Source organism: Mandrillus leucophaeus, unplaced genomic scaffold (genome assembly GCF_000951045.1).
Source record: "Mandrillus leucophaeus isolate KB7577 unplaced genomic scaffold, Mleu.le_1.0 Scaffold421, whole genome shotgun sequence".
Taxonomy (NCBI): domain Eukaryota; kingdom Metazoa; phylum Chordata; class Mammalia; order Primates; family Cercopithecidae; genus Mandrillus; species Mandrillus leucophaeus.
This window is the reverse complement of record NW_012104488.1, coordinates 2,396,848-2,468,936: the sequence shown is the minus strand read 5'-3', so window position 1 is coordinate 2,468,936 and position 72,089 is coordinate 2,396,848. Positions and strand designations below refer to the sequence as shown.

The following is a 72,089-nucleotide window of genomic DNA, read 5'->3' as shown; positions in this document are numbered from 1 at the left end:
AAAATGACTAAGCAGATTTAAACAAGAAAAAATAGAATTTCTGTAAATGAACAAAAGAATATGTGAAAATAAAAACTCAGTGGACAAGTTAAGCATAATATTAGATACAGCTCAAGAGAGAATATGAACTGAAAGACAAATCTGAAGACATAATCCAGAATTATTTCTGGATAAGAAAGGGTGCAAAACACCGAAGAAAAATAAAAGACATTGAAAACATCCAGAGAAAAAAGGCAAAGTCATCTAAATGGCAATTAGATTCACAGCAACATTCTCAATAACCCCATTTAAAGGTATCAAACAGCAGAATAACATCTGCAAAATGCTGACAAAAGTGTCAACCTAGGATTATACGCCTGGCACACACACACATACACACACACACACACACACACAGAGGCAGAAAAAATAAAACATTTAAAAAACAGAAAATTAAAAGTCTGCCACTAATTGATCCTCACCAAAGACACTTCTAAAGGCTGTACTTTATTATATTAGTTTCCTAGAGCTGTAGTCACAAAGTACCACAAACCGAGGTAGCTTGAAACAACAGACGTTTATTCTCTCACACTTCTGAGAATTTAAGTCCAAAATCAAGGTGCTGGCAGGGCCATGCTGTCTCTGAAGTCTCTGGGGAGAGTCTGTTCCATGCCTTAGCTTCTGGTGTTGCCAGCAATCCTTGGCATTTCTTGCCTCATAGATGTATCGCTCCAACCTCTGCCTGCACTGTTGCATGGCATTCCTCCTGTCTATTTCTTTGTGCTTCTTGTTATAAGATACCAGTCATATTGGATTAAGGGCTCACCCTACTCCACATGACCTAGTCTTAACTAATTGCATCTGCAAGAACCCGTTTTACACATAAGGTCACATTCTGAGGTACTAGGGGTTGGACCTTCAACATATCTTTTTGGCAGATGCAATTCAACCTGTAAAATTCACAAATTTATTAAAAATGACTCTAAAAGGAAAAAGTGAAATGGAAGAAAAATATTATAAGCAAAGAAATAGGTAAACATGTAAGTAAAACTAAACAAATATTAACCATATAGAACTATGAAGGAATGCCTAAACTGAGTGTAAAAAATTAAATAGAAAAATAAAGTATAAGATAGGGTAGAAATCAAAGCTCAAATTATCTAATATATTATTCAGGAAAAGAGCAAAAATATTGAAGAATTTTAGATCTTTGGTCAAATGTGCAGTTTAAAAACTTAAGAGTAATCATTAAGATAATAGAAATTGAGAGTAATATATCTTTCAAATAGTATTAGAGAAAAAAAAAGTCATTTAAAAAACTCATTCCAAAACAAGTCAAGAAAGGAGAAAAAACAAGTAACGTTTAGTGTACACGTGATAAAATAATAGAAATTATTCCAAATATACCAATAATCATGTTAAATGTAAGTACGTCAAACTCCCCAATTTAAAGGCAAAGACCGTCAACTAGACAAGGGGTGTTACAAGAGAAATACCTAAAACATAAGGATACAAAGTAAAAGAATGGAAATAATTATATTAAGCAAGCAATAGTATAGATAAGAAAACAGACTTCAAGACAAAATCATTATTTGAAATAAAAGAGTAACTATACAATGATTAAAAGTGAAAATTCACTAAGGTGATAGCCAATTCCAAATTTATATGTACCTAACAGCATGGTCACAAATATACAAAAGCAAAATTTCCCAGATTTACCACAATAAATTGACAATATACCATTATCATAGAGGATGACTCCTTTCTCAAAAACTCAAAAACTGATCAAGACAGATATTAGGAAGGATAGAGAATATCTAATTTTAAAATACAATTAATAAGCTTGCTTAAACTCTTGGACATCCTGCCAATATTCTTCTTATCTATGAAACATTTTCAAAAATTGGCCAGTTATTAGGCCACAAAGCAGCTTACAACATATTCAAAGAATCAGTATCAAAAAGGCCATTTCTCTCCCCATAGTTTGGAAATCAATAATAACGTAACTTTTTAAAAACTATTTATTTGGAAATTTAAAAAAAATCCTTCTAAAAAATAAAAGTTATCATATTGAATATTTTAATAGTTGGAACTACACAATAATAAGAATTAAAAGAGGACAATGTGGTAGAACCTCTTGACTTCTGCTTCCAGGACGATGGTGTAGATGTACTTTTCCCTACTTCTCCTGCTAAGTACAGTTAAAATTCCTTGCCAAGTGCCATGGCTCGTGCCTGTAATCCCAGCACTTTGGGAGGCCAAGGCAGGTGGATCACCTGAGGTCACGAGTTCGAGACCAGGCTGACCAACATGGAGAAACCCTAAAAATACAAAATTAGCTGGGCGTGGTCGCACATGCCTATAATCCCAGCTCCTTGGGAGGATAAGGCAAGAGAATTGCTTTAACCTGGGAGACCAAGATTGCAGTGAGCCAAGATGGTGACATTGCACTCCAGCTTGGGCAACTAGAGCAAAACTCCACCTCAAAAAAAAAAAAAAAATCCTGGACAATATATATAAAACAAAAGACACACGAGGAGACAGGGAGATAGAAAAAGGCAGACCAATTAGGGCATCTCAGAACTCAAGGAACGACATGCTCATGTATTCCCTGGATTTTCATTTACTTCATAAATCTCAGACTGTGTGCTGGAGAAGCCAACCACATGGAAATGCTGAGGGGCACATAAACGAACAAATAATTAAGACCTATTTTCTCTAGCCACAGGACTAGGAAAAGGGGCAACCCAGCGAGACAGAAACTTTTAGACAATAACCACTCTCCTCCAACCAAACACCACAAGAACAACCTCTCTGTGTGATTTTTCAACTTATCAATCTATAGTTACCTTAAGACGAAAAGTTTTTTTTAAGTGATGGTGATGTGATAGTAAGTAGCTGAGTGGCTAGTTTATTTTAGAGGTCAGAGAAGCACTTTCTGAGAAGGTGACATTTTGGTTGAGACTTGAGTATCAAAAATTGAGGCAGAGGAAACATCTAGAGAAAAGTCACTAAGGTGGAAGTGAGTTTGGTGTGTTCTAGAAAAAGAAAAAGAAAAGTGAGTTTGGTGTGTTCTAGGTTGAAAAGTACAGGAGTAGTGGGATGTGATACAAGACAAGTAGAGATGTGAGAAAGACCAAGACACAGAGTGATTTGTATATCTAATTAAAAGTCATTTAAATGATTGAATTATATATTCTGATTTAAGTTATTAAAAGGTTTTAATAACTTAATTATGCAAATAACTTTAATCATGCAAATAACTTTAATATTTTTAATCTTTAATCATGCAAATAACATTAATATTTTTAATCATGCAAATTTTTATTGGAAAACAACTGTTGTCCAGCCAAGCTGCAAGCAGAGGAACTAGGGAGTCCCATGAGTTGGTGAGAGATGGTGATAGCTTAACATTTGAGGTAACCATGGAAAAATTATGAATATGTTTTGAAGATATAATAGACAGATTTTTAAAAATGTATTAGATGTAAGAAGTTAAAAAAAAAAAAAGAGCAGACGGAAGGGAAACTGCTCAGTTGTGGTTTAAGAACTGGGTAGATGGTCATGCATTAACTGAGCCTGTGAATATAGGACAGAATACAGGCATGGGGTTGGGGTGGGCAATAGAAATTCAGAGTTCTCTGCTGACCAAGTTAGATTTGAAATTGGATATATAAATGAAGGTGCTAGGTGGGCCTTTCTGGGGAGAAGTCCTATTTGATATATACATTAGAGACTTATGAGCATAAAAATGGTATTTCAATCACAGGATAACACCTTCCAAAGCAGATGTCCGTTGATAGAAAAGAAGGAGGAATTAAGACTGAGCCAGGGAGAATTTCAAACTTAGAGATCAAGATGAGCAGAAGAAAGGCAAAGGAGATTGAGAAAAAGTGGCTAGCGAAGTGGAATAAAAACCAGAAGATTGTAGTGTCACCTCTTCTAGAAGGAAGAGGTGATCAATGGATCTTGGTCAAGAACAGAGAAGGGGTCACTGGATTTGGCAATATGGAAGCTATTATTGTCCTTCATGGAAGAAGTCTCCATGGAGTGGTACAAAGAAGTCCATTTGGAGTGGACTGGGTCAACAATGTAAGGTAAAGAAATAAAACCATGACTATAGAAAACCCGTTTTTGAAGTTTAGCTATGAAGGAAAGTAGAGAAATGGGGAGGGCAAGATATGGAAACGGGATGAAGAATTTTTTTGAAATAGAATATACAAAAGCAGGTTAATTAAGCTAATGAGAATGATACTCTATAAAGACATGCTGGCGATGATCCAGGTAAGAGAGGATGACTGCAAGGAAAATGTTCTTAAGAAGCTGAGAGAGAATGGGACCCAGAGCATAAGAGGAAGTGTTGGACTTCATCCATAGTAACAAGAGGGAAGGGAGACTACGGGTGCAAGTGGAGGCTGCTAGAGGAAAGATGAGACAGTTCTTATTTTATCTCAACCATTTTCTCAAGGAAGTATGAGGTAAGGTTGTAAGTTACAAGTTGAGATGTGGAAGAAGTAGCATAGGAGTTTTGAGGGGGAGAAAAGAAGGTGTGAAATAGTTGTTTAGAAGTGAGAATTTGAACACGCTGGAGAAGACCAGAGCATTGCTAGGGAGCGTGGTGTGTCCTTCCAAGAGCTGTGATCATGGACCCAACGTGAAACCAGTCAGCCTGACCTCCTGTTCCTCTCTAGCAATACTGAGCTACTTGAGTGCAGGATTGATGTTGGCAGGTATTTGGGTTTAAGTCGAGCTGGACAGATGAGCTGGTTGCCAGATGAGAGATTAGTGCGATGACAGAGGAGAAGAACGAAGGACTCAAAGGTGTTTGGGAGAGAGTGACTACAGTGTTGCGTGGTCTTCAAACTCTTTGGCTTGCATAGCCCCTAAAAATAGTTTTGAAAAACTATGTACCCACACATTTTAAGATAACATCTAAATTTTTCATTGTGAGTCTAAATGTGATATATTTTTGACATACAGTACACTTTTATATCTCACTTTTTAAAAAATGTAACCAATGAATTTAAATACCATATAATTTTGGTACCTACCATCATCCATTTAAAAATACATTTAGAAGTGCTTCTTAAATTGAAATTGTACATCTTTTCTTTCTATTTGAACCTGTACTTTCAGTCTACTCCCTTCACACCTACCCCCACAACTAAATTCTACAATATATTTTTGTACTCATAAGATTTTTATTTATCATTCTCACACATTCCTCTGCAACAAAAATATGTATATAAACTAAAGTTCAATGTAATTTTTACATTTTCCATGAGTATAAGCCTCTAACTGTTGAAAATTATCTTCTAGACTGACTTACTATGGCAATTATGATTTATATACAAGTGACTAAAATAATTTTTATATATTCAGACTTTTATCAAAACACAAATATGTTAACTTTTTTGTAAGTGTTAAACATAAAAATAAACATTTTATTGTAAGTTCTTCTCTTAATACAAACTAGAACAGTTTAGATAAGTGAGGAAACTTTTCGCCAGTTGATTGTTTCATCCATGGGAAAAAGTTACTTATTTCTAGATTAAGTCATAGAAAATATAGACCATCGTTATATATTTTTATTGCTACATATACATGCTGAGAAACTTTTTTCTCATACCTATGTAGATAAGAATAGAAAAACATTTTATAGCAATGTCACTCAACCTTTTGAATTCCTTTTGAATTCCTTATATGATTTGAGCTGAAAGCCAAAAAAAAAATCATATAAGGATCTATCATCCTTTTGTTAGATGGAATATATTAATAACCTATCAGCTGATAACTCAATTTATTGGCAGTCAAGAATTAGAAATCTCCTAACTTGCAAATGGACTTGTTATCCAGTTATTGGAATCATTTATTTCTCTGAAGGAACATATGTCAAAAAAGCTTTACTAAGGCTTATCTGAACGTAAATTACAACTTGCTACTCTTTCACTTAGAGGCACTTTGTTTAATTCAATATATTCAGATCAAAATTTGGAAAAGTAAATAATGTTAATTTGATTACGCCTTTGTCAATACAATATGTTTGATAAAATGCTTTAATCTAATCACATTTTGTTTTAATTAAACTTCTTTTTTTAATTTTTAATTTTTGTGGGTATATAGTAGGTGTATATATTTATGGGATACATGAGATGTTTTGATCCAGGCATGTAATGCATAATAATCACATCATGGAAAATGGAGTATCTACCGCTCAAGCATTTATCCTTTGTGTTATAGTCTAATTATATTCTTTTTGTTATTTTAAAGTGTACAATTAAATTGTTATTGACTATAGTCACCCTGTTGTGCTACTTCTTATTTATTTTTTCTGTTTTTTAATACCTGTTAAACTTCATATTTTTAGATAATTATAGATTCACGTGCAGTTGTAAGAAACAATACAAGGAGATTTTGTGTAGTCTTTATTTGGTTTCCCCCTCTCATCACATGTTCTTTGTACATTTTCTTTTTTGAGACAGGGTCTCGCTTTGTCACCCAGGCTGGAGTGCAGTGGAAGCGATTCAAGCGATCTCAGCTCACTGGAAATTCTACTTCCCAGATTCAAGCAATTCTTCAGCCTCAACCTCTCGAGTAGCTAGGATTACAGGCACTCACCACCATGCCTGGCTGATTTTTCTACTTTTAGTGGAGACAGAGTTTTGTCATGTTGGCCAAGCTAATCTTGAACTCCCAACCTCAGGTGATCTGCCTGCCTCGGCCTCCCAAAGTGCTGGGATTACAGGCATGAGCCACCTCGCACAGCCTATACATTTTCATCAATACTTCAAAGATGTAGACTTGGCTCTTTCAATATAAGGAAAACGCCCTCCATGCAATCTAACTGGCAAAGCCAATATCAGTGCCAAATCAGCAGCAATATCAGACTTTATTGCATTCAGAAAGAGGCTGACTTTTTACAATTGTATCTTCACATGTATTTTATGGATATTATTAAAATACTGAGATAGAAACTACTGAATATATTTTGCAAACTAGATTACTTGTTTCTGCAGCCAAGATTAAAATGATGTAGAATTCATATAATTATTTTGTATGTCTTTCAGCTATTATAAAAACAAGACCACAATAATACATTGTTTCTTAATAGTTATCTGGTATAATGCAATGTAATGTGCAATGAGATGGTAATTTTTTTATGAAATGAGAAGTATTATGATAACATGAATGACCTTCCTCTGGTAAGTGAGTTGTGTACATGAATCAAGTTTGTTCGCATCCTTTTGCAATGAGTAAATAAGAATTAATATGAAATTAGAAATTTTCTTTTTTTTTTTTCTCCTTTTATAGCTATGTTGCCAGAAGAGGTGAATAGAACATTTTTTTTAATTAAAAAAATTTTTTTAACTTTTATTTTAAGTTCAGGAGTACATGTGCAGGTTTGCTAGATAGGTAAACTTGTGTTATGGGGATTTGTTGTACAAATTATTAAGCCTAGTACCCATTTTGTATTAATTTTCTTAGATACAGTAGTCTTCAATAATAAATTTAGACTTTTCCTCTGAATTAAGGAAAAAGCTACATATTACTAAAAACTCACTAGCCCAGCAGCCAACACATAGTACTATTTTTTGTTAACAGGAGGCACAAATGATTAAACATTTTATAAGGTAAAATCTTAAATTTGTTCAAAGTAAATTTTAGCTATCTTATTGAATAATGAACATGAGCTTAAATTATAATTTTTTTTACCTTATATATCTTGAAAAATTGCTAATCTTGAAAAGCATTCCACTGAGAGTTGTAAGAATCAGTATCATGAACCTATTCTACTTTGACAGTTCAAAGGTTCTTTTCATTTCACTTGATAAAATGTGCTAGGAATGGGGGAAAGCGTAACTCTATGGGAAAGAAACCTGCCAAACACTACCTTAGTCAGGTGATCAAGGCTAGCATCAACCGTGATAAGTCATGTTGATAGTGTGTGCCCGGGATATGATGTGAAGAAAATGGCACTTTGCCTCTGAGATTTTTCTCCCCAATCCTAGAAGCCCAATCTAATCATGAGAAATTCATCAGATGAATTCCAACTGAGGGACATTCTACAAAATACTTGGCCAGTATCCCTCAAAATCGTAAAGGTCATTAAAAGCAAGAAAGTCTGAGAAAGTGTCACAGCCGAGAGTAGAATATAAGGAGATATGAGTGCAGTATTCTGAATAGGACACTGGCATAGAAAAAAGATATTAGGTAAAAAATAAGAGAAATAATATGGCCCTTAGTTAATAATGACATCATTATTGAAACATTAATTGCTTTATTAATTATGACAAATATACCATAATATTGTATATTACTAATAGGGGAAGCTAGGTGTGCGGTAGATGGGAATTCTATCTTTGCCAATCTTTGTAATCTATCATTGTTCTAAAATTTTAAAATGTAATTTAAAAAATAGTCCTAAGGATAAGTATCTCGAATAAATAAAGTAAAAAAAAAATTGTTCAGGTATGTTTTCTAACATGTTGTTTTTAATTCTCAGCATTTTCTGATGATATCCTCTTTGCTTTGCCTTCAAAGGACTCTACTTTCAGAGCAGTAGTTTCCTTGGTAACAGACCAGAGATAAAAGAGTCAAAGTAATTAAACAAAAAAGATTATTATTCTCTCCGTATCATTCTATCCGATATCTGACTTCAGAACATCCCAACATGGGAAAGATACACTGTTTACAGAACGAAATACATAGAAGACAGGAAAACCAGGAAAGTCCTAAGTGTTTCAATTAACTGTTAAGAACATTTCCCTAAAAATAATACGTTGACGTATCACTTCATTTGGCACTCTGAAGGTTTGAGGGCCCAGTTGCATGCACGATAGTAAGATTCGGGATGGCTGAGGGATGTGTCTTTCTCATGTAGAGTAGGTGAAGGGGCTCCACACACACCTGTGAGTTCTCAGGTGGATCAACTTAAGAAGAAGCATCTATATGATTAAGAGTTTCTTTAAAACTCTCTTTGTACAAGTCCTCCCTTGGAAAGTCTTCCTGTACCTGATAGGCACCTAGTTTGCAGACCACTGGAGGGATGAATTATGGTGTCTAAGCTGGACAAGAAGGGAAGTGAGAACAGAGGAGGATGACCGACTGAGAAAAGCAGTGGGCACTGGTTTGGAGGGTCCCGTGAAGGTGGAGAAATACCTGGAGAAGTAGGAAAAGAAAAGAGAGAACAAGAGCAAGAAGACGGGAAATGAGATTTCTTGAAAAAGAAATGGGAAAAAAGCACAAGGAAAGGCAAGACTGGAGTATGCGTGCTGTTGTGGGCAGGACAGTATCAGGACCAGCAGCATTTTCAGGCAGGCCTGTCTTCTCACACATCTTCATGGCAACTGCCGCTGCCCGTGCTCAAGTCTGTCTTCTTCACAACTGTGTCTCACAAACCCAGAACAGTTCCTGGCACAAGGGAGGTGCACAATAAATATTTGTCAAATACATGAAAGTATTTATGACATTTAAACTGCAAGCACTGTTCAGGGAAAATTTTCTCTATCTACCTGCCTGCATATCAAAGCAAGAAGTAGAAATCCTACTGCTACCGGCTCTGTTTTTATGGTGCCAATTCCCAAAACACTTTCATTACAGGTACTTTGCATGGAAATATCTCCTTGAGCTCCTTTGAAAAACATTTTTAACACATGAAAAAAAAATAGTTCAATATGCAATAGTAAGTCTGTTGAATCTGCTGTTCTTTCCTGTCTCCCTCCTGCAGTGTCTGTGGCAGTGTCATGCTTTCTTATCTGCACACATAATACTCTGCTAATATTTACTGTACTGAAAGCATCAGGATCCATTTCGTTTTCTTCTTTCTTTGACTTGAAAGCACGTTTGCTCAAGATGCACATTTTCCTAGGCTACCAATTGTTAATTCATTTTCATCTGAGTGTCCGGGGAGCAGTTGCCTGCACTGCAACTGTCCACTTGACAGCCAGCGCCATTCACATACCACACTTCTGATGAGGATCCCTTTGAGTAAAACTGCAAAATAAGGCAAAGCACACAGCAGATGCGTTTGGCTCAGAACTATCTCAATAACAATCTTCTGTTTTCTTCAAGATCATCAATACTAGTATTGTTACATTACATTGCTGGGTTTTTAACTATGTTTCCACAAGAGAAAGCGTATTTTAGTCATGCTGAAGGCTGTAAGTAGACTTTCCCAGTATATCTGAGGGTTAAGCTAAGGAAAGGATGGCAACACTCTTGCCAGACAATGGAAGTTCCCAGTGCCAGACATTTTGGGCTCCAGTATCTCAAACCTGTTTAGCTCTCCTCCACTCCACTCCATAGTTCTTATTAATTCCTTCAAAGTTAGTTTTCTGTCCTAACACCCCAAGTTGCCCTTTTGCTGTTATTACATTGTAAACCACATCAAGGAAAACCGATCTTTGAGAAGTACCTAAGTGGCACATTATGAACTGCAAAGCTCCCACAGAGCAATTTAAAATGATGAATATCCTTTTCAAACATCCTCTTCAAAATTGCACATGGACCTGAGCCAGTCACAAGACAGAGCTGTGGAGGATGCATGAAGCTCCCCGTCTGCTCTTCACGTTGCTCATCATTGATTTATAACCCGCAGTGCGTCATCTGGCCACACAGACATTGCTGGGGCTCGTACCCCACGAAAAGAGGCATCCGTGGCATTAACATTTTTCTCCTACCTGCACCCTGATGTGACTCACTGCTATTCCAAGAGCATTTCCACCCACTATTCTGAAAACGAAAAACAAAAAAAAACAAAACAAGAAACCTGTGGTATATTTTCGACTTTGAAGAAATAAAGCTCTTTAGAGATAACTTGACTTCTGCTTTCTTTAAAGCAGCTTTGATATGTCTTCTCTCCCTTCAAACACAGCAGCATGAGTAAATCCACTCCTTCCTGCTTCAAGTCTCATAAACAGAATCCCTTTTTTTCTTTTTTTTCCTCTGCAGTGTGTACCATTCACTGCCTGGGTAAGACATACAGATATTTCCTTTCAAACAAGCCATGAGAGAGCACTGTATGTTGCAAGAGATAAAAATGAAGGCCACAGGCTGGACACAGTGGCTCAGGCATGTAATCCCAGCACTTTGGGAGGCCAAGTCGGGATGACTGCTTGAGCCCAGGAGTTTGAGACCAGCCTGGGCAACATAGTGAGACCCTCTTTTTACCAAAAATTAAAAATTAGCCATTTATGGTGGTGCATGCCTGTAGTCCCAGCATCTAGGGAGGCTGAGGCAAGAGGATTGCCTGAGCCCAGGAGGTTGAGGCTGCAGTGACCTATGATCAAGCCACTGGACTCCAGCCTAGGCCATAAAGCGAGATCCTGTGTCAGAAACAAAACAAAACAACAACAATGACAAAAACAGGAAGTCTGCAGATTCCCATAAGTAACCTAAAGGCATAACTCATGCTGGTATAAGTTCTGAGCAGAACCTCAAATCAGGCAGGTATGATGACTGTCTTCCTCGGCCCACTTTAGCCCGGCCCCATCTCCTGGAGGAGCCAAAGGGTAAAGGAAATCATGCAAGCTCACACTCTGCAGCTGGCGCAAGGCAGGCTGGGAAGTGGGGCTGTTTGGTGCTGGTGTCCACCTCATTAGAACAGCCACCATGCTGGCCCTGCTGCTCCCCAGTCCTCTTCACACAAGGCAGCCCGCCGGGACCTTCCTTTTTGGGAAAGTTCCATAACACATTCCCTTAGAATGTCCTGGACCTCTCATTGCCATTTTCCATGATCTACTCTCTACTCTCCTTCTGCCCAATGCCCAATTCTTCTGCCCTCTAAATGGTTCATTTCCTAAGATCAGACCTCCGGGAGTTCGCATTTGAGAGTAAACTCGTACAATCTGCTTGGGTGCTAATGGCTAGGGCACAGAGAAACACCCCTGGCTCTTCTTTCCCTTCAGGGAATAGAGTACATCTTAAACAGGGGCCTCTTATAAAACATTAATTTTCCAGCCCAGAGGAGGAGGTCTCCTCCTGGGAATTTCAAGTAAGACGAGAAAGGGACCTCTTGGAAAAGGCGGATCAGTGACTTTTGAGTGACTCTATTTGACAGCTATTTACTGGGTCCTAGTCAAAACATTACTGCAATCCTTGGAACATTTTGGTCACAAAAAAAAAAAAAAAAGAATTTTGCCAGGTTACCTCAGATAATAGAGAAGCTATGGTAAGGATACACATCAAAATAAGAGCAACTGGAATTTCAGGGGAACACGTGAATAGCGAGGGTTATTCAACTTTATAGAAATTGAAATGTAGTTTAGAAATTGGAAAAGAGTTCAGGATTCAACGCAGATCTAGCGAATAGGTTAGTACAGAGTCCCCTGAAGAGAGGGGTTCATTCATTCCCTTGCCTTCATGTTCCTCTTGGCTTCAACTTGCCTGCCACTATCAGTCAACCACCACTCCCTCTCCTCTGCATGTATTTTGATTTCTGCTAGCTCATAACTTCTGCTTATTCATAACTTCTGCTTACTCATAATTTTAACCTACACATCTCTTCTCCTTTCTCATAGTTTCTGGGTGTATGTTTTTTGCTTCTGTTATGGGTTCTAATTGACCCATTCTAATATTCCAGTTCAAATGCCCTAGATGGAGAAAGTTACCTGGATCAGTTAATTAGCATTCTTCTTGTTGAAGTACAGCCTTTATATCAGGCCTCAACCAAAGTATTCTTAGTTGTGAGCAATAAAAACTGCTTTGGCTGGTTCAAACAATAAAAAACAGGAATTTATTGAAAGGATTGAAGAGATGCTCAGAAAATGAACGGAGGTATTTTCTCAGAGTTCCTTTACAGAGCACAGGTCCCTGATATTGTGGCTGATGGAATAAGAGACTTGCTTGAAAGAAAAGAGAGTGAGCATGAGAGAGATGATAAAGTTTGGAAAGTCAACATCAAAAGGAGGCTGAGATGAAGGAATAAAGGAAAGAGAGAGACAAGTTAGTCTAGGCAGTAACCATGGTAGAATATTTAAAAACTTTCCTGATAACCTAGAAGAAAATTAGTAGAAGTACTTCTGAATGTTGCTTTCAAAGCATGGCTGAAAGGAAGGAAAGATGGAGCTAGTATTTTTGAGCACTTACCAGACAGCAGAAAATAGTTGGGAACTCGTGTGTGACTGTGTGTGTGTGCGCATGCACATGTGCGCACATGTATTTAGCACTCAACAACCGTTTAATAAAGCAGACACGATTTTCATTTTATAGATCAGGAAAATGAGGTTGAGAGGTTAAATGATTGGCTTAATTCACACAGATAGTAAATGATAGCATCAGAATGTAATAACTCTCCATCTGATTCCAAATTCCACGCTTTTTCTCCACAACCCATTTCTCCCTGAATAAGACTGAAGGGGAGGAGCATAATCATTGTGCTCCCTAAATGTTATGTCTCCAAACCGTGCCTATAAATTCCCAGGCCTTTGAGTGATACCTGTCCTACCTATGAAGACACCCTATGGAAGTAAATTTGCCAATTAAAATGTTCTAGATATCTTATATGTAAATTTTTTAAAATAAAGAGAACAAAAGCTTTTTTTCCCATATCAGGCTAGCTTCCCAGATTCTTCACTGTACTTGGAGGCTGATATTGTTTGACTGTGTTCCCACCCAAATCTGACCTTGAATTGTAATAATCCCCACGTGTCAAGGCCAGGTGGAGATAATTCAGTCATGAAGGTGGTTTCCCTCATACTGTTCTCTGGTAGTGAATAAGTCTCATAAGATCTGATGGTTTTATAAATAGGAGTTCCCCTGCACAAGCTCTCTCTTGCCTGCCACCATGTAAGACGTGACTTTCCACCTCCTTGCCTTCCACCATGATTGTGAGACTTCCCACGCCATGTGGAACTGTGAGTCAATTAAGTCTCTTTCCTTTACAAATTACCAAGTCTTGGACATGTCTTTATTAGCAGCATAAGAACAGGCTAATACAGAGGCAATAAAGGAGTTTTGTACCAGATCAAACAGAGGATGTTATCAAGGCACCCTACCCTAAGCCAAAAAGATAAGGAGAAAGAAGAATTTGACAGAATCACTGAGTTTACAAAGTAATACCACAAAGCACATTTACATGTTTTCCCAGTGTCATATTTAAGTGGCCAGCTTTTTTTTTTTTTTTTTTTTGAGAATTGCAAAGTGACCCTGTTGACTTTGGCAGTTACCCTAAAGCCTAAAATCACTAGAATTTACCCAATGTCACTCTGAGGAGGTAGAACATCCTCACACAAAAGCAGAGGGTTTGGGCAATCACTGATAGTAATTGTAGTGGGCAGAATGGTGCCTCCCCCAAAATATATATACACCTAGATCCTGTCAATGTGACCTTATTTGGAAAAAACAGTCTTTGCAGACATAATTTAATTGAGAATCTCAAGATAAGATCATTCTGGATTGTGGTGAGCCCTAAATCCAATAAAAGTGTCCTTAGGAGAGAAGGGAAGAAGAAACACATCAGGGAGATGATTTGAAGTCAGAGGCAAGGACTGCAGCAATGCATCTACCTACAAGCCAGGGAACACCAAGGATTGCTGAATGCTGAGAAAAAGCCATGCCCAGTAGTCCCCCTTTTATCTGAGATTTCACTTTCCACAGTTTCAGTTACCTGAGGTCTGTAGTCCGAAAATATTCAATGAAACATCCCAGAAATAAACAATTCATAAGTTTTAAGTCGCTACCATTCTGAGTAGTGTAATGAAATCTCACACTGTCTTGCTTCATCCCACTTGATATATGAATCATCTCTTTGTCCAGTATGGATACCTCCTGTGGATATAATGGTGTATGCACAGCGTCTAAGCTCCCCACCCATTAGCCACTTAGTAGCCGTCTTGGTTATCAAATTGGCTGCCATGGAATCACACTGTTTGTCTTCAAGAAAAGTTTATTTGACTTCATAATGGCCTCAAAATATAAGAGTAATGATACTGGCAAGTCGGGTATGCCAAAGCAAAACTGTAAAGTGCTTCCTTTGAGTGAAAAGGTGAAAGTTCTTAATAAGGAAAGAAAAAACACACAGGCTGAGGTTGCTTAGATCTACAGTAAGAGGGAATCTTCTATCCGTGAAATTGTGAAGAAGGGAACAGAACGTTGTGCAGTTTTGCTGTCGCACTTCAAACTGCAAAAGTTACAGCCACAGCACGGGATAAGAGCTTAGTTGAGATGAAAAGGGCATTAAGCTTGTAGGTAGAAGACATGAACAGAAATGCATTCTGATGAACAGAATTGGGCTCACTACTATCTGTGGTTGTAGACATCTACTGGGGGTCTTGGAACACATCCCCCAGGAACAAGGTGGGGCCTTCTGTAATGGATTCTCTTAGAGCTTCCAGAAGGAACCAACCAACAATTTCATTTCTGGACTCCAGATCTGAGAAAGAATACATTTCCATTGTTTTAAGCCACCCAGTTTCTGGTAATTTGTTACCTCCAGGAAACTACGGGAACTAAGAAACTAGGAAACTTAGGAACTAAACTAGGAGACCAAGTTTAGGAAATGTCAAGAAAAGCCTTATAAAATAGACACTGAGGGAAAGAAACTTACCTTACCTTGTCACCAAAGGGAAGACAAGGAAAAGAAAACTGCTTTACCAGCCCAAATAAAAAGTCTGCTCAGCAATCAACAGCTCTTTTCCCCTCTCTGACAATTGCAGGATGTTGGCAGGGTTCTCAATGGACAAACTGAATTAGAATCATGTAGAGTATGAACCGGGCACGGTGGCTCACGCCTGTAATCCCAGCATTTTGGGAGGCCAAGGCAGGTGGATCACGTAAGGTCAGGAGTTCAAGACCAGCCTGGCCAATATTGAGAAACCCCTTTTCTACCAAAAATACAAAAATTAGCTGGGCATGGTGGTGGGCGCCTGTAATCCCAGCTACTCGGGAGGCTGAGGCAGAAGAATCGCTTGAACCAGGGAGGCAGAGATTACAGTGAGCGGAGATCACACTGCTGCACTCCAGCCTGGGCGACAGAGCGAGACTCCTCGCAAAAGAATCAATCACATCAGGCACAGAAGGATCCACAGGGAAAAGATTCACATCCACCCACAATTGCCCTGGAGAAGGAAGGGGAGAGACAAAACAAACGAACAAACATGTAGAGTATGAATGAACCAGACAATAGGGTTGGGGCCTAGGTATCTTACGCACAAAGAAATTTTGAGGACCACTGTTTTGAAGGTCAACAGTTCTAACTGCCCCCCTCATACGCCTCAGTGTTTCACAAAGTGAGTTGTGAGAACAACCAGTGATGTTCAGAATGATTTTAGCATGGAAGACTTATGCCTTCATCTCATTGTGCATTTAAATGTTAAATACAACTGGTATCTCACAAACCAATAATTTCACAGATATTATTGCTTACGATGAAGCCAAGTAAAAATCTAAGGTGAAATTTACTAAGTGCATAAAGAAGCAGACTGTAGATGGATATAAGGTAACTCATGAGGGTGGCACATGAACAGGTGAAATTCAGGAAGCCAATGCAAGTGTGCCCGGAGGGAAGTGGTTCTCTGAATCTGCCCTCTTGACAACAGTGCTCATTCCATCTTCCCGCATTTTACATCAGGCACAGAAGGATCCACATAGAAAAGATTCACACCCACCACAGTTGCCCTGGAGAAGGAAGGGGAGAGACAGAGAGCCTTTCCTTACATACCACGGAGCCTCAGAGTTAAGCCAGGTGCCCCTGCCTGTCTCTACCTGGAGAACAATTGAACATGGATGGAAGTAGCCGGCTCCTAGGATGGGTGGCAGTATACGTGCATGTGTTGGTGGTCATTGAGACTTGCGTGGCCTGATTCTGTATTGTGCATGATTTGCTTCTCTGGCCACAAATAGGTCTCACAGTGAAGACAGCAGAACCAGATGGAGTAGGGGCTCAAGGAACAGGTAGCCACACCAACACTTCCCAGGGGTTCAGCCCTTTGCAGGCCACAGAGCAACAGGATTGTTGAATGTCAGAGTGAAAGAGCCCGCAGACACCAAGCGATCCAAGTCTCTCATTTTCCAGTTGAAAAGCAGGAATACAGAGAGAGAGTCTTCTGGTCAAGGTAGCAGCACCGACTGGTAACTGAAGTTGGTCGTATCAGTTAAAGCGTCCTTTTCCAGAGTTCTGTTATGATACATGACACTCCAGTTCCCTGGTAGGGACTCATGACTGCCTGTCTCCCTGGCAATGACAGAAATGCCAATCCTATTCGACTCATTTGGTGATTTGGTATAGGATTCAGAGGGGCACGCGGCGAAGGCTGAGCGAGCGCTGTCTGTGGTGAAGCTCATCACGGGATGAGGCCATGCCCCATGCAGCTCATTCACAGCTGGGTTTGCGATGATGCACCCAGAGTAGTTGTTTTGGGTGGGGGCTGCGAGGAACTCATAAAAGATGTCAGAGGAGGAGAAAGTTGGCAAGAAGTGGATGCTTTCATCTGCAGAGACAGGCCCCTGAGCCCTAAAAAAAAAAAAAACCCCCCCCCACACACACACATACACACAAAAGTTCACCCACTACACCTGCCTTCCCCAGATGGGGCTCCCTGCGCAACGCCTCCTAGTCCTCCGAGATTTTCCAACGGTGGCGCAAGCTCCTCCCTCGCCCGAGCTGGACCCAAGCGCCCGCCAGAGCCGAGACTTGGGGGCGGTGAGGAGTGGGCCCCGCTCGCGGCCATTGGTTGTGCGGCCTATAGGGGCGGAGGGACGACGCGCGGGCTGTGCAGAGCAGGCAGCCGCGGTCCACTCCCGCTGCGCCCGCTGTCCGCCGTGCGCCCAGACTGCGCGCCGCGCCGCTGCGCCCGACATTTCCGAGGACGGCTTGGCGGGCGCGGATCGTCCAGACGGGAGCACAGCCCCACCGCGAGCGCAGGAGACCGGCCGGGAAGTCGCGTGTCCTGATCTGCAGGTCAGTGAGGGAGACTTGCAGGGTCCCGAGCTCTGGGGGTGAACTTGCCCTACGCGGAGGGCGCCCCGACTCCTTGCCTGGGGCGGCCTCGGGTCCTGGAGGCGAGCTGCCTCCCAGACTTCCCGAGATCTGGGCTCCTGGAGATCTGGTTCCTTTCTGTGGAACACCCCCAAATCTATCCCTTTCGCGGTGTCCTTACTGTCCCGAGAAGCAATCGCAGCCCGGCTCTCCGAGTCTCGGGGTGACTCCACTGGCTGCAGTTGGAGCTGCGAGGGGCCCTGAGAGCAATGTCCTTGGCCCCGGCATGACCTGCCTCGGTCCCAGACACTGGGAGCCGGGAAGGTCTACCCTCGCTCTGCAAGGTGGATTCCTCCATGCAAGTGTAGACAGTTCTACACTTTGCAGAGTGTGTGTCTAGGTGCATTTTGTTTGCTTTTGCCTTTGTGGTCTGTGGAGTGTCATTCTTGGGTTTGTTTTGCTCCTGTCTGATTTTCTAGGGTCATTTGTGTCCCTTCCCGGGAACGGGGACTCGCCATGCGCACACTGACAGCTGGCTTTGCACCTTAAGGCGCTGGAGAGTCTTTTCGCCCGTCTTCGCGTGGCCCTAAATCCGGGGAAGTTTTATGTGGCGCTGAGCACTTGCGTTTCCCAGGAGTGTTTTCCCTAGCTCCCAGAAACCCAGTAGGTAACTGCGCCAGCGACCCTTCCCTTTTCCTGGGTCTGATGAGACACTGGAATCCTGCCTTTCCCTGTCGAGGTGTGAGGAATGATGGGCAAATTGCTTCAATTCTGCTTTAGGAAAGGTATATGTAATGTGCCCTCCTCCAGAGAGCAGAGGGATTCATTCACAGAAATCTCTTGTTGAGGACCAGGATTGGGGCTATGCCTGCCCACTTTCCTCCACCAGATGCCCGGGCTCCATCGGACTCGGGTTTGATCTCAGACTCTGCAGACCGAGTCTGTTTGTTAATGTTCTTCATTTCCTCTCCCTGTTAATTTTCCTTCGGAAAATGTTCTGCTAAAGTAAGTACTTCGGTAGTTCTTTGTGGTAGATGATGGGCTCCGATGGCTAGAGGACGTCTCAAAGCCATCGCATCTGGTACCGTCTACACTACAGGTGCAAAGGGCGGGGAAACTGATAGCGTTGCTGTCCTGGGTCGGACCCGTGGGACTACTCCCTAAGACCTTTCTCCTAGGTGCCTTCTCCTAGGTGCTTCCAGGATTCATTGTTCAGACAACAGCCTGTCAACAGGAAAAGAGGCACGAGTGACAGTCTTTTCTTAAAGGGTTTGCCTCTTAAAGCAGTCTTGCGGAGCCCCATGCACCCTCTGAAAAAAAAAAACCATATTTAATTGCTGAATTATACAACTAGTCTGGGTGTCTCAGCTTATTTGTGATCGTGCCCATAGAGGTTCTTAAATATCTTTTTGTAACTAAATTCTCTTCATTTTTACTAAGTAGAGTGGTGTCTTTTCCCCCGCCACCACCACACACAGAACACCGTTTTTAGCTGATCTGTAATGCAAATTGCCTTTTGGAGGGCTTGTGAGTGAGGCTGCCTGGTCTCAGAGCCTCCCTCAGCCCATGCCCTAGTCACCCTCAAATGCTGGACATCCTAGGGCCGCCGAAGCATCTGCCAACCTCGGAAGTAATCTGGAAATACTGAGATCCAGCACGTGGGTGGGATATTCCATTTTCGCGTTTTGGCTTTGAGGGGCTTATTATTTTTGATTCCTCTATATAAGGCAAAGTGTTCTGAAGAGCTGAACACACACATTGATTGTTCTCATTAAAGAAATCTAAAGAAACCTGTTGTAAGGTAAGATCGAGTCCATTCTCCCTTGCTGTTGGTTCGTTCAGTTCAACAGATTTTACTAGATGTCTACGATGTGGACAAGAGCATCAGGAGTTAGGAGAGAAATAACTGTGTGATTGCATGTGGCATCAAATCCACGAGTTTATTTGCAGGTTTCCTGGGTTTCTTTTTCTTTTTTCTTGTTCTTTTTTAGTGAGAGCAGATGAAGAATGACAGAGCTGATTTGTAAGAATGACCAACCATACTAACCTTTAAGCAAACTTGCAGTTATACATTCATTATAAAAAAGAAAGACTAACTCATCACAGGCAAAATTCTGATTCAGCCTCTATGCTAGATCAAGTCTGAGCTCATTTGATGATCGTTCTTCTCTGGCTTACTCTTCTCCCTGTACTTATATTACAACATTTTTGGGGGCTCCTTTTTTGTTTAAAGTTTGTAGAGTTTGTATGAGCATTTTTATACTTAATTAGTTTATAATGAAGAAGTGAAAAATAAAATTATGGCTGAATGTTTATGTTTTGTTCATCTGAGTTTTTTAAGTAGTAATTTAAGAATCTGAAAAAATACATTTCTGAATGGCCCTGGATGCCAGGCACTATGTAGGTCCCACTTACCTGGCTCCTGGTACCCATAAGCCATTCAGTAAATATTTGTCAAATGAAACTAAAAGTCAAAAAGTAGTGCCGCAGAGAATGTTGTTTTCTTCAAATATCTACTTGTGGAGCCTATTATATTGTATTAGTATATTAATACAAAGTATTATAGGCCTAATTTTTATAGACTTCCATGATTGTTTATAATGAGAGCTAAAAATAATAATAATAAAGCCTTTAAGTTAGTTAATGGAATAGGGAACCCGACAAGGAAGAAGGTCAAGCTTTAAGCCCACAAATTGGCAGGATTTCTTTTAGCCAACATATGTGCCTACAGGATTCAAGCCAGAGACTTAGATGAAGAACCCTTCGTATGCGTATGTGGCCCAACCTTTGATTTAGAATTCAGGAAGTCCATCTGTGCATTCACTGGCCATTTCAGGGGCCGGGCAACAGTCTACTGGGCCAAATTCTGTGGTCCCTTCTGTTCTGATTCTGACTTGTGGCAGATGTGTCCCTAGGATAAAATGTCTTCATGTTCAGTCTCATGACATTAAATGCATCCTTCAAGAGTTCCTTATGAATATAGGAAATAGTCATTATTTAGCCTTTACTAAGTTCGGAACTTTTTTTTGAAAAAAAAAAAAAAGGTAAAGATATCTGAGCCATCAAACAGTCGTACACACTTTAACATATCTCTAAGTATGAAGAGGGATATACTATTCTCATTTCTTAAGTAGAACATCGACAACATCCTGTAAAATGCGATGCTTCCTCAAAGTACATTTAAGCCCTAGTAGGAAGATTGACTTTCTGGCATCAGCCTGAGAGTCAAACTTTGAAAAAAAAATGGTAGAAATGAACTATTTCAAAGGTTTGTGTTAAGTATAGACAGTATAGAAAAAGAGAGGAGAAGGAGGAGGGGGAAGAGAAAAAACAAGTCCTGGGCTTAAAAACCAGCAGTATTTTCATGGCATATGCTATAGTCAAATTTTATTTCTATTTCTTAATGAAAATACCTTTATTATTTTTTCTGATGTTAATACACATTCTTTTTGTCAAAATATAAATATAGAAATGCACAAAATAGAATGTTAACATGCCCCGTAATAGTAGTACCCTCTGACAAAAACATATGTTAACAGCTCGATATATAACCTCTTGTTTTGTTTTGTTGTTTTGGCATCTAAAATATATGTGTGTGTAATAGTAGTAGCAGTAGTACTTGTTGTTTTACAAAAATGGAATCATACTATACACTATTCTGAAGGTTACTTTCTTGACTTAGTCATAGATGTTCAGCATGTTTTCATGTTAGAAAATACGGTCCTTTTTCACAGGGAGGGGAACAACACACACTGGGGCCCTTCGGGGTGGGGTGGTGGGAGGGAGAGCATCAGGGAAAATTAGCTAATGCATGCTGGGCTTAATACCTACGTGATGGGATGATAGGCGCAACAAACCACCATAGCACATGTTTACTTATGTAACAAACCTACATGTCCTGCACATGTATCCTGGAACTTCAAATTAAATTAAATTTAAATATATATATACACATATACACACACACACACACACACATATATATATATATAGCCCTTTTTAATATAATAGGATCAAGAGACTCCACTCTGTGACTCTTCTGTCATTTCTTTAACTAACCCTTGACTCATGGACATTTTAGTAGCTTCAATGTTTAACTGCAGAATACATCTTTGTGCATGTACTTTTAAACTTCTCTGATTTTTTCTCCATTGGATAAATTCTTAAAATGTATCATTTACACTGTTATCCTATAATGCTACCTAGTTTGTGTGAAAAGAGAAGCACTCCAATAGTTCATGCAACAAGCAGTAGGCCTTCCTCACTATGACCCGTTCTTCCCTATGCCTGGCACATAATACTCTTTTCCTTAAAAAAAAGTTTTTATTAGCAGTTAACATTCCTATAGAAAACTACACAGATCATAAAGACATATCAGAGAGACATAATTTATGTGCTCAATTTGACACACCCATATAAATGGTACCAGGCTCAAAAAAAAAAAAAATTTACTAATGCATGTTGAGCATCCCTAATCCAAAAATCGAAAGTCTGCAATGTCCCCAAATCTTAAACTTTTGAGCATTGGCATGATGCCACAGTGCACAGAACCCTTTTCATCACAAGGCAGCATGACAGGTTGAGACTGAAAGCCTGCTGTTTGTTGTCGGTGCTGTTGAACAGCTGATACAAGTATTCTTCAGATGCAACTGTACTGCTTAGTCAATGTTTTTGTTTGTTTGTTTGTTTGCTGTTTGTTTGTTTGTTTTAAGATAGAGTCTTGCTCTATCACCCAGGCTGGACAGTGCAGTGGCACGATCTTGGCTCACTGCAACACCCATCTCCCGGGTTCAAGCAATTCTCCTGTCTCAGCCTCCTGAGTAGCTGGGATCACAGGTGCCTGCCACAACACCTAGCTAATTTTTGTATTTTTAGTAGAGACGGGGTTTCACCACATTAGCCAGTCTGGTCTTGAACTCCTGACTTCAAGTGATCCACCCGCCTCAGCCTCCCAAAGTGCTTGGATTACAGGTGTGAGCCACTGCACCTGGCCTGCTTAGTTACCCTTGAACACATTTTTTTTCTGTGTATTAATGATGTCATATATTTTAGTGTTCAGTATTTATGTGTGAGTAAGTGTAAGAAAATAATTGCTATGAGTAGCATATAAATTCAGTCAGGAATTATGGTGATACCAAATAACCACAAATTGTCCCCAAGGGTAGCTAAGATAGTGACATTTTTGCTTTCTGATGGTTCAATGCACACAACTTTGTTTCATGCAAAAAAAATATTAAACATATTGTATAAAGTTACCTTCAGGCTATGTGTATAAGGTGTATATGAAACATGAAAGAATTTTGTGTTTAGACTTGGGTCCCATCCCCAAGATATCTCATGTATATTCAAATATTCCAAAATCCAAAAAAAAATTCAAGATCAGAAACACTACTGGCCCAGAGCATTTTCGATAAGGGATACTCAATCTCTACCCTCTGCCGTTCCCCTCTCCCCTCAAGGCAAACCTGTCGTTCTAACAACTACTCATGGGAAAGTCCTTGGTGAGCTTGGATGCTAGTCTCAGACCTTCAGAAAGACTTCTTGCCAACAAAATGGGTGCAGTTGAATGGAATGAGCTTCCAAGATCCTTCCAAGTCTGTCCAAGTGTCACCTTGTTATCCCTGTCAGTTTTGGTCTCACATTTTTCCACTGAACTCCCTGCTTGGCACATATTTTGATTCATATGATAAAAAGCCTCTAGTTTAAAAAAAATTACTTCTTTTTTGTCTGCCTTCCTCTTGTTAGCCACTCAGCTCAGTTCTGAGTACAGAGTGGATCTAGGGTTGGAAAGTGGGTGCTGGACCCTCAATTTGTGGTCTCTGTCACTAGCTGGAGTTCCTACTACATATCCTTTTTCAAAAACAAGTGACATATAAACAATGACCTTCAAACTTCACTTAACTTTTGGGGGCGTCATTTTCCTGACTGCTAAAGACTTGTAGCTCTCTGATTCTGTGAAAATTGTTTTCTTTTGTTGTTATTGCTGCTTGTGTGGTTTTGGTTTTTGATGGTTTTACTCGTTTTTTGTTTTGTTTTGTTTTGTTTTTGTTGTTGTTGTTTTGTTGTTTCTGGTTTTGAGATGGAGTGTCTCTGTTGCCAGGCTGGAGTGCAGTGGTGCGATCTCTGCTCACTACAACCTCCGCCTCCCGGGTTTAAGCAATTCTCCTGTTTTTTAACAGGGGAAAGTTAAGATTGAGAGGAACTACAAAGGAAAACAAAAGAATAAATTAGGTATCTGATACATATTTGCAGTTAGTTGTATGATTAATGAAAAAAGAGAATATTTGCTTCTCTTGTGCTCATCTGTTTTCATTCCTCTTATTATTTTCCTAAGAAGCTGAGGTTTTTGGATTAGTTCCCTGGCACAGTGCTGGTAAGGAGATTGCTGCTCACATCACCATGGCTATGATCTGCGTCGAGTACTACTCGAAGCATAGTCCATGCACCAGCACCCATTTGAATTATTACTTATTCGTCATGAGATACAGAGCTCGTGCCAGAATATAAATCAAATAAGGCACTAGGCATACTTTTTAGTTTAACTATTTCTTTTCTTTCTCTTTCTTCTTTTGTTGCAAGACTTTCCTGATGAAGGAAGCACTGTATTTATTGCAAGTTTCTCATCTCACAGGGACCTGTAACCAACATGTCACTGAGGGAGCCAGATGGCTGCTTTGAGTAGCCCAGATCTCCAAAGTAGTACTTTGTAGTCAAATTGAAAATTTTATAAAAACGTAAACATTTTCTTTTTCTGTGCTGATTTGCTATTGAATTTTTCGAGCATTTTTGTTGCATTTTGGTTTGGTTTGGTTTAGCATTGAGGTGGAGTAGCTAACAATCCTATGGTATGTGATATTCCTGAATGTAGTGAATTATAAGCTTCCCCTACAATGATCATGAAGTGGGTATTTTCCTTGACCCTTTTTATTTCCACAGATGAGCACAGTGTCATAGGTCGTGATGATAAAAGACTTGTAATTTTCAAAGGATGGAATTATCATGGAGTTTAATTTAAGGAATTCTTTTTAAAATGCATTCTGGTTCATATTCAGCCAGAGCTTCATCGTCTCACTATGGTAAACTCTCTTGACTTTTATTGTGCCCTTCAGAATACATTTGTTACAATCCTCCAGCTTGTTCACAAGAATGTATTTCAGTATTTCCAGCACACTCCTCCATCCTTTCCTCAATTATCCTGGTGAACAGTTGACCAAATGAAATCTTAGCTTTCTTAGACATTGTTGAAAGATACAATTGGTTTATTTTTTAAAGTATGGGCAGAGTTTGCCCTGGAACCAGAAATTATTAAATTTTATTGCCATAACTGAAGCATTTCTAAAATTTAGAGAGGGTTCATCATCATTATTCTTTACTGTTGATGCTTACCCCCTTTGAGTAATCTTTATGATTTTACACAAGATCATTTATTCATTTGTTAAATAAATATTCTTTTGCTTGTAAAGACAGAATAAACATGAGCTATCTCTCCAAGAAGCTTCAAGTTTCTTTATTCCCTTATTCTTTCATTCATGCAGCCATCTAACAAATGCTGATTGATCATCTTTATGCCACATTCTGTACTGGTCTGTGGATATAAGATAAGTGAATTGTTATTTCTTTATTCTAGGACTTCCCAGTCTGTTAAAGCAGATAGGTGAATAAATACCATAAGTATAATAAAATGTGAGAAATGCTAGCATAGAAAGGTACAGAAAGTATGCTGAGAATGCAGTGGAGGGAGCCAGAAATTTGCATAGAGAAAGTAGGTAGGGATTTCTATTAGGTGAATAATAAACAGATGAGATGGCTTGAGTACAGACCTGCAGTGAGTAAATTGGATTTGGGTTCAAGTTAGGGAGATGATATGTACACATATAAGGATTAAACATAAGTATTTTTTTAATTGGGGAATTGAAAACAGTATGTTATAGCTGGAACATGAATCTTAGGTACAGTGGTAAAAATGAGACTGGAAAAGTAGCCTGTGGCCAGATCATAAGGGACAGATCATATAACGGAAGTCTTAGATTTCTCACTGTAGCTGGCAACTATACAAATTATAGATGCATTAGACTTATGCACACAATGATAATATTCTATCCCTTCCTGTACATTGTTAAGAAGTATTTGTGCAATGTATGATTGAATGCAGCAAAGAATATAGTTTTTCTTTTTCTTCTTTATTTTATTTATTTATTTATTTTTTGAGATGGAGTCTCGCACTGTCACCCAGGCTGCAGTGCAATGGTACGATCTTGGCTCACTGCAACCTCCGCCTCCTGGGTTCAAGAGATTCTCCTGCCTCAGCCTCCCAAGTCGCTAGTTTTTCTTAACCAAAGGCAGTACCACTGACCCTTGTACGATGAGTTGTTTTTTCCACTAGGAGCCATGAGTTAGTCTTAATATCCTTATTGCTGCTCACCGGTTCCCACTGGAAACCATTTGGCCTGTTTAAGTGACAGCTGGTCAGGATTATCCCTATACAGTAGCAGCTCATCATATTCGAGCTTGTTAAGGAACATGTCTTTGGCTCTACCAGTAGCTAAATCTCATGCCCTTAAACCTAACGCTTCTATGAAATTAAAAGCTAACCAAAACAGCCTTTAAAACCTTCTTTCTCACCAGTGCCAAAAGAGAGTTTTAATATATTACATACACAATTCATACAACACCCAGCTATTCATAAGTTGACTTATTTATGCTCAAAATTCTTAGAGACCCATAATAAACTCAGCCATCAAAGTATAGTGAGACCTTATGTTAGTTAGTAGAAGGAGAACGATGCTACAGTAACAAATAAGCCCCAAATCTCAGTGGCTTAAAACAACAAAAGTTTATTCATGTTGACATAAGTGTCCATGGGGCCAGCAAGGGGTGAAGATACTCACTGTGGTCACTCAAGGATGCAGACTGATAGACATTGGCAGGTACTTACACCATTATACAATCACTGCAGCAGAGGGAAGGGGTGTGGCAAATCTCACACTAGGTCTTACCATTTTCTATCCAGAAGGGACATGTCACCTTTCATACATTTCATTGGTCAAAACAAGTCATACAGTCACCCTAAATTGAGAGGGAGTGGGAACATGCTATCCTACGACAGCCCTACAAGAAGAGACATCAGAAACATTTCATGAACAACATTAGTGACTACAAGTCTCAAATACATTCCTCCTCAATCCACAGCCTTCCCAGAGAGAAGGAATGGAATGAACATACAATTTAGAGACGGAGAGATGTAGACTTGAATTCCAGCCCTACCTCTAAGTGGTTGGGTGAGCTCGGACAAGCCTTTAAATTCTCTGAGCTTGTGGGGCACAGTGGCTTACGCCTGTAATCCCAGCACTTTGGGAGGTGGAGGCAGGCATATTTCCTGAGTTCAGGAGTTTGAGACCACCCTGGGCAACATGGTGAAACCCCATCTCTACTAAAATACAAAAATTAGACAGACATGGTGGTGGGTGCCTCTACTCCCAGCTACTGGGGAGACTGAGGCACGAGAATCGCTTGAACCCAGGAAGCAGACGTTGCACTGAGCTGAGATTGTGCCCCTGCACTCCAGCCTGGGCAACAGAGCAAGACTCTGTCAAAAAAAAAAAATTCTCTTGAGTTTTAATTTTCTCATTTGCTAAAAAAGATGGTGGGACATAATACTAACTGACTTAATGTATTGTGGTGATTAAATAAAATACACATACATATACAGACACACATCCAAAATGGTACATGCTTTTATTTGATAAATACTAGCAGCCATCATTTATGTTGCCCCTGTTCTTGTTTCTCAAACTGATTTGTCTGCACATTCTTTCTCCTCCACAAGCATCCTGGGTTTGCCTTCCTCTGCCAGTCATGCTCTGAAGACAGACTGCTACTCCTCAATGACTTGAGGATGCCCTCATCACCTCTTTCCTCTCTCTTGTACCTCCCATCACTCTTCTGCCATAATGTGTCCCTGCATCCCAGCCCACACCATTGAAACAAAAATGAACTAATACCAGATGTAAGAATAGTGAATAATGGGTGAAAGTGTAGGCTATTTCTACAAGTGAATTTACAATGCAGAACTCACAACCTCTGAAAGTAAGGTAAAGAGCTCAGCCTTGACAAAGAACAGTCAAAGTCAGTTAAATCTTGTATTAAAGATTATCCATAATTTCCTCGAGTAAAAACATATTTATTTATATTTTTAAAAGAATGTGTAACTATTTTCTATAGGTCACTACTTTGGCAGTCTGTTTTCCACAAATAATTCCTCATTATTTTTCAGTTTCACCTTCTTACATTTTCAAGTTGAAATACGCTCTGGGAGAATTGGAGCCTACACTTGTCTATTGCTTCCATATTGTCTTTGATAGACTCTGGTCTTGAATCGTTATCTAAAATGACAACAGGCTGCTGAGGACTTGATTTCCACCCACACTTGATAGTCTGCCATATCATTTTGTTCTATGTTATGAGGAACATGTAGACATTTTCTTTGTTAACCAGACTTTTGAGTTCGCTGTGCTGCCTGTGAGAGAAAGAGAGAGCATTGGCAGGCTCGGCCGCTGTGTTCACATTGAGGATTAGCAGGACCACAGGAAACTCATATGAAGGTGCTTTCCTAATGAAGGACACAACGTCCTCTTTCTGTTTTCTCCCTTCCTAGGTGTCCTTGGAAATCTGGGTAGATGAGTAATTTTGCAGCCATGAGAGAGCACTTAGTCTCCTTGTATAGATCATGTTTTATGTAACCTCTGTCTGATATCAGACTCATCGGGTACTGACCATTTCAAGTCCCTACCTGTATCCTTAGTCATATGATTGGTGATGACTGGGGAAAAGCACTATTCATATCAATGTTTCCTATTTTTTAAAATTGCAGCTGTATTTTGCCATGACTAGCTTCAATTTCTGAACTGTTCATTGGCCCCTATGACAAAAGAATCTGCCCTGGACTGTAAGTGAGTTCATGGCGTCAAAAGTTAAGACTCTTGCTGCACTAGAGAACTCACCCAAACCAAGGTAATTAAGGAGGTGGTTGCTAGTTATAAGAGTTGTAAAGAGTTTGAGGTTTTTTTATCTGTGGAACTTGCTATTTGCAGCCTCTTTGACTTAGCTGCCCAAGTAAAGTCTCTCCTTCTGTTTAGTTTATCTGCTGCTTCTGTTTCCTGAAGTCCCTACTTTACTTTGAACCTGGACCACATTGGCTCTTGTGGGTTCTCCCTGATCTTCTCACAGATCACCTACTTATTGGTCCTCATTAGAAAACTGCTAGTCCCAAGCTTTGACTGGGTGTTTAAACTGCAGGAGAGATATCCTTGGCTGCCTCTGAAGATGACTGATGATGTAAGATGCACATAACAGGATTACTTGCTCCTGGAGGCCCAGATGAAATTCAGTCCAGTGGGTGGTGGCAGGAGTAGAGTTGTGAATAAGGCTTACTAGTGAGTCATCATTCCTGGTCTTCAGGCAGCCTCTTCCACCACCATAGGCACAGTTTCCTGGTCGTATTCAACTTCCTCTAGTTCATCCTCTGATGCTTCACTGCAAGTGTTTGTGGCTTACTGGGCATCATGAGCTGATGATAGCAGCAAGTAGTTGAGCTTTTCTGATGCCCACGGAAGAATCTGGCTTCTATCATTGTATTTCCTTAGAAGCGTCTAACATTTTGGCTGACTTACTGCATATTTTTCCAAGCATATTTTCTTGAGTTCCTTGGAATAAATTATTTTCTTCCTCAACTTGTATGTTGAAAATTTCTAAAACTGTTGAAAAGTTGCAAGAATAACAATAAATACCTATATATCTGTCAATTAACCAGTTGTTAACATTTTGACACATTTGTTTTATGTATGTATGTATGTATGTGTGTGTGTGTGTGTGTGTGTGTGTGTGTGTAATTTTTTTGCTATTTTGGCCTAACCACTTGAGGGTTAGTTGCTGATAATATGAAGCTTTATGGCTAGACACTTTAATATGCATTTCCTAAGAGCAAGAACATTCTCCTATATTACAACTAGGAAATTTAATATTGGTATAATTATCTAATGTACAGTCTATATTCAAATTTCCCCAGTGGTCCTAATAATGTGCTTTATAACAAAGCTGGTCTTTTTTAATTGATCCAAGATCCACCAAGGATCTTACGTTGAGGATCCTTGTAAGGGAAGAAATCTTGAAGTCTGAATCCTACTTTTTTTCTCTGAGTATTCAGCTGACTACAAAACAATATAATATGGCCAAAACTGGATGTATCCAAAACTTAGCCTGCCTAAGCTGCCAATTAATAGGCATTATTCTTTTTAAATAGCCATTTTACTGTTGAAAGCATTATCACACTTTGACTGCCAGCCATAGAGGACTGGAAGAATGAGATAATTTATTTGGCAAAATTCATATGTACATGTTATGCCAAGCACTTGGCTAATATCTGGATGAGATGGGCAATTTACAGACTATGTAATCAACTAGGGTTCTATCTGTAGTTGTGTTATGAGAAACAATGGTTCATTAATTCAAGGAAATGTTATGCCTTGATTAAAGATGTCATTAAGTGAAAGACTCTGTTAGCTTGAATTCCTACTGAGAAATGCAAGACACATAACATTTATGCATATTTGTGATGTTCTAATCCATTTTTAGGGAATAGGATATTATATAAAGCACCCTAGTTTAAACAAATACATGACTACCGTTGTCAATAGAGATAGATATAAATAGTGACCTGTGTAATTATTTTGCTAATGCTGAATTTTTTTTTCAGACAAGTGGATCCAAAATCTACCAATGATCTTGCATTACATTAAAGGGAAAATACCTCCTTAATGGGGAGTCTTTACTTTTTTTTTTTCAAATTGTGCCTATACCTGTGATCTTATGGATAGATAATGGTTGTTATTCCTTGTTGTATTCTTATGTGCAAAAATAGAGAACTTGATACATTGGTTAGTTTACATTGCTCTCTTTCTATGCATCAAGCCTCAACTATCAAGATATTTTAAGTGGCAAAGAAGTTTGGGGTCTATGTTATAGAGTGAATAAAATATTTACTGCACATCCATTCTTATAAATTAAAAATACACATACACAACAACAACAACAACAATAAGACATTTACAGGAACAGAGACCAACAAAAAGGTTCTCATTAAACTCGTTAGCCTGGATGCCTATGAGAGATGGAATTTCAAGTTCTTCCCTGCTCTCTTAGGACAGTTTTAGAGGCGCACAAAGGCCCCTGAGGTCTGAGGATACCTAGTAGTTTACATACAAAGGATTAAAAAATAAAAAAGCTCTGACTGACTGATTCCCAGGGATTTATGACTCACAAATTTATTTCACAAGCGCAAAATCTTTCCAAATTTCACTCTCTATAGGGAGACTGTTATGTACATTTTCTGATTGGACAAAAAATATATATTGGATACAAATTATTTTGCTATAGAAACAAAATGAGACACAAAAGAAAAGGAACAAGCACCATTCCATTGTCCTAGCACAGCATGGTTTTATGACAATTCTATTTTATTTCACGTATTTTTTTTTTAGACAGGGTCTCTGTCACCCTGGCTGAAATGCAGTGGCACAATCATGGGTCACTGTAGCCTTGACCTCCCAGGCTCAAGCAATGCTCCCGCCTCAGCCTCCAAGTAACTGGGACTACAGGCACATGCCATCATGCCTGCATAATTTTTGTATTTTTTGTAGAGATAGGTTTTCTACATGTTGCCCAGGCTGGTCTTGAACTCCCGGGCTCAAGCGATCCTCCTGCCTCAGCCTCTCAAAGTGCTGGGATTACAGGCATAAGTCACCATGCCCAGCCCAAGAATTTTTTGAAACGTTTTGCTAAGAATAAGCAAGACTTTTTACTTTACCAATGCCATGATTTAACCAATTTTAGCTGCTGCGAGATTAAAAGATGTTTTTCTTAATATACTTCTAAAATATTGGAAATGATCAGAGCAGGGTGGAGGAAGAATTGATCCCAAAAGCTCTCATTTAAAATGCTGTAACATCTTGAAAAGTCAATCTTGCTTTTACCTTCTTTCTTCCCATTGATTCATTATGATCTTGCTTATGATCTTCAAGTCATTATTTCTCTGGCTGTTGGTTTTTTCTGTCAATCAAGTGTACAGCCAACGACCCTTTCTCCTGCTCTCTAAAAGTGGCTTTCATCATTCTGCTACTTCTTAACCAGTTCGTGTTTTCTTCAGCCTTCAGGTTACTCCTTTTCTTGTTTTGATTTAGGCCAATTACATTAGCCAAGATGGGTCCAGTCTCCCTGAAGTGCGGGAAGTCTACTCCTTGGTCTTTTGTAAACACCATAAAATAATCATGAAAATGCTATGCCTGGACCTGGTTTTGTACTTGGCCGTTTTGTCTAGAAAATTACCCATTTAGCTATATATTTTATTCTAAGACAGTATATTTTTAAATAATTATTCTTGCTAAGGGAGTGATTTGGATACAAAATCCTCCCATGGATATAAACATACTAAAAAATGTATTAAGAATAATAGTTAACATCCAGGCATGGTGGCTCATGCCTATAATCCCAGCAGTTTGGGAGGCTGAGATGGGCAGATCATCTGAGGTCAGGAGTTCGAGACCAGCCTGGCCAACATGGTGAAACCCTGTCTCTACTAAAAATACAAAAATTAGCCAGGCATGGTGGCAGATGCCTGTAATCCCAGCTACTAGGGAGGCTGAGGCAGGAGCATCGCTTAAACCCGGGAGGTAGAGGTTGCAGTGAGCCGAGATAGTGCCACTGTACTCCAGCCTGGGAGACAGTGTGAGACTGTCTCAAAAAAAAAAAAAAGAATAATAGTTTGATTTCCCCCAGAAAAACAAAGCTAAATAAATGCAAGGGACTTATACCTATAATTACTTTTGAGACTGTATGAGGTAGATGATCAAAACAGTTAAGTTCATATCGTTTTTTGAAAGATTCTCCTGGGTTTTTTTGTTTTTTGTTTTTAGCTTCCCTCAATCAGCTGTGTTTTACATATCAAGAAAGATATATTGTGAATATTCTGAGAATTATACCTTATGTAGATAACTAATTTTTAAAGAATTAGTGCAAAATAAGTTCTCTAAAGTAAAAATATTCTGAGTATAATTTATATTTATTTTTATTTTTGCTAAGGAAATAGTTTACAAAGCCTAAAAGTAATCCAGGTAGACAAAAACCATCACTAAGGGAGAGATGGAGGAGACTGGACTGAACCCAAAGCAACCTAATGACCTGCCCTGGAATTGATTCTTAAAATAAATCACTGATACCAAGCTATTCGTTTGTCATTGCTATAATTTTTATCCATCAAAGTACTATGAAAAAATTCTGAGTGTATTTTCTGATCATTCATTTAAGCTGTAGATTTAAAAGACTGTTCATTTTTATCTTTTGTCTCACATCATCCAGTCCAGATCCATGAATTCCAATGGACGATTCAGAATCTCCATCTCCCTACCTTTCTTCGCATACCATGCCCGTCTAATTCAATGTTCTCAATGCGCAATAGCAGATAGATGCAGTGTATTTCCTTAACTTGACTTTGGTTTTTATCGTGCCAATTGAAGGACTCATAATGAGAGTTCACACAAAACTCTACTCTCCCAAAGCATTGTACTGATTTAAGTAAAGGCGGTTCTCAAATAGGCAACTCTATGGATGGCTGAGTCAGCTTTGAGTAAGGGGAGCACAAGCCTCGGGAGTAAATGTTTGCCTTTGAATGCAAGTGAAGATTTACATTTAGAGAAGGGTGGGGGGAAGTGTGTATTGTCAGCAGTAATCTTCTCTCAGCTAGTATGACCTAAAAGGCCACTAAGCAGAGAGGAAGCATTAAGAGAGAAGATAATCATGCAAAGGGTAAAGGAATGGCTGCAAGGTCTTATATAAAACATACATTTTCTAAATAGAATGAAAAACAGCTTTTCTCAGATGTGATAAGTTCCTTTCTGGATTCTGGAAATATTCGTTTTTAGGTGTTCTACAGAGGGAAAGATCTAACACATCATCTAAAACCATTAATTCCATTTGACTATCAAATCTTCCTTTTGTGTACTGGAAAAAACCATTTCATTATGTTGTGTTAATACTTTATGGCCACTTTCCTCATGGTTGAGAGGATCACCTTATGGAGTATGACAGCAGAACCTGATAATGATGGAACATTGATGTGGCATCTAACAGCCAGGCCACTCTTTAAATATAAAGTCTGCAAGGGAACAAAGCAGCTTGTCTCAGATTTCCACAACAACAATAAAACCTTTCAAATAGTCGTTATTCACGTAGAAATGTATTTGAATAAAGGCCATGAAATTTAAAATTGCTGTGCCATATTTGAGGCTGGCTGGCAGCCTGAGTTTTACAAACCATTGTGTCATGGAAGTCAAGGACGTGGTGCAGGCTGTGCCCACACGCTGACTGCCATGGCTCCTGCAATGCTTATGTAAGAGCACTCACTCAGAGATGAGAGCTGGTCAACTCTTCTTCGTTTATGGAGAATGAAGGTACGTGCTAGAGAGTACATTTTTCTTCTTCCCAAACATTACAGTCCTCATAATCCTTCCGTGGGAACAAAAGCTTCCATTCTTTAGAACAGGTCCCAGGGCTGTGGTGCTAAATGACGCAGAACCAGAGACCCCAGGTCTGCGCTGTCTATGTTGTCTCTCCGCTTCCCCACCCCACTGGGCATACGGTGAGAGACTGCACATCCCTCCTTCCTCACTTCACTAGGAGGCTGCTTTTTTGTAGATTTCTTCCCAGCCCAGGCTTTTATTCCAAGAGACAAAGGGAAAGTTGGCTGACCATGAGCTAAAACATTTCCACAGGTCTTCATTTATAATGTTGTGATCCAGCTGTCTCATTTTCCTTTCTCAAAAATCACCTTCTAGGACAGTGATTCTGAGGAGAAAAAAAAAAGCAGCAAAATCCCCATGTGGCTTTAGGTGTCACCTGAAATGAGAGTCTGCTGGCGCTGCCCCGAGACAGGTCAAGGCTATGCATTTAAGATGAAGTCTCTTTCTTCTTTTCCTCAAACCTTATCTGTTTGGGAGCAACAGCCCAAGAAGCATCATCTTGAAACACACTCATTTGATTTCATTTCCGCAGTGCCACCTCCAGCCTCATTCCACACTGCCACAATGCCTAAACACATACAGGCTGGGTCACCCTGAGCATTAGACAGCTACTGTTAAATAAACCCAGAGAGAAAGAAGATACTCCAGTTTTTAAAACTTCAATAAGGAAATGAGAATTAACTTTCTAACAGTGCACATACTCTGTTGTTTCAGAGTAGATGTAATAGTGAAATGAAATTTGTGTAGCTGTGATTTTAAATTAAGAAGCACCCTGGAAATGGTACTAAAGCTACAATATTTAGGCGGAATACTTAAGGAAGAAGATATTTAGTTGTGAAATGTCAACTAAGGACACAAGGTTTCATTTCCTTGTTTTCTCCTGTTCTTCCAAGGCCACTTAAAAGATCACATGCTTTGACCAAACCTTCTGAGCCTCATTTCCTATAAACTCTCCTGTCAACAGTTGAGGCTCGTGGTGGGGTTTTGGTCTGAAAGAAGGCAATCTTCAGGAAGTGAAAACCTACTCTTAGAATATTTACCCTGTAAAATGATATTAACAAGAGGTCTGGTAGCCGGCTGTGAGATTTACCCACTGAATTGCTGATATCAGAGTGACACTGGCTGTGCCTCCAGCCCCACTCCTAGAAAGTGATACAGACTGGGGTAGCAGAGAAGGTAGCTTTGGAAAAATCAGCCAACTTCAGCTGAATCTTTGACCTGCACCTGTCAAAACTGTAGGACTAAGAGAGACCTTAAAAGTTCCTCTAGACTTTCTAGAAGGAACTACCTATCTACTGGTACTTTACTTGGGATGGCCTTTTATGATTTTCTAAGCAAGATTATGGAAAACATTATCACATCTTAACTCAAGACCTCCTGGAGAAGTAGGAAAGGTAGGCATCACTGTTGTGCAAATGAGAAAAATGAAAGATCAGGACTAAACTGTGGGCTTGCCCAAGTAAGTGGCAGATAGGAACTCATTATCCAAAGCATAATTTGTCTCTTCCTACCACAGTTGAGAAAACCAAGGACACAGTTCAGGCTTGGATTCTAGTCAGTTTTCTGTCACTGTCTAGCTATGTACCCTGAGTAAATCGCCATGTCTTTGCATGTCAGTTTTCTCATCTGCAAAATGGGAATAATTCCTGCTTTCCCTGCCCTGCAAAGCAGTCATGAGGAACACACAAGATGATAGTCTTTGCCTTATCTGCCCATGCTGAAAAGAAATTATGTTTACATTTGATCCTTCCTACCAAAAGCCCTTGCTTGTCTTCTAATTACACATGTGACTTTTGTCAAATCAATTAGCTTCTTTATTTCTCTGTTTCCTCTGCTACACTTAGGAGGTTGTACTTGAACATTTTAAATAGTTTTTCCCTTCCAATCCGTGAGGCTTCTGTCCTAGTTTTGTTTTCTATGCTACCTCTGCGACTCTTTGCTATATTCCCCAAAGATGAACGGCTGGAACATTTATGTGCTGTAAAAAGCTAGGTATTGCCAAAACAGTGTAACACGTTTGCAGTCCCACTGCGATTCTTCTTCTTTCTTTTTTTTTTTTTTTCTTGAGGATGGTCAGAAACCTGTAGCAGCCTAATGGAATTAAAATCACCAGGCAATGCAAAATGAGGAGTAGGAGTCAAATTATTTTAGGAACTACTAAGACACCCTCCCTAGCCTACTCAAGAACTCACTAGGACTCATTAGACTGCACGTCACCCAACAGGGACAGCCCTCTCTGAAGTGTCCACACCTTAACAAGGATCATTAGTGCTGTTCAGCTCCAGCCACAGTGGCAAATGTCAACCCCTCCAAGAATCAGCTGCTTAATTAGATTTGGAGAACAGAAGGAAAAGGCAAGTTCTCCAGATAAAATGCAGGGCAGAGTTTAGGAAGAGAAAGCTAGAGGCGGAGTGAATGTTTTCCTGTTCGTTTTGCACCACAATGGAAGCAAGATTTAGAAATGCACAACAAAATTATCTAGAGCCATGCAGAGCTAGGAAGAGCATCTTTTCTGGACTAGAAGAAAAGTCTAGATAAATCTATCAGGAGGGATCCTCTTGCCTCACAGCCTGAACACAGTGAAGAGATTTTCTTTGCACCTGGCTAAGAAATGGTCCCCCCTCCACACCCCTTAAAACACAATACCCTACACCCACCCATCCACCAAGTCCCATTATCTCCCACCACACACTAAACTCATTTTTTCCTCCATTGCTTTACAGTTCAGCATACTTCCATGTCTATCATGTTGGTCCATGCATAACACCATGAGAAGATGAAGCAGGTGTTGGACCATTTTACAGATAAGAAAAGTGATGCTCAGAAAACGTAGGTAATTTGCCCAGTTTCCCAAATATAATGGAGAACTCAGGCCTCAAACCTAAGTCTCTTGACAGCCAACCTGATACTCTCTCTACCATTCAGAGAGAATCTAACCTTTGTTCTTCTTCTAAATGAATCTAAAGTTTTTAAATTAAATGCCTAAAGTATGTGAAACAAAGTACCTAGGTACGTTTAAGGAAAAGAGTTACATAGAAATGGCACCTGAGGCCAGGCGCGGTGGCTCATGCTTGTAATCCCAGCACTTTGGGAGGCCAAGGTGGGCGGATCACGAGGTCAGGAGTTTGAGACCAGCCTGGCCAATGTGTTGAAACCCCGTCTCTACTAAAATAGAAAAATTAGGTGGGCATGGCGGCAGGCGCCTGTACTCCCAGCTACTCGGGAGGCTGAGGCAGAATTGCTTGAACCCAGGAGGCGGGGTTGTAGTGAGCCAATTTTGTGTCACTGCACTCCAGCCTGGGTGACAGAGCAAGACTCCGTCTCAAAAAAAAAAAAAAAAAAAGAAATGGCACCTGATTTCAAGGAGATAGAATTCTCATAAACAAATCAGCATCTTATAAACATTCGATCAAAAGCAAGCTCACATGTGCAGTGATTTTCCAAAGTGTGCTAGAGGGATTTACTGGTCAGGAATTATGCTAATGAGCTGGCGAATGTATGGAATTAATTTTCTGGGGGAGGGAGGTTTGGAACTAACTTTCTGTGTTCTCATCTCAGAGTATATACTTGGAGGATCTATTGAAATCACAGCAGATGGAGCACATCATAAATGTATTTTCCCTTTTATTTTATCTTCAGCTCCTTAGAGAAACACAGCACCTAGGGTACTGTAGACAGAAAATAAAAGTTCATTTTTATATCATCATTTGTAATATAAAGACATAAACATGACTGATTCCTAGGGGAGTTATTTCATCTTGTTTCCTCCCTGGTGACTCTTCTAATTAATCCTTACTGAAATAAAAACTAAAAATGAAATTTAAATGTGATTTTTCTGAAGAATGCACTGAGTTGCTTTTTTTTTTTTTTCCAGTCTCAATGTACACCTGATCCCCTGCTGCCTTTGAGAAATAAGAAGTTTTGTTGTGCTGATTTAACAGCCTGTGAACTCTGCGAACACGATCGTGAAAAAATGCCAATCTGTCCTGTGTAAGCCCTGTGTGAAGTTTTGACTGTAATCTACCAGATCACTGCTTCACCCTCCATAAAGATGTCTGAACCTGATGCTTCCTCGGGATTTTCGGGAAGTGTGGAGAATGGAACTTTTCTTGAGCTGTTTCCCACATCCCTGTCCACGTCAGTGGACCCAGCCTCAGGCCACCTGTCAAACGTCTACATCTATGTGTCCATATTCCTCAGCCTTTTAGCGTTTCTGCTTCTGCTTTTAATCATTGCCCTCCAGAGGCTCAAAAATATCATCTCCTCCAGTTCCTCCTACCCAGAGTATCCAAGCGACGCTGGAAGTTCTTTCACCAATTTGGAAGTCTGCAGCATTTCCTCACAGAGGTCCACTTTTTCAAACCTTTCATCCTGAGGAAAATGGAAGAGTCCTGGAGTGTGGCAGTAGTTTTGACGTCCCCGTACGGAAGTGTCGTGTGAAGCGTTGTCTCATGAAAGAAATGACCCTTTTGGCATAGACCTGCTTCTCCTTCTCCTTTTTCTCTGATTTCTTTTCTGTTCATGATGCTTTTCATTTGGGGATGGAGACGCCAATGTTGGTGGAAATGTGTGCAAACCCCAAGGTGCGGAGTTTCACACAAATGGCTTGATGAACCTAGACTGGGCTTCTTCGGGTAGGTCAGTTCATTCCACTTTGTTGGGCGTTGTAGACTCATCTGAGGTGGCCTCTCTGTGGATGATGGACATGGACTCTTGCACTTCATTTCTTTTACAAAACCGTGAAATCAACTGAGCCTGCAGAAACTGGCAAAATCAAGTCTGACCTACGTAGAAGTTATTTTCCATATTTAAAAGATAAAGTGGAGACACCAAATTTAAAAAGGAAGAGAGTCAATTTAGATTTAATGTGTAACATTTCTAAAACTAAGGGTAAATATATGCTAAATATTTTCTTTAACTTCACTTTAACAAGTGAAAATCACACTTATTGATGAATGTAAGTCATTTGGAAAAGTTTTGGAAGAGTTTACATTTTAATAGCAAGACAAACATGTATTATGATGGAGCTTGTAATGTATTTCTGCCTCCTGGAGTTTTATTCTGTTTTTCTGCTAATGTTTTAGTCATACTGCCCCAAAGTTGTGGAATTTTTGTGATTAATTGCTGTTACTAGTACTAAGAGAAGCACCAGAAGAGATGCCAAGAAGTTTTTATATGAATAATTTCTATCAGTGAGAATTAAGCATATGGAAAATATTCATTTAGTTGTATTTTATACAGTAATAACTCTTAGCTGTCGTGTAAGTTCCTTTATTCAATTTCATAGTCTTTATAATTTTAGTGCAGAATTATATTAAGCCTCCAAGATGTCTGATATTTGTTCACTCACATTAGGTTGCTGCAAAACTTAGAAACGAAATTGAAAATATATGTGTTATTATATACTCCACGAATGTCGCGTCTCTGATAATTAGTTGTTGTATGTTAACATAATACTCTACATCAGGATTTCAGGATGTGAGTTTGTATTAAAAACTGTAGGCACTCAAGTTGTGTAGCAGCTGGGAGCTTTAGGGATCCTAGGAGCTGCCGTGCTGCAGGCAGCAGAGTATGTCTGAACTCGGCGGGCGGGCGGCAGGGGCTGTCTGTGAAATGAGGCACACATGTGCACTCCGACATGGAATGTGGAGGAACTCAAGCTGCCCCTGAAAACAAAACAATCAAACTGCAGCTCCTTAAGAGTAAGAATTTTAATTTAATTTTGAAAATAAATGGCCCACAGGGTAAACACTGAACTTACTCAACCTACAGGAGGCCACTGCATCAACACGCCACGGTCTTCCCATGGCAACCGAATCATTCCTTGTTCAAAACATTTAATCATCTTAAGCAGTGGGGCTTCAACACACGCTTTGGTTGAATTGTGCAGTCAGCACTCTCCAGGGACTAGAATGGGGGAAAGAATCCACTATTTGCACAGGGTTTATCTTTATCATTCTAAAATGCTGAGCGAGTGGAGATCTGGGAATGAAAATCGGAAGGCTGCTGCTTCTTTCAATGCATAAGCCTCACTGAAATCAGACCACATTTAACTATTTATATATCAAAAACGTCCCCGAACACCATAAGACCAGTACAGAGTTGCTGCCCTAAAATGTATAATTAGTGAAAAATTTACCTCTGCTTCCATTTAAATCATGGCAGTGGGTTGGGTGTCATTATGTAGTATAAAAACTGGACTAGATAAACTGCTATTTTAGAGCATTATTAGCATTCTCTGAATATATATGTGTGTATATATATATATTTTTATATATGCTCATATACTCCCAATTAAAAGTCATATGAAAGCCACACAGGATTAACAGAGGCATCTATATTATCACTTTTGCTCTTTGACTAATCTTATACTGTTTTGGTTATAGAGAGAAAAAAGGACATGGGTGAAGTGATTTTTTTTTTTTTAAATAAAAGGACAAATTTGCCACACAACAGAACAATCTGAGTATGATCTGTCCTCGGGGTATCTTTATATCCTTTCCTTGTGAAATAGATATAAAGACTTCTGACAGCAAAACTACTTTAAAAATCAAATCAAATCAAATCTACAGGCACACTCGCACTCCCATTCCTCCCCTGCTGCAATGGTTCTTGCTCTCAATGTTTAGTAGAGAAATTAAGAGCCACATTCAAAGATGGAAAACAAGATTTGTCATTAGAAGCTTGCCAAGGTAACAGATTGTACAACTTGAGATGAATTCATGTTGTTTAAGAAGTTCAGAAAGGTTGGAAGATGGGTTTATAAATAAAGAAGTGGAGTCCATCGAAAGCCTGTTTCTTTGATTTTTTTCCAGTGAGGTGATTTATAATCTCTTCTAGAGAAGAAGCTTTTCCTAGGAATTTTAAGCATACACCACACACACACAGAGATGTATAGAGAGACATATATTTACATATAAGTATATCACTCCTTTTCTGTACGTTCTCTCTGAAGCAGGGTCAGTAATGTGTGACCCAAACGTCAGCCTCTCCCCAGCCCCACAAGGGTCACCTCCTTCTGGGACAGTGAGTCCCACATTTCCCAGATGAAAAGAATGATCTGGGTGCTCTGACAATAGAGAGGATCCCACGCCACACCCCAGAACTTCAGGAGTGGAGCCCGGGGTATTTCTGAATATTTTTAACAGGGACTTCAGGTGGTGTTGACGATCAGTGGGGAAACTGGCAGAGAAAGGATCACATATACTGTGCTTATGTATTTGCGAGGACAGGGGTCTTACCTCTCAGCCACTGCCCTTATAACTGCGGTTGCTCCAAGCTGAGCATCCCCCGCACAGCTCAAAACCCTCACTGGGACCTACTTTCCTGCTCCAGTCTGAATCCAGCCACTCTCCTCCTCAATGGAAAGCTGCTGCTGTTGTAATAGACTTGGTGGAAGAGGGAAGTGCAAAAAGTCACATCTTTTTCTTGTCCCATCTCTTAATTCCCCACAAGATGGTATGCATATAATAGACAAGGTTAGAGGACCGGGGGTAGCTGACAGGATTTATAAGATGAGAGAAAATATTTTACATTGAGTACTAAGTAAGACTATTCCCACAGTCCAAAGGAAAACAAGAACATAACTAGGAAAACGTTATCTAGGAGAAGCACCAGTTTCTAAACTTGCTCCCCTGTCTTGAAGTATGCCTCCCATCCCTCTGAGAGACGCTGCCACTTCAATCTAATGCCAGGTCCCACTTTCCCACTCTCTGTTAGAAAGTCCCCTGGGATACGTTCCTATCAGTCCAACACTCTGGACCTAAGACTTCAGAGAGCCTGAGTTATTCAAGAGAGAATACCCCCAGGCTGTGTGTGGATGGGTGTGGTATGGATGGAGTCCGGGAGGGAGGTCTGTAGCACAGGAGTTCGTGGTAGACTCTGGATCTCCCAGAACCAGCTCTCTGCAGTATCTCTCTATCAGTGAGAGGACAACTGTGCTTCTCTTGGTTCCTGGTTATCCAGCCAGTCCAAGCATGCATATGTGTGCACGAACACACATACACATACACACAGAAACTCACAGACACATGCTCTTCACCCACACATACACCATCCAGGAACAAACAATAATCCTGTGTTCAAAGACAGTACTTCAGTTTTCAAAGTCCTCTTACTTCGATTTCACTCTGCCTTCAGTGATGAGCCAAGAACAGTAATTCCCTCTCACTCATCCTTCTCCTTCAAAACCATGCCTAAACATCCACCACTTTGTAAGAAACATTTCCTACTAATACTGCTTTTCATAGCAACAGAGCCCACGGGCCCCTGCAGTCACTTCTGACTGTGCAGAGACCTCATCAAACCACTGCAAGCATAGCTTTTCTTTATGTTGGATTGGGTCCACTCTGGGTTAAGGTGTTTGTCACCCTGGACACTGTAATAAGACATTATTATCAATGGGAATTTATTAAATAAATGAATACAAGTGGTGTTTGGTTTTCTGTTCCTGTGTTAGTTTACTGAGGATAATGGCTTCCAGCTCCACCCACGTCCTGGCAAAGGACATGATCTTGTTCCTTTTTAACACCTGCATAGTATTCCATGGTGTATATGTACCACATTTTCTTTACCCAGTCTATTATTAATTGGCATTTGGGTTTATTCCTTACCTATGTAACAAACCTGCCCATCCTGCACATGTACCTCAGAACTTAAAATAAGAATTAAAATAATAAAATAAAATAAATGAATACATCCTTTGGCACTAGATAAAACAGACAGATATAGTTCCTGCCCTCATGGAGCTTATAATCTAGTAAGGAAGATACAAAAACAAATGAGCAAACAATATGTACAACTGCAATTGCAATTAGCACTATGAAGAGAATAAAATTGTGAAATAATAAACAACAAGGGGAACTCACCAGACATGGGTAGTCAGAGAGGGCCTTCCTGATAAGATCATAGTATTTGAAGGGTGTTGAGGAGAGTCTTCTCCACAAAGGGATAGCGTCTACAAAGGCCCTGTGGCAGGGAAAGGCTAGGCTTGTGAACAGAAAAGTCAGAGTGCTGGGATGCAGAGCATGAGGCTGGAGAGGTGGGCAGGATAGGCTACGTAGGAACTGGTAGGTTAAAGTAATAACTTGGATTTTATTCAGAGGGTGACAAGAATCCATTGAAGGATTTTAAACAGGTAAGTTATATAATTGAATTTTTGTTTCAGAAAGATGACTGTAGATGCTTTGTAGAAAATAAACCAGAGATGGACAAAAAGTCCTATTCAGATCCACCCTGGGTGGGGTATGGGAGTGGGTGGAGAGTTGTTCTCCCAGCTACAAATATCTGCTCATCTTCTAGCCATGGAAACGGCCTGAGCTGAGAATGACTGTTGCCACACAACCCCCCTCCCTACGCCTCCCGTTTCTACCACGCGCTCACCTCCCTCTCTCCCTCTCCTGGTCTCTCTCTCTCTCTCTCTCTCTCTCTCTCTCTCTCTCATACACACAGACACACACACACACACACACATACACACCTTCTCAGATTCTTCTCTCCTCACCTAATGTGTCCCCATTTGGCCCTCATTAAAGTATTTCAATCATGTTTCAGTCCATTTAACTATTACTCCAGTACTTTTAACATGATGTGTGACTAATATTGTAATGAAACTCTAATACTGCAGCAAAGTTGAAGCATTTAAAATTGTTGCTCCTTTTAAAATTCCATTCTCAAAACAGCTATTATTGTTGATGCACTATATAGCTCATTCCTATGATTCCAGGCTCTTGTGCAGAGTTGACATTTTTGGGTGGTTTCTCCTTGGTTGTCTATCTGCCCTGTTTAGCTAACGCTATGGGCCATAAGACACAGAATTTGGATTCAGACCAAGACCTAAATGTTAACTCTACAACCTTAGGCAACCTTCTGAGACTCCAGATATTGGTAACTAGAAGAGAATAATAACCTCCTTACAATGTTGTGAGAATTAAGAAACTATGTGTGTTAATAGTGGAGGGTGTCCAGGTTCTTGGAATCTTGAACAAAAAATTGGACAAAATGCACGAACAAAACAAGGAAGAAATGAAGGGTTTTATTGTAAAGGAAAGTACGCTCCACCATGTGGGAGTGGGTCTGAGCATAGGGGCTCAAAGGCCCCATTATTTAGAATTTTTGGGAGTTTCAATATCCTCCAGAGGATTGGGGCACACAGTATATAAATGAAGAGGATGCAGTAAAGTTGCAAAGTCATTTACTTGGCCTATGCCCTATGGAGAGGATATTTCCTGTCATAGCTGAAGTGTGAATTGTCCTTAAGTTTCCTGCCTCCAGACCCTATTTTCCTGCCTCATCTCCCTGAGAGATGTGATCCCATAAATCTTTATGGGAGGCAGAGGGACCGATGATCTTTTTCGGTAACTGCTTCATGCTGGCTTGGGGCACAGTCCCTACCTATTGGGGAATCACAGAACTTTCCCTGCTCTATCTAGTGGAGGCAGGGTAGCATCTTGATGTCCAAGGGTGGTGTCTTCACCTGGAACTGGCTGGAACGTTGTTGCATCATCATCTGAAGCTTGACGGTCTCCAGGCGAGAGGAAATGAATTTGGTTAAAAGATTTAATGGGAACTTCAGGGGGTGGATACCTATGTTGTCAGAAATGTTTGCCATAGAGATTTGCAGAAGAAAAAAAACAAAAGCTTGTCTGTTGTAGAATCCATGCATTTCTGTAAAGTCTGAGCACAAACAACTCCATCTGGATTTGGTTTGGTCTGTTGGGGCCCAGGGCATGAGTGCATGAGCTTAGTCCAAAACAATGGCCTCCCAGAATTTTGTTTTAAAAATTCCCCCGTCTTGGTCAGGTTCTCACTTCGGTGTGTGTGTGACCAAAACTTAGGGCTTTAGTGTCACTCTCAGTTACCATCATTTTGGGTTTCCAGTCTCAGCACATCATTCACAGGTTACGGTGTCCTCATGGTTGCACATTTCTTTCAGCTCTTATCATTCCAGTTGAAGAGAGACCATTTGATGTTCTAGAGATGGCTGCATGCAACCTTTGAGGGAATACAGTGCACCAGGGAGACTATTATTATCATTACTGGAAGGAAAATACCCAGAGTTCAGAGTATGCTCCTTAACCAGGGTCCCTAGAAACCAAACCACCTACAGTTCCCTAGGTTAAAGAATGAGCTAGATGAAGAGTCTACTCACTTGACTAAGTGGTCTCTTCATTCATCCCCTACAACTGAATTCTCATAATCTGCATTTGACATGTTTCTCCATAGGCCACAAGCATCAGCAGCTGCACAGGAACTTCTTCGTTTAGCCAATTCTATTACTTAGCATAACTTTCACAAGAGAATTAAAAATCTGTTGTGTGTAACGATAGCCTTTAAAGTAGAATTTGCTACAGAGCCTATCATGAGGGATACATTTCTAATCATTGCTTCTTTTACTTTAAACCATGGAAAAAAGACCCAACAAATGATACCCTTTCTAGAAGAGTGAAAGCCTCCTGGCAATGTTCTCTTTAACCCATGACGTGGGTTAAGAGGGGGTGTTTTGTTTTGTTTTCAACTGATTATGAGGCAACGTATGAACCACTAAAGTTTCTCAACTGCATTGGGCCTTCATCTTCTATCTATCAAAGTAGAAGGTTATCCATGTATAAGGCTGGCTGCACACTTCTTCACAAATAAAAGTATACCCCATAAGTGCACATAACAGACCCGAAAAAGGGTGGAAAAACACTTCGGTTGTTTTAGAGACATAAGCAGGAAAAAAATATTCAAAGATAAGAGTTTCATGATAGTAGAAGTCTTACTCTGTGAACTTGGGAAAAGCTGTTTGCTTCAAGGATGCCATCTTCTTCTTGGGAGAAATTTCTCTGGTTAGCTTTACCTCGATGGTTCCAATGGGTGCACAGTTCCAAAAGTGTGGAGGGACCCTTTTCACTTGCGAGACCATGAACCCAAAGCCCAAGGTCCTGAACTTTAGTTGCAGTGAGGATGGTAAGGATAGTCTTTCTCTGGTGTTATAAGAAGATTCAAACCATAAAAAGCTTTTTCACCTAGTGATATTTCCTGTCATAGCTGAAGTGTGAATTGGCCTTATGTTCCCTGCCTCCAGACCCTATTTTCCTGCCTTATATGTAAACTGTCTAGTTCACATACTTGGCGAGTAATATCATGTATGCAAATGTTAAGCAAACATCATTAACTTTTGACTTCTGAAGATTCACATTTTCCCATTATTTCTGCCCATCACCTACTTTCTCTGCCTTCATGCATCCAATTCCTCTTCCATTCTCCCTTTCTTCGCACACCTGCCCTAGTCTCTCTTTTGCTGAGCCCTTACTGCTCTGCTGTCGTCTTCCTGCTTTCGCCTACTCTCTATCTATGTCTCGCCATGACCTCAGCAAGGATGCATGGGGGGAGAACTCACTGAAATTGTTTCTCCCAATGGCAATATCTACTTATTTCAGTCTATCTCCTTCCCAAGGACTGAGGGTGTTGGGAACAGAGTCATGTGCCATAATACAAGTAACAGTGGTGGAGAAACAAATCAGAAACAAGGGCTGCCAGCAAGCACCCTGTGGCTTATGAGGCACAATGAAGGTGCTGAGGGATTTGGGGTTATGATCAAACTTGAACTGATCCTAGGAAAGTCGGACTGGGATGCAACAGTGCTGGAGAAATCAGACATCATGCTCTCTGTCTATATGTTCAAATTCTCCAGAGTTGGTCCGATTCACCAGCACCACTGTGCCTCCAGTTTAGCTGCACAGCACATTGCTGATTCTCAAACTGGCCTTATTTTCTTAATTTAGAGTAGTCATCACACTACTTATCCCTAGCATTCAACAGCACTTCTTGAAGGAAATTTGCACATTGTTATTTAAGGCTTACCAAATTTCAAAAAAAAAAAAACTTTCTTTGTAATAAAATTCACTCACCCCCAAAGATATAGTAACTCTGATGATTCAGAAGCTCATTCAAGATCTTCCAGTGCCTCAAACTTATTATTATATACATCATTTTTTGCTCCCTATGCATAGATGCCAGTCTAGAGGGAATTCTGCTTAATAAAATTCCAATTAGTCTACTATAATACAAGTTATAATAACATTAAAAGTATTTAAACATGCTTATTGCTAGTAGTAAAAACAAAGCGGTTTATCTCAAAGTGATTATTCAAGCAGGAATAATAATAATAAATAATATTAACTGCCAGCACTTACATAGTCATTACTGGCTGTCACACACTTTTTTATATTTACTCTTGACATCCCATGAGGTAGGTACTATTATTATTCCCATTTTACAGACTGGGAAACTGAGGAAGATCACGAAACTAATGAGTGGTAGAATCAAAGATCCAACCCCAAAAATTCAGGCTCTAAGTTCTGCAAATTAACTACTAGTTTTCGCGCCACCTCTTTCTTCCCTTCAAACATTGTCACTTTTAAAATAGATACGTTTTAGAAAATGTTTATTCACAAAAGTAGCTGAGAAATAAATGTATAACCAAACATTAAACTTTGTAGTAGATCCCAGGCCAGTGTAAACACACACTTGCTGAAAATGAAAGCGGCACCAGGCTATACTGCTTTCTTACGTAAGTGTGGACACAGATCCCACACAGCCTCCTTACTCACTGACATGCCCAAGGCCAAAGCACTACTAACAAGAGTCCTGCTTCCCAGGTGTGGGCACAAAGATGACTCAGCTCTACAGCATCCTGGGGACATAGAGATGCCTACACACAAGATGCACCTGGGAGCCCCTTCTTGGGGAAGATTCATTTCTCATAAAACGAACAGGTATTCATCCATTTAGCAAATGTTTCTTAAACACTTACTCTATGCTAGGCATTGTTCTTTGCTTTTGGGATTCGACAGTGAGCAAAACAGACAAAAATCCTACAAGAAGTTTATGTTTTAGTGGAGAAAACAGACAAGTATAAAATATATAGTTAATTGGATAATTATAGGTGCATAGGAGAAAACATAAAGCAAGGAAAGGAAATAGAAAGAGTTGAACACAGTTGTAAGTTAAGACAGAAGTGAAAATAGAGACCTTCCTCAGAAGATGCTATTTGAGTTGCAAAAAGCATCTTTTTGCTCCTCCTCCTCATGAAATTACAACCCAAAGGATGAACTTCAGAGGATTACAGTGTGAAAATGGTTGTTGGACCTCCACTATTTCAACCATTTGGAGTCAACCAACATAAAACACAAAACATGTAAAACAAATAATGTAAAACAAATCAAAATAGAGCTTTCACAGATTTCCCTGGCCAGGGGTTGGGGCAGGGAGAAGAAAAGCTCTTTCATACATTGAACCTACATCTCACTTGCTCTGTCTTCCATTGCTGATGTGGTCTATATGGGCAATTCCAAGTCCAAAGGTTTGGATAAGTTTTTTTCACCTAATTGGAATGAATACATACTTTAATGTCCTGCCAACTCAGCCTCAGCTAAATGGCTAGAAGCAAAATAAACTGCTATTAGAATTTTCTAGTTGGAAAACTAGCTCTACTGGAAGTAAGTATAAGGTATGGCAGAGACAGAGGAAGAAGTTTGCTCCCATGTTGGGGATGCTTGAGCCAGCTCTTGACCATACAGACGAGTGCCAAAGAAGGCATTCCAGTATCAATAGCAAGTCCAAAGGCATGCAGGCTGAGAATGCTCAGGATGTGCAAGGAATCACTCGGCATTCCAGATTCTCAGCACACAATGCAAAAGCAGGGAAACAGATCAGTGCAGAACCACCTTCAAAGTGCCCCTGCCTTTCACTCCTAGTGCGGCATCTTAATTCCCAGTGTTCTGGTGGCTGAACAGAATCTCAAAGCCTGTAGCCAGATACTGTATGCAGCACTTCAACGGGGTGGGGAGCGGGGACTGGAAACCCAGGATGAAGGACAGCGGCCCTGCCAGAGAAGGCTGCACCTCCATCTCTGCAGATCTGAGGGTGTGGTTTCCTGCTGATGACCCCAGGATGACAAAACACTCATTACGGTGCCTCCAGGCAGTGGTGGGAGCCAGGGTGAGCCAGGACCCAGCCGTCCAGGACTCCCTTTTAGGCCACATTAGATTTGAGCATTATCATGTGGCTGGGGGTTGCTGCTGAGCCCTCGTAAGCAAGAGAATGACATGATCTTCTGGCTTCACAAGTTTATTTTAAAGTAGAGGGCATAATATTTATTATTATTACTATTATTATTATTTAAATGTCAACAGCTTTAGGGGTACAAGCAGCTTTTGGTTCCATGGATGAATTGTTTAGTGGTGAAGTCTGGGCTTTGTGTGTACCCTTCGCCCGAGTAATGTACATTGTACCCAATAGGTGATGTTTCATCCGTCACCTCCCATCCTTCCCCCTTCTGAGTCTCCAGTGTGCATTACTGCTCTCTGTATGACTTTGCATACCCATATCTTAGTTCCCATTTGTAAGTGAGGACATGTGGTATTTGGTTTTCCATTCCTGAGTCACTTTACTTAGATTAATGGCCCCCAGTTCCAAGCAAGTTACTGCAAAAGACATTACTTCATTCTTCTTTATGACTGAGAAGCATTACATAGTGTATACACACTACATTTTCTTTATCAGCTCATCAATTGATGGACATTTAGGTTGACTCCATATCTTTGCATTTGTAAATTGTGCTGCAATTAACATACAAGTACAGTTGTCTTTTTTGTATAACGACTTATTTTCCTTTGGGTAGATACCCAGTGGTGGAATTGCTGGATGGAATGGTAGGTCTACTTTTAGTTCTTTGAGAAATTTCCATAGAGTTTTCCATAGAGGTTGTACTACATTACATTCCCACCAGCAGCATGTAAGTGGCCCCTTTGAAGCATTGCTTTTCCAGTTCTTGAAACATATGATGGCTTTGTAACATTTGTAGGATGAATGAGGGAGTAAAAGACAGACCAAGCAGGAAGAAACAAATTCCCTCCACTCCCTGAGAAGGACAGCATTAGTATCCTTAAACTCAAGAGGAGAACTGACTCACAGTGATTTTACTGGCACCATCTGAAACATCAGTACAAGCAACTTGACTTTCTGAGGATCCTCCGAGGAGCTTTCCATGTGTCTGTCGCATCATGCCAGCTATAGCAAACATTTTTTTGCTTAGAAAAGTCAGTGGAAAGAAGTGAGACTGCAAGACATGTAACAAATTGGGTCACTGAGTTTTCAAATTGAGTAGTAGTTTAGTAAAGCAGCGCATACTATATGGCATGAAAATATTCATGGGGACATGAGGAAAGTGGTAATAAGCCAAAGAACACACACACACACAAAATGCTGAACAGGAAAAAGGATCTTATTTGGTTCAGTGAACTCAGCCTCTTTGAAACTTTAAACCTCTCTCTGACTATGCTCTTGCAGCTCTCAATCAGCTGTTCTATATAAATATGGAAGTATTTCAAGCTTGTTTGTACTCTCCGCTTCAGTGACCCTGCAGACAATTTATCCCACACTGTTTATAAGGCTGTATGAAATCCACAGTTCTGCCTGAATTCTTTTTCCCCTTTAAAGGTTTGGCTGCCTCCTGGTTTGGGCTCCGTTTGACAAGTGAGAATAATTTGTTGCACTCTACCCCTTCCTTCTGATGTTATCCTTCATTAGCCCCAAAGCCCCAAAGTTCCTCTTCTCCAAGATTTCCCCTGGTCTCTTCAACTTTTCTTCCAGGAACAAGCTCTCGGCTGTGTCCAGTCAGCAATGCCTGCTGGTTTATTCTTCTGCACCCTGAGCGACTTCAGACTGTCTTGACTGGTAATCCCAGCAAAGCTAAGGTCTTAGAGACATTCATACTCCAATCTACAAAAGTCTCTCCATAGGATTTGATTTTCAATTATATTGTCATGAGAACGTGCTGAAGGAGGAAATTCATTTATGAAATCAATATGCATGTGAAATGATTTGTGACAGAGCTAACTATTAGATATAAATTTTTCCAAAAGCATTTAGAATGATCGGTTTTGCATTGGTGATGGAATAGCTTTTCCTTATTCTTAGTACTACCTCTGTTCCAAAATAAAACTACAATATGTGGGATTATTTTACTGTAATCTTGACACAGTTCTTTCTTCCTATATGAATGCCACATTTAGTATCTCAAATTTGATGTAGTAATTTAGATGAGGAATGTGGTCATTGTGTATGAAGAATAGCATTTTTATTTTTTTTGAAACTGAGTCTCACTCTGTCACCCAGGCTGAAGTGCAGTGATATGATCACGGCTCACTAAGCCACGACCTCTTGGGCTCAAGCAATCCTCCTGCCTCAGCCTCCCAACTAGCTAAGACCACAGGCACGTGTTACCACACACAGCTAATTTTGCATTTTTTGTAGAGATGGGATCTCACTATGTTGCCCAGGCTGGTTTTGAACTCCTGGACTCAAGCAATTCTGCCACCTCGGCCTCCCAAAGTGCTTTGATTACAGGCATGAGCCACTGCACCCCGCCAAAGAATAGCATTTTTACAGGTGTTTATTTCTTATAATACACTTTTTTCTCTACATAAACCTCCATGGTTCTAGCCTGAGCTGGGGGAGAGAGAGCAAGTAGGGAGAATGTCAAGACCTTAGGAAGAGGGTTCAGGAAGTGGGGAGAGACCAAGGTCACCAAAAACAGCCAGAGCAGTTATGGGGGGAAATAGTCTGGTTTATAAAGGCAGGTATTTAGGAAGGCACTTGAGTGAGCCAATGCCAATGTCCAAAGCAGTGGGGACCTCAGCCTTCGCTCTCTCCTTCCTTGTCATGTGGATTTTCTGAATGAGTTGCCTCCACTTCCTCAGTCTGTGTGTGCTGCCTAACTACTTACTGCAGTCTGATTTCTGCTATGCACACACACACACTGGCACACACAAACACATACTCACACACACAACCGTGACTGAAATTGCAGTGCTCTTTGAAGGATGTTGCTTCTGTCCTTTCCTTGTCTGAACTCCCTGCAGCACTTAACACACTGTTGACTATTCCCTCTTCAAAACGTGCTCTTCCCCTAGTTTTCAAAGACCCCATACTTCTTCGGTATTCCTCTGGCCACTCCTTTCCAATACGTTTCTCTGCATCTTTTTTCTCAACTCTTCTTTTATTTTTATTATTATTTTTTGAGATGGAGTCTTTCTCTGTCACCCAGGCTAGAGTACAGTGGCATGAAATTGGCAAACTGCAATCTCCGCCTCCCAGGTTCAAGCGATTCTCCTGTCTCAGCCTCCCAAGTAGCTGGGATTATAGGCGCCCACCACAATGCCCAGCTAACATTTTTTTTTTTTTGTACTTTTAGTAAAGATGGGGTTTCACCATATTGGCCAGGCTGATCTCAAACTCCTGACCTTAGGTGATCCACCCACCTTGGCCTCCCAGAGTGCTGAGATTATAGGCCTAAGCCTCCACACCTGGCCTACAACTCTTCTGATAAATATTTGTGTTCCCCAGATACTTGTCCTTGGCTATCTTTGTTTTCACTTCACACAATCATATCCACTCCCATGGCCTCATTTCCATCCACATAATGTTGACTGTCTGCCAACTTACAATCTAACTACCTTCTGCCCCAAACTCAGCACATCCAAAACTAAGTTCCTCATCTTCCTACCATGAAGTCCCCAACCTTCTCCCTCTCTTGCTGACTCTGCTGACACGTGCCTCCACCGACTGCCTCACACACAACCACAGCATCCTCACCTTCAGGCCTCCCTAGAGTTCTTGAATTCACACATCTCTCCCTAATATCATTGCCCTCTTTTGGGCCACATAGCTAGGATCCTTCACTGATTTTCTGGCTTCTAAGCTCATCTTCCTGCAATCCAATCTCCAATCTACAGGCAAAGAAGTATTTCTAAAAAGAAAATCCAACCCATCATGTACCATCCTTCAGTGGCTTTCCATTGAGCCAAGAATAAAGATAAAATTTCTCCAGTGGGTCCAAGGCCTTTGGGCATTGCCCTGCAATCCTTCATCTCTTACCACTATCCTAACTTCCTTCCATGCACCCCCACCCATCTTTATACATGCTGCTCTGTTTGTCTGGGACCCCAATTCCTCCCTCATCCCTAACGCCTGGCTAGATCATACACATCCTTGCTTTTCACTGAAACATCAATTTCTCCAGGGAATCGTCTGTGATATTTGCAGGCGGGGTATCTCCTACAGGTTTCCTATCACCTGCTGTTAATGGAACATGCAGCACTCACCCTGGGGTGATTCATCTGTCTCCCCTCCCGCATGGTACTCTGAGCTCCTGAAGACAAGGCTGCAGGCTATCTCACAGCCCAGGGCAAAGCACATGAAACCCCCTCAATAAAGAGCCCACACATGAATGAGTGATAACCTAGGAAAAATGGAAGTAAAATTTCCTCATGTGTATCAATGTTTCCATACAGAAACCATTTAAATTAACAAAAGAATTTTAACTTTTAAGTGTTTGTCTATAAGCTGCACAATGCCCCATAAAACAAATGAAAACAGAAAAAAAATCTTAGTTTAAATGTTTTTTCCAAGTCATGTACTGCATAAAGCTCAGCACAGCCTCTTTCAGTGTTTGCAGGTCCCAATCTCTGGCTGCCCCAGGCTTTGGACCTGTTCCTTTCAGCTTCTTGTGAGGCAGGACTGGGAGCACTATGTCCTCCACCCCATGCCCTTGCTGTGGACTGTGCGGCCCCCAGCTGTTACTAATTCTCTTCTGGAGCCACTTTCTCCTTGTTGAAGGAGCCCCTGTGACTCAGCAGCTTGTAAATGAGTTAGACCTTTATGCTCAAAGCAGACTGAACACAATGAACCACCGCATACTACATAGCAATTAAATTAGAGAAACATTTAACAGACCTCTGCATAATCAGAAGGTACCTGCTTATAAACTGCAAGTAGCTAGAATCTTTTTTTTTTCAAGGCAAGATCACAATTCAGCCATGCTCAGCCACATTGTCATAGTGAATGCTAAACTACAAGTAATTTCTTGTGAAGGAAGCAGGATATTAGTCCTTGGTGCTCCAGTTTCCCTCCCACAGAATAAAGATGTATTTTACCAAAAATAACTTATACCTTGGCATCCAGTGTAATGCAAATTTGATAAAAATATAAACCTCCGTTAAAATTAGAGACATGAGAACACCAAAACTTACCCTTCCTGTTTAACTGTAACTTTGTACCCATTGACCAAACTCTTCTGGTTCCCTCCCTCCCATCCTCCCCAGCCTCAGTTAACCACTATAGCAAATAACAATGCAGTGAATATTTTAAGATAGCTAGAAGAAATCAGAAATGTTTAAAGTGACAGATATGGTAATTACCCCAGTTTGATCATTACATTATGCATACACACATCAAAATATCACATTGCATCCTGTAAATATGTACAATTATTGTGTCCATTATACATTTTTAAAATTAAGCAAAAGAAAAGAATGAAGAACATGAAATCCTTTAGCTCACACAATATGCAGACTGAGAACTTTGATGAATTTTAGAAGTGCAGGTTTCAGATTGGGCCCTGAATGTGCTAATATAGGGTGTATAGATCATCTGTTCCTAATGCGTGTGAAGACACACTTTTTGTAAATAGCTTAATGAATATTTATTGTAATCACAGTATAGAGTTTATCCTAAATTTTTACTTCTTTGCACCTCCTTACAGACTGAATACAGAAGCTGAAAGATTAGCAGCCTTAAAGAATTTTAAATACTTATCTGGAATGTCTGCTATTATAGGTCCTGCAGTTATATAGGTTCTGTGATTCACTAAACAATTACTCAGCACTGAGTATGAGGAAAACACAGACTCTATCCTCACGTTACTCACAGTCTGGTAGGGGGCAGAAGGAGAAGAAGTAGGAAAGAAAAAGAAGAAACAAACATGTGCTGGATGTCTGCTGTGTATCAGGCACTATATGAGATGATATATAATTTCATGGAATATCCATGATAATCCCATGTGATTTGGATTATTATCTCTGTCTTTCAGAGAAAGAAACAGAGGTTCAGAGAGATCCATTCCCCAAGATCACACAGCTTGTAACTTGCTGCAGAGCAATGCAATAAGAGCTCCACTAGCCAGAGAAGGAGGTCCGCCCATGTAATAAGTACAGTGAGAATAAATAGAAAGGTGAGAAGGGGCTTTGCTTTGTTGGACAGCATGCGTTTAAAGATTCTGATTTTGACATCTAAGTTACCCCTGAGAAGACGTGCTTTAGACAGCTGGATAAATGGGTCTGGAGGTCAGAAAAGAGCCAAAGCTGAAGGCATGAATAAGATCCTTTGGGATTATGTACGAATCCAAAAGAGAAAAGGATGAGGATTGAACTTTGTGGCTTTTAAGAAAAGAGTACTTAAGCGGTACATAGGCTGGACATGATGGCTCACATCTGTAATCCCTGCATTTTGGAAGGCCAAGCCAGGAGGATCACTTTAGGCCAGGAATTGGATACCAGCCTGGGGGCAACATTGCAAGACATCTTTACAGAAAAATACAAAAATTAGCCAGGCATGGTGGCGTGTGCATGTAGTCCCAGGTAATGTAGTCCCAGCTACCTTGAGAGGATGAGATGGAAGGACAGCTTGAGCCCAGGAAGTTGAGGCTGCAGGGAGCCAAGATCATGCCTCTGCACTCCAGCCTGGGTGACAGAGTGAGATGCTGTCTCAAAAAAAAAAAAAAAGCACATAAGAGGAATCCACAAAAAAGTCTAAGAAGAAGCAGGAGAACATAGTGTCATGGAGTAAAAGCCGCAAAAGAGGAGCAGGTGTCAAAGGAGGGCTGCATTGAATTATTGAATTTTGCTGTTAATATGGGAGGGCCTGGGTTGTGCTATGGCCTAGGAGGTAGCCCATGACATGAGAGACAGGAGATGAACAGGAAGGGGACCACCTTCTCCCTCTAGATGGCAAGCTCCACCTAGCACATCAAGTCAGGCTTGTCTTTTCACCTCTTTACTTCTAGATCTGGAATAGGGCTATCCATAGTCTCTGAAATACTTGTTGAATGGCTGAATGATTTAATCAACTAATGCTTAAAGATGTGAGGTCCTAGAGAAGAGGGGAAGAAATAAAATCCAGAGCGAAGATGGTGACCTCAGCGCTGGACAAGAGGAGGTTCACCTCTTCCTTTGAAACTAGAGTCACCAACACCAAGCATTCTACTTAGAATAGAGGAGACATTCATGTTTGTGAACCAAATCAATGAATTATGTTCAGAGCATTGTAACTCATCCATGTTCCTTAATTTCACAGTGAGAAGGTTTTATTGAAAAAATTAAGTCCAGTAAACTAAATTGGATTTTGGTCACCAACAATGATTCAGTGATTTTTAGTAGACATGCTAAAATGGCCTTCTCTTGATTTTTAATTATGAACAGCATAAGCCCTTTGCTGTTGATAGCTTAATATTACATTTGACAAAGGAAACTGGTTATTGAGCATTGTAGAAATTAGGTTATTTTCAAATCTGATGAAGATTCTCATGCTACTGTAATATAGGATTTATCCATGAATATTCATGAATAAAATATGAGATGCATACAAATAAGAATGAAGTGTAGAAATTTGCTTTTCTAACTTGATACTAATCCAATGGATGAGCAAAGAGACCATAGGAGAAAAAGAGATAAAATGTTAAGAAACTCTTAGAAAGATAATCAGATAGGCCTAGAATCTCATAGGATATGTCAAAAGAAATGTAAATGTGTGGAGAATTGAGAAATGGCTCTGGAGGGTTTATCTTTTCCATTTGTGTTCTCCAAGTGCCATCCGAGGCAGCACTGTGACCCTGGCCCCCAGATAAGAGCAAAGCCTGTGCCCGGAGTCAGTGACCTCTGTCACAGAAATACCAACTGTCTCAGTTCCCTCTGCATTTGCATTTTCCTCCCTGACTTGGCAGGTCTGCATTTCCACATTCAGGCTTCCATAGTCCAGTTGAAAGATCACATGGCTGCCTGTCTAGCCCTCCACTGACAGGAATAGGAAGCTAGTCACTTTCAAATGATGCGACTGCCCCTATGGGTTATGGAAGACTGGAGAATGAAGGCAGCTTCTCCCATTGTTCAGTGGGTAAACTTGTGTAGCTCTGGTCCTGGCTTCCTAAGAGGACACCAGTTTTCTCTAAACTCCCCCCAACCCCAATGTTTTCCTCAAGGAATGATGTTTGGATAATAAAACATGATAAAGTAATTTCCCTTCCTCCCCATTCCCATTGTTGCCACATGGACAACTGGGATGGAATGACTGAAACAACTTGGAAAACTGCTACAATCTCCACACTGCTATCTCCCATATGTGATCCATGCTGAGCCACGCTGGCAGATACACCTTCTGAGCACATAAGTGATTTTCCATTTTGAAGCCATGTTCAAGAACATGCAGTGGCTCCTGTTGCCTTCCAGGTCAAGTCTCCCTTCATGCAGCTTTGAAGACCTTCAGAATTTGGCTCCATTCCTACTTCACACTCCTGCCCTCCAAGTCACCCTCCTCCTGGATAGAACCACCTCCTTTCTGCACAGAGCCATTCTCATCTCTGCCCCATTGCCTACCCTGGCCTGTCTCCATTCCCCCATCACCCCTTTCCCAACTCCTTGCCCGTCTCTCCAGGGCCAGGTTAAGCCCCGCTCTCTGGGGAGTTCCCTGCTGGTGACACTGGCAGAAACAGAGGAGTCTTTCTGCCTGAGGCAGACAGTCCAAACAAGGATATACTTAATCGTACTTTGTTTGTTGGGGTTCCCTTGGAAACATATCTTAGACTTATTTCTATATTCCCTCTATAACTAGGGAAAGGCAAAGCCAGTAGTAGGCATACATACTTACTGGCCCCTTGATTGTGGAGCCTCTACCTGTCTTCTTGCCCTGAGGCCATATGGGTTTATCTCTAGTTGAATGTCTGCAGCTGGGGAGCCAGGTATTAACATTCTTACTACAAACTCAATTCTCACATTACCTCTTTAGCAAATGCAAATCTTTACTGGTTGAGTCAGAGAGAAGCTTCTATAAATTCATTCAGTGTTAACCAAATTTTAATGTTAGCCTCTGGCGGGTTTTCGCTGCTTTCTCAGATACGTACGTGCAGTTGGTTGCAAATCTGCGTCCTATTTGAAATGTGATAAGAAAGCTAAAGAGAGTAATTAATGGGGGAGCTTACCGCTATGGAAACTAAGCTTCCTTTGGTCATCCTCAGCTCTTTTATGTTTTCTGCTAGTCTGGACCAAGCTCACATATTCACATTGCCTGAAAACCTTTTTATGATTTCAAATGGCACATTTCAGGGCTACTTACATTTAGTGTCTGTTTCAACACTTTTGACTCACTGAGGAGCGACACGGTGGCTGATGTGCACAGAAATGGAACTCGTAATTCTTGGTTTAACTCTTAAAACCCTGTTCCTCAGATACTTACAGAAGATCCAGGCCTTTCCTAGACCCTCAAAAATCCCTTTTGTCAATTGTTTCAAATATTAGAATTAGCTTCCCCTGAGATTTTTACTCTAAATGTTAATTATACATTAACAGAAGAACTAGAAATAAATAGCATTTATATTTTTGGTTTTCTGTGATTATTTATGTCTCTGCCTTCAGAATGAAATCATTTCCTTCCTGCCTAATCAGGCTGAATTTAGGTAACAGAATATAGCTGTGGACCTAAGCTAGATTTCAAGAAAGAAAAATAATTTCACAGCTGACTATGCATGTCTCTATTGCCATTACTAGTTCATCTTAATTGAATGCTGTCTGCGCACTTCCTGGCAAACCACATATTCATCCTTCAAGACCCAGTTCAAACGTCGCTCTGTGAAGCCTTCCCCAGCTCCCCTGGCAGAGTTTAGCATCCCTTCTTTATATTCCAGCGGTTTGTGTTTGATTCCTTGTGAGTTCAAGGAATCAAACACTCTATTGAGCATCCACTTTCCATGACTCAGTGCCCTTGCCATAATGTACTTTATGGATTGTATCAATGGACCTGTCTGTCTTCCTTTCTCACTCAAATTGCTCAGGGTGAGTGCTACATCTTACTCATGTTTGTATATTTGGCACAATGCCTAGCACACACCAGAGGCTCAGTGGGATGATTTGTATCAAAGGCCACAGAAGGCTGGTGGTTCATTAACAGCTGCTTGAGTAATATCACCAAAGATAGGCATTGATTCATGTAGGCTGAGCTTTTGAAGTAGAAGTTTGTCTAGGATTCTAGCCACAGAAAACGGAAAGAATGGAATGGATGGGGAGATGGGTTGCTAGTCAGAGAGTTTGAGCCATCAACAGGAACCACGTAAATAGCTCCTGAATGTGCTTCTGTTACCTCACTATTACTACTGCCTCCAACTTTTTCAGGTATTCCTCGTTTCTTGCCTGAATTTACTAATAACCACAAATTGTCTCTCCAGGTTCCTTATAGTATTCTTTTCCGCCGTTGTCTCCTCTTATCCATCTTCGACATGACCTCCAGCCAGAACTTTCTAAAAACAAGTCCAATAATTGTTTGCTTAAAATCCTTTCAGTGCTTAAAATCCTTTCAGTGATCACACACACACTTGCGCGCGCGCACACACACACACAGGCAAATGCACGTACACATTGCCTTCATTCTGTAACCCGCAGTCCTTGTTGTGATGTTCAAGGTCCATGCATGATTGAGCCCTTCCTTTTTGTCACTGTTATCCCTCCACACACACACCCTGCTCTCCAGTTATATTAAACTACTGGAAGCTCCCTGAATGGTCCAAACCATGAGACCTTTGTGCCTTGGTGTATGATGCTCCTTGCTGTTACAAAACCCTTATTACTTTTTGTCTTACTCAATTTGCTTACTTCTGCCTAAACTTCAGATTATTGCTAAAGTGCCACCTCATCTGAGATGGTTTCCTGAACCACTCCCCACTTCCTACTGGGGTGAGGTACCCAGTGCGCCCTCGCCCGTACCATCCTATGCATTCCCCTATCTTGGAATCTCTCATGTGGTGCGCACTGTCTGACTCCTCCAGGACACTGAGTTTCTTGAGAGTAGGCATTTCTTATTTGCATTGGTCAATGTCTAAGTGAGTGCTTCCCTGACCATCCCACTTAAAATAACACACATGTGTGTGAACATGCACACACACACCCCATGTTTCTTATTCTTATTCTCTACTTTATAGTTCTCTCCATAGCACTCATCACTTTCTAATAAACTATATAATTTACTTATTTTGTTTTTCTTCCATTTCCTTCATTTCATGTAAACTGCACGAGGGCAAGAATCTGAAAGCCTGTACTTTTTGTGTTTTTGAACTATCTTGAATTTTCCTGGTCTGATACTGATTTTTCTATTCTACTCAGCCCTAAGTTAAGATTGAGTTACTAAGAAATAACCACATGTACTTTTCTCAGAGAAACTGCAGGAGTCCTTTTGTTATTGTTCATGCCCACCAATATCACCGTGATCTTGTTTTTCCAGAACTTGACTACTAGAATGCTCAAAAGTTTGCTCCGGTTTCTGTTGTCAGAATTTCTGCTACCTGTTCTCAGACTGATTTCTTCTCCTAACCCTATAAAATACTTCCATGGTTTAGTCATTTCTAAGTAGCTGTTTTAGAGGCTGTCTTCCCTGATGCCTGCCAAGTTGGTTAATGGAAACTTTTGTTCCTCCTTGCTATAGTTTGAATGTGTCTTCCAAATTCCATGTGTTGGAAACTCAAATGCTCTTGTAATAGTGTTAAGAGATGATTAGGCTTTTAAGAAATGATTAGAGATCCAGTGCGGTGGCTCACATCTGTAATCCCAGCACTTTGGGAGGCCAAGGTGGGCAAATCATCAGGTCAGGAATTTGAGACCAGCCTGGCCAACATAGTGAAACTCTGTCTCTACTAAAAATACAAAAATTAGCCTGGTGTGGTGGCACACACCTGTAGTCCCAGCTACTTGGGAGACTGAGGCGGGAGAATCACTTGAACCCAGGAGACAGAGGTTGCAGTGAGCCGAGACCGTGCCATTGCACTCCAGCTGCATGACAGAGTGAGATTCCATCTCAAAAAAAAAAAAAAAAAAAAAAAAGAAAGAAATGATTAGGCCATCACGACTCCACCCTCACCAATGGATTATTGGTGCTGTTATTAGGAGAGTGGGTTAGTTATCTCAGGAGCAGGCTCCTAATAAAAGAATGAGTTCAGCCCGCATTTTTTTCTGTTCCTGGAATATATTTTCTCACCATGTGATGCCTTTTGCCATGTGAGAATCCTCACCAGATGTCAGCACCATGCTCTTGGGCTGCTTAGCCTCCAGAACCACAAGCCAAATAAACTTGTATTGTTTGTGAATAACCCAGTCTGCAGTATTGTGTTACAGCAGCAGACAGCACAGACACTCCCTTTTTTGCTTGTTTCAATGGTTTTGCCTGTTTCATCCACTGCTATTTTCCCAGAGTCTAGAACAGTGCATGACATAAAGCAGGTGCCCATTAAATGTTTGCTGTGACATTTTTCTCCTCAGGATTTAGTATGATACCTGGCACATCATAGACCCTCAATACATGTTAACTGGACAAATTAATAAAGGATTGAAAGAAACGGGGGTGCAGAATTACATCAAGGAATAAAGTGGGTGAAAAAGTCACTCTAGACTCTTCCTTCTTTCTCGCATCCTATGTCTAATCGATGATCAAGTTGTTGGTTCATTTCTTTAAAACTTTGCTAATATTTTCTTTTCTACTACTTAGTTCAGGTCCCTATCACTTCTAACCTTGACTATTACAATATTCTTCTAGTTTCCATGCCTTTAGTCTTGCTCTCTTTCGATCAATTCTCCTCTTAGTGATGTTTCCAGAATGTGTCCCAGAGTATCACTCCCCTGACTGGTGAATCCCATCATCTGAGGGATAATATTTAGATTCCTTTGTGAGAACAACAACGTCCTTCATGACTAGGACCCTTTCCATCCTCACCTTCTACTCCCCTTCTACCAGCCCCACATGTGCTCTGCACTCTTTCCATTCCAAATTATTGCATTTCTTCACGCATTTCTCTTTCGTGCTTCTGTGCCTCTGTTCTCTCTGCTCGGAATAGTTCTCATCAATTTTGTACACACGATTAACTTTTATGTATCCTCCAAAATTTAGCTTCACTGGCATGTCCTCCTTAGAGTCCCCTTTAATTCCCAACTAGATTTTGTCCTTCCTTCTTACACCTCCCAAAGCACCCTTCACCTTATATATTGTCATCATTTGCTTGTGTGTCTGTCTTTTTCCCAGAAATGTGAGTTCATTGAAGGCAGAGACTATGTCTTATACACCTTTGTGTACCCAGAGCTTAGCCTCATATTTGCCATTCAGTGGGGACATGAAAAATATTTTTTTTTGCTATGAAGACTTGCACATTAACCTGAAAATATGAAAGTCCTACTTTTTGGAAATCATTTGATTTTTCAGCCTTTATAAAGCCCATCTAGCATATTTCACATTCTAATGGTAATTATGGATTCTTAGTTGAATCTCCCTCTGTAGGTTTCATGGCAAGGACCAGTACTTTATAAAGATTTTCTTAGGTTCAACGTTACGTTTCTGTATTGAGAAGCCCTTTTATAGGCAGACCTTTCTGCCCAGATTTTCCTTCTTCTGTGTTATGCACAGTTTATAGAAATTATTGAAAACCAGGTTGCTTCCTAGGTTCAACACCATACATTAAGGTTCCTCATTTACTGCCTGACTCATTCTACACAGTAGTATCAATGCCCCAGCAATTCTCCTGAGTTGTCACTGGGACAGAGTTCACCGTTATCCTCAAGGGAAAGATGAGAATTTGAGCATAGGCTTTTTCAAAGTTACAAGAGAGTAGGCTGGGAGCTGTGGCTCATGCCTGTAATCCCAGCACTTTGGGAGGCCAATGTGGGCGAATCACCTGTCAGCAGTTTGAGACCAGCCTGGCCAACATGGTGAAACCACATCTCTACTAAAAATACAAAAATTAGCCAGGCATGGCGGCTCGCGCCTGTAATCCCAGCTACACAGGAGCCTGAGGCATGAGAATTGATTGAACCTGGGAGGCAGAGGTTGCAGTGAGTCGAGATCGCATCACTGCACTCCAGCCTGGGCAAGAATGAGTGAGACTCCATCTTAAAAAAACAAAAAACAAAAAACAAAATTACATGAGAATAGTTTTAGGGAATTTTTTAAGCCTCTTAATCTTTCCTCATAAGCTTATATTAGAATGAAGAGTAGCTCTTTCCATTAATTCTAAAGTTTATGACATCAATTATACTTTTAGCTACCCCTGCAACCGTTACCACTTCTTCCTGCTTAAAAAGTAAAATGGAAAATAAAGTAATGAAATACACAATTAGCTTAAAGATAATTTACTAAAAGGGAGCTGACAATATTTGGCAAACGAGGTAGAATTAGATTGAGTGCTATCCCAAGAGCTATCTTGAATGCAGAGGCAAGAAAAAAGACAAAATTACATTCAGGAAGGAAACAGCTCAAATGCAGAAGAGACAGGATGGGGCATTAGGGTGAAAGGGCAAGATGAGGGCACTGATGGGCAGTGAGGATGGTGACTTGAAGCATCAAGCAAATAAAGTACAGAGTGGAGCAGGTGAGACTGGGCAGTTCAGGACATTAAGTCACGAATATGCCTTGTTCCAGGTTGCCATCTATACACATTTCTTAAAGGCGCCGCACTCCATTTATCACCATCTGCATACATAGAGTAACAGTCTAGTCAAAGCAAGGTCAAGGTTTCTTTAGGTTTCCTTGGCAGAACTTTGTGAACTTTTGTGGGTGTGCTGGAGATGGGCCACATACTTTCTGGTGCAGACCTCCACGCCACAGCTGAGGTACAGTCAGATCTCTGTAAACCTGGACATTCATACTCCAGCTGGGCTACCACAGCTCCACTTTCTTGGCCATTGCTCGAGTCCCATGAGATCCCATGATCCATGGAGGGTTTCAGCTATTCCAGGCCTAGCAAGGCAAAAATCAAGTACCGAATGGATAGATTTTCACAGAGTAGAAAATCAAGAAATGGCATCCCTGGGATGAGCCCAGGAGCCAATTCTCCAGTTTTCAGCAGGACCCAGTGGCATAAATGAGAGTGGGAATCCCCTCAGGCTCTGTACCAGACCTGATGCCTCAAGGGTTATCTTGCAGGTACTCCTATCCTCCAAGTATCATCTGGTCTATGGTAAGCAAGAGTGTGACTCATTAAAGGCACTACAGCAGATTTAATACACATGAAGTCAAAGCTGTCGAATCAAATCCTCTGTGCACCTGAAATGTTAGGGCTGGTGCCCATTACAGAGAGAACTTACGAACAGCTTTGCTGGTGGGGGACCTCATGCTTGAGGTATGCAGTGGAGTGTTCCCCCATCAAGTAGACTGCCAAAGCCTGAAGTCCTTGACATCTAACTCTTCATCCAGGCTCACCCTGGCCCTCTACAAAATTAATATATTTGAGTAAACATATTCTAATCAGGCTATAAATAACTTCAGTTAGTTACAAGTGTGCAAGCTCGTCATGCCAAATCTTTGTTGGAATTTTTCCTTTCTGAGTCCTCCTACCTTTCTCCACTTCTAACTCCTTTAGTTTGGTACTTATGAGATTATTTCTTCTTGGATTCCTCAGATGAAAAGCAATAGAAGAGGGCAGGTGTATCTAGAAATAGAATAGGTTAGCACTGACAGAAGTGGCTGAGGTCAATGAATATTTAAAAGAAGCCAAAAAGTAATTGATGAGGACTCTTGCTTTTGAAACCTCATTTTCCAATCCAATGCACAAAACCTACAAACTGAGGTGAAAATTCCTGTTGCACCATCATCTTTGACTTTGCCAGTCATTGAGAGAGGAATGTGGAGGATAGCTAAGCTAAGGGTAAGGCTAAGTATGTGTTGGTTCTTCATCTTCCCAGGAGAAATTGCCTCAGGGTTCCCTGGCCTTGGGAGTCCTCTCTGCAGAGGCAGATTGAAGCTAAAGCCGATTCAAACTGTCAAGGTGAACTTCCCAGTCACATTCTGATCACAGATGAGTGGATTGGTGAATAGGACTGTTCCAAAGGCAAAATTAGAATCCGGAGAAGTTTGGGGTCCCTTGTCAGTATCTTAATCCTTACCAAACTCTCTCTGGGCCAAAGTCTCATGCCACCCTGGCCCTGAAGTCCTGTTCTTCTGCCCCCTCTCATGGATCTTCCCTGTCCTGCAGGTACATTCTTGGCCTACATGCCCTGGGCTTTCCAAGGGGAGGAGCTAGCTAACTCACCAAATTATCTTCACCTGCACTAATAAAGAAATAAATAGAGGAAGCTAACGGAAATCTCGTAAGATCATGACTCTTTGGAGATTATTTTGCTTTCTAACAGCGACCTTCCAGAAGCAATGCCTTAGAAAAGAAGTAATTCTGATGGAGAGTTATTCTCAGTGATGTAAAAGGGATAGCAGAACTCTAATAGGTGTGAAGGGATAGATACCTTTAGGTAGGGAAGTCCTTGCAGGGTTTCTCAGAGGTAAGTATCTGATGTCCTGCTTACATATGGAAAACCTGTGGCAGTGAAGAATTCTGCATCATTTGTTTAATTTTTCACAGAGTCATTTAACAAACATTAATGAGAGGCCTATTACGTGAGACCCTGTGCTAGGTGCTAGAAATATAAAGTAAATAACAGGCTGGGCACGGTGGCTCACGCCTGTAATCCCAGCACTTTGGAAGGCCAAGGTGGGCAGATCACTTGAGCCCAGGAGTTTGAAACCAGCCTGGGCAATATGGTGAAATTCCATCTCTACAAAAAATACAAAAATTATCCAGGTGTGGTGACCTGTGCCTGTAGTCCCAGCGACTCAGGAGGCTGAGGTGAGAGGATCGCTTGAGCCCGGGAGGCAGAGGGTGTAATGAATCATGATCACACCACTGCACTCCAGCCTGAGCAACACAGTGTGGCCCTGTCTCAAAAAAAAAAGAAAAAAAAAAGAGAAAGGTAAACAACATAAATGTGTCTCTGCCCTCATGGAACTTACATTCTAATGGGGAGGCAAACCAAAAATAGATGTGAACGGACAAACTAGATCTGTAAAGTGGGTTGGAGTTGTATTAAAGACAGCGTCAGGAAAGCCTTCTGTAAGGTGCAAACATTTAAGCTAAGATTCAAAAATGAAAACAGTCAGCCATGCAGAGAGATTGGGAACAGTGTTCCAGGCAGAGCGAACAGCCTGCGCCAAAGGGCTGGAAGAGTTTAGCACATTCAAGGAAGGGAAAGAAGACCAGTGAGGCTACAGCTTGCTGACAATGGGGAGAGGGACACAAAATAAGGTTAAAGAGAGAGGTAGGGAACAGAGCATGTCGATAGTAAATTATGGCCTTGGAGTTTATTCAAAATGAAATGAAAAATCCTCCCAGGTATGAGGTCGGAGATTCCATTCCAGCATGCATTTAGGAAGCGCTTGCTACTCTGGAAAACGGGCTATAGGTGGACAAGAGTGGCCATAGAGAGACAAAAGCTGACATAACAGTCCAGGCAAGAGATGGTAGTGGCCCAAACTTAGATGGAAGAGTGGCTACAGGTGACACATGTTTTTACAGATAGAATCAACAGGACTTGCTAATGCACTGGATATATTGGTTAAGGGCAGGGGAAGAATCAAAGAGGACCAAAGGGAAGGAGGGCTTCACAGCCCATTCACTATTGCCCTCCCTGGGCTGTGACTCCTTATGCCTTCTTGAGCTTCTCAGAACTCCCAGGCCTTGAGAGAAAGATCTTGCTTGGATCCATTAAAGGCATCCCTCTCCATGAGTAAAATCATCTATGAGGCCCATTTCAAGTTTTCCACTTGAATTAGAAATTATTTCTCAGAAGGCACAAAGAAATCAAAAAGACTTCATGCATTAAACTGCACTGACGTTGGCATGAGAAAATGATGACTTGCTTTGAGATAGTGAAAGTTTCTTACTGAACTGCCCAGAGCAGTTATCAAAAGGTTTAAGAAAGATGTCAGGAAGTCCAGTGCAATATGGGTGACTAAGTGAGAATTCTGATTGTAAAGCTGGGCATGATTTATTTTTCTGCACTAACTCAATGTAAAAGCCTCCAAGAGATCTCTTCCAAACACAAATAAACTCTTATGACAGTAAGCCTGCAGTAAGTAGTACTTTAGCACCTCATGGTTTTCTGTCTTGAATGCTACCTATTCCTATAGATGGTCTTGGGAAATATTCACAAATAAACATCGATTCTCTTCTCTTTTCTTTCCTTTTTTTTTTTTTTTTTTTTTTTTGATGGTGTCTCACTCTGTTACCCAGGCTGGCATGCAGTGGCATGATCTCGGCTCACTGCAACCTCCACCTCCTGGGTTCAAGTAATTCTCCTGCCTCAGCCTCAAGTAGCTGGGACTATAGGCATGTGCCACCACGCCCAGCTAATTTTTGTATTTTTAGTAGAGACAGGGTTTCACTATGTTGGCCAGGCTGGTCTCGAACTCCTGACCTTGTGATCCACCCACCTCGGCCTCCCCAAGTGCTGGGATTACAGGCATGAGCCACTGCGTCTGGCCATGGATTCTCTTTTCTAATAACTAGCATAATTACTATCAGCAGAACATCTGGTACAAACTAGGATGAACTAGGGCTCTGGGGGCCTGCCTGTACACTCCGGAGAGCCAGGAGCCCTGGTGCCTTTCCGCACAGGAGATCTGGAATGCCCGGCTGCTGGAGTACAGGTGTTTATGTGTCTATGATGGTGACTCCCCAGATTTCCCCAGTTCTCAACTCGTGTGCCCAACTCAAAGCTAGGAAACAGCAAAATGGTGAAATACTGTCCTCCTGCCTTCCTGCCCAGGACCTGCCTGGCCTTCCCTGTCTCAGAGAACAGGTCACAGGTCACCATGGGGAATTCTATCCCCCATTGGGAGGATGGATCTTCCAAAATGATGCTGGTTATTTTGGTGGCTGTGGCTTGTGTGTGTGTGTGTGTGTGTGTGTGTGCATGTGTGTGTTTTCTGTGACCACCCAGTCTCCCTGGTGCATCCCACCTTTCCTCAGATCCCCTGTTCCCTCCACAATAACAGAAACATTCCCAGGGACTCTGAGGAGAGAGAGTGCTGTCACTCCAGAGGACATTTTTTTAGCAATAAAATTGAGTGTCAAGTGTTTTGTTGTAAGTAATGAAAGTAATCACAGAAATATTTTCCTCATTGCCTTCTAAAGCAATGCTGTTAACGTTTGGTGAATAAAAAATAGAAATAGCTTATTTAGCAACCATTTTCAGTGTTGTACCTTTTCTTTCATAGCTGTTAAATAAAATCTATTTATATACTATAGTTAGGATTTCACACAATAATTTAATTACTTTGGGTGTGGTTTCTTGTGAAATTCTATTTCTATGCTTTAAACTGAACAGAGGCTGGTCAAGAGATGAAAGGATGAGTTTAGAAAAGTTGTCACATGTCTCCTTATTCCCAGGGTCGAAAAATAGCTGAAATAGAAAATTATATACTAATTCTTAGATCAAGAAATGCTCTGTAATTTACCAACATTGCTATGTTAATGGTAATCACGTTCCCATTAGGACATAGTGGGGTACAAAGAGATCTAAGGCACGGTCTATGCTGTCAAGGAGTTTACAACCTTCTTCCTAATGCTGCAATCAGCGTGGCTCCTGCTTGCTTTAGGGCCTTTGGCCATGCCATTCTTTTTTACCTTCCATAGCTTTCCCAACCCTCTGATTCAGCAAACACCAATTGCCTAAAAGCACTTCAAAGTGACATAGCTGAGGGCCAGACGGTAGCTGCATGTGAAATGAAAGGAAGGAAACACCAGTCAGGAGCGGAAGTTGCTAAAATTAGCATCTTGAGGGGAAGGGCTGAGATGCAAATGAACCTAGAAGGAAGAATAGGATGTGTTCCAGAGAACACGAGGGAGGACAGCACTGCCTGAAGGAATAGAATAGTGGGCACAGCAAACCTGGGTTCATCAAAACACTGGGGATATCTATAGGGAAGTAGTGGGATTAATATTTATGTTGCTATTAATCCCACTATTTTTATTTATAATATTAATATTAATATATTGCCATTACTTTTAATGACAAAAACTGCAATTACTTTTGCACCAACCTAATAAATAGGTCAAATTTAGACAAAGGAGCTTAACTTTTAGCTTTAGGTCCATTAAAGGCCTTTGAACAAAGTGATTATGTATACAAACCTGATCTTTTGGCATCCAAATTACAAAATAGATAAAATAAAGGGTTTCATTCCTGTTATAAAGATTTCTTGGCTTTACCAAAAGATTATGAAAAGGTTATTTTAAATAACATCACTTTGGGTGGATTAAAATGTTTGTTTATAACTAAAATAGTTTGATACTACTTAGCTGAAAAGATTTACTCAGCAAAAGAAAATAAAAGGCAAATAATTAAAGAGCAGAAAAACATTAAGATAAAATAAACTGCAATCCTCATGCATGAAATTGACATCTGTGATTTGGTTTACGAAATTTTAATCTGCATAAAAATTTTCAGGACCACCTCTACTGCTTTTGGTAAAATGTCTTTTGGATTCTAAAACACCACTGAAGAAAAAAATTCCAGAATATCTTTAGCTTAAAAAGTACAGTCAATCAGCAGCTCAGATGCCAGCTATCTCGCCCTTCAAATAAAATCGATAGTGAGATATCCAGCTTCCTCCCACTTTCCCTGGGGATGGCTTTTGCCTAGTGATTCCTCTCTTGAGTGTCTTTTGCAGTCTTTCAGTGCTGTCCATTCTTTAAAACACTGCACTTCCCCAAATGTAGACCATGCAGAAACCTTATTTAGAATAAACAAAAATGTGTAAAGGAAAGGAATTACTAACACTCACCAAACCTGACATACCCATTGCCTAAGGAAAAATTATTCCACTATTAAACTCTCAACGGAGTTCCCTGTGTGGCACACCAACTCCTGTGCTCTTGATTCTCAGACCAATGTCCCCTGGAGAGCAGTTCTTCTTTCCAACCTCACACAGCATGGTTCCACCCCACTTCAGAGAAGCCTTTTCCCTTGCTCAGAGCTCAGATCCACCTCCACTCACTCCCAGCAGTAAATTTCCTCAAGTTTAGGTTATTCAGGCTAGATCAAAATAAGAACAGTCAGAGCTCATCTTTCATGGTATGGAAACAATCATGAAGTGATTCACTAATGAATCTATCACTTACAATATTAGTCCCTACTCAAACAGTCTTTCTTGCATTACACATTTGTAGATTAGCCTCTTGCAGATGTTCAGATATTGTAAATATCTGGAAGTACAAGGCCAAGTCATTGCAAATTGAAATTTTACATATCTGGAAAAATGCAGAATGTTATCAAGTTCATGAAAATGTGTTGAGAACTTTGTTGGAATCATAGACTCTGACAAATGAGGGTCAGGTGAGTTGGTACTGTTAACCATGGAAAATGGACAAGAGGTGGTGGCACAAGAGGTACATCCTTAGCCATTTACATGCAAAAACTTAGGGAGGCCTGGGAGAGAGCTGAATAAGTTTTGCAAAAATGATCTTCATTATGATTGTGCTTTGAAAGTCAAACTAGAAGTGAAGAAAATTATATTCATTATCATACTACTTTGTTAGAATATTTACGCCTTAAAAAATCAACACTTGATTCCTTCTTTATTATTCTAAAAATTAGCATATAGTTCTAGTTTTAATTAAATTGTGTTTAAAAATAGAAATCAATTTATTTTTACATGTTTTAGCTTCACTTTTCAGAATAAAATTCTAGTAAAATCTTTTCTCCACTACTTCCTATGAAACTTTGGCCTATTTGCAGTGAATTCACCTTCTGGTATCATAGTTTTTCTGCTACAGAAGATGTTCTGTACCTCATGGGAACATCAGTGCTGTTGCTGTAAAATGTCCTCCTGAAATATTATGTTATTCATTGGATATGGGTCTCTTATGGACTGAATTGTGGCCCTCAAGAATTCATACGTTAAATCCCTAACTCCCAATGTACAACATTTGGAGATAGGGCCTTTAGGGAGATAATTAAGGTTAAATGATGTCATAAGAGTGAGGCCCTGATCCTATAGGACTGGTGTCCTTACAAGAAGAGGAAGAGACACAAGGGGTGTGCACAGAGAAAAGGCCATGTGAGAGCACAGCAAGAAACACCAGCTGTAAGCCAGGAAGACCAGCCTCACCAGAAACCCACTCTGCCAGCACCTTGACCTTGGACTTCCAGCCTCCAGAACTGTGAGGAAATAAATTCCTGTTGTTTTCTTAAGCCACCTGCCTGTGGTATTTTGTATGGAATCCAAGCTGACTAATAGAGGGTTAAATTACATTATTTAACAAGGGGGTTGTTCTTAGCATCTGTGAGTTACATTTTATTGAAGGTTTCTTGTATCCTAGACCCTACTGAATATTTAAGAATCGTGATCTCATTCATCCTCACAGAGCCTCAGAAAGTCATATCACTGTCTACATTTACAAGTGAGGAAACAGAGGCAAAGAAAGATGACTGTCAGTCACTTGTGTAGGGTCATCTAGTTGGGAAATGGTGAATGAAGCCAAAATTCAAGCCAGTCTGACTCCCCAGCAGTGGTTCTCCACTCTGCCTATGCATCAGAATCACCGGGAAACTATATAAACAATGATGCCTGGTTCCTAGCCCGAGATTCTGATGCCATTGGTCTAGTATATCCCAATTTGTTAAAGCTCCCCAGCTGTATCAGAAATCTGTTGCTGCAAAACGAATTACCACAAA

At 40.5% G+C, this 72,089-nt stretch overlaps 1 protein-coding gene across 1 annotated transcript; it reads left to right on the top strand.

Moving 5' to 3' along the window:
• The first annotated feature begins 17,604 nt into the window (after positions 1 to 17,604).
• On the top strand, positions 17,605 to 38,836 carry SERTM1 (serine-rich and transmembrane domain containing 1). The gene is made up of 2 exons (XM_011993000.1): positions 17,605 to 17,875; positions 38,336 to 38,836. The coding sequence occupies exon 2, from the start codon at positions 38,513 to 38,515 to the stop codon at positions 38,834 to 38,836; it is 324 nt and encodes a 107-aa protein (XP_011848390.1). The 5' UTR covers positions 17,605 to 17,875; positions 38,336 to 38,512.
• The last annotated feature ends 33,253 nt before the right edge of the window (positions 38,837 to 72,089 follow it).

What these genes read in the sequence shown, in the direction of transcription:
- SERTM1 (XM_011993000.1), top strand. Translation starts at nt 38,513, where the DNA reads ATGTCTGAACCTGATGCTTCCTCGGGATTTTCGGGAAGTGTGGAGAAT.